The 72,089-nt window shown below is 39.0% G+C and overlaps 3 protein-coding genes and 1 non-coding gene across 8 annotated transcripts; 3 read left to right on the forward strand and 1 right to left on the reverse strand.

Moving 5' to 3' along the window:
* Window positions 1-3,611: 3,611 nt before the first annotated feature.
* Window positions 3,612-3,717, forward strand: LOC149005172 (small nucleolar RNA R71). Its single transcript, XR_016170071.1, has one exon. It is a non-coding gene; the product is annotated as a small nucleolar RNA R71 (small nucleolar RNA).
* A 7,035-nt stretch (window positions 3,718-10,752) lies between these two features.
* Window positions 10,753-47,931, forward strand: LOC149005173 (putative GPI-anchored protein At1g61900). Of its 5 annotated transcripts, XM_089167744.1 has the most exons (8): window positions 10,753-11,160; window positions 16,129-16,325; window positions 18,122-18,255; window positions 36,845-37,702; window positions 43,541-43,786; window positions 44,782-44,928; window positions 45,725-45,775; window positions 46,561-47,931. In XM_089167744.1, exons 3-8 carry the CDS (start codon window positions 18,222-18,224, stop codon window positions 46,629-46,631), a joined length of 1,407 nt encoding a protein of 468 aa, XP_089023870.1. In that variant the 5' UTR covers window positions 10,753-11,160; window positions 16,129-16,325; window positions 18,122-18,221; the 3' UTR covers window positions 46,632-47,931. The 5 variants fall into 5 exon arrangements, with proteins under 5 accessions (XP_089023870.1, XP_089023867.1, XP_089023868.1 ...); XM_089167741.1 differs by lacking the exon at window positions 16,129-16,325 and having other exon boundaries at window positions 10,753-11,333; XM_089167742.1 differs by lacking the exon at window positions 16,129-16,325 and having other exon boundaries at window positions 10,753-11,224.
* Window positions 47,932-48,055: 124 nt separating this feature from the next.
* Window positions 48,056-51,384, reverse strand: LOC149005174 (uncharacterized). The gene is made up of 3 exons (XM_089135807.1): window positions 50,982-51,384; window positions 50,087-50,469; window positions 48,056-49,804 (listed from the first exon to the last, which is right to left on the reverse strand). The coding sequence occupies exons 1-3, from the start codon at window positions 51,382-51,384 to the stop codon at window positions 48,056-48,058; spliced, it is 2,535 nt and encodes an 844-aa protein (XP_088991933.1).
* Window positions 51,385-52,904: 1,520 nt separating this feature from the next.
* Window positions 52,905-53,207, forward strand: LOC149005175 (uncharacterized). The gene has a single exon (XM_089135808.1). It carries the CDS (start codon window positions 52,905-52,907, stop codon window positions 53,205-53,207), a length of 303 nt encoding a protein of 100 aa, XP_088991934.1.
* The last annotated feature ends 18,882 nt before the right edge of the window (window positions 53,208-72,089 follow it).

Here is a 72,089-nt window from a genome sequence, read left to right on the forward strand (position 1 = left end):
CCTCAGGGATACAACGCCTCAATATTTGATCTGCACATAGCTTAAATAAGAATGGTTCATCCCGAAATACCTTTTAACCTCATGTAAAATTTCTTCCTTTGTTGAGTGGGCATCATAGGGGGTAGAAGTCCGCTGGCTAAATAATTAGCAAAATCGATACCAAGGTGTTGAGAGGGAAACAAGAAAGAGTTGTTCATCGGGGAAGACTTCTTTAATTTCAAATTCAGCTGCTTGGTTTGGATTTTCCAACCTAGACGATGGTCACCACTTGATTCTCAGTCCCCTTCCTATCTTTTATCTCCAAATTGAACTCTTGAAGCAATAAGATCCATCTAATCAGCCTTGGTTTAGCATCCTTCTTGTGTATCAAATATTTGATGGCTGAATGATCTGTGAACACAATGACCTTTGCCCCCACTAGATAAGCTCTAAATTTGTCAAATGCAAACACAACCGCCAAGAGCTCTTTTTGGTGACAGTGTAATTCAGTTGTGCTCCCGATAGGGTCCGACTAGCATAATAGATTGAATGGAATACCTTATTCTTACGCTGTCCCAAAACGCTCCTACAGCCCAATCACTAGCATCACACATGACCTCAAAGGGAATAGACCAATCCGGTGCCACAATGATGGGTGTAGAGATCAGCTGCTTCTTCAACTCTAAAAATGCTGTCATACATGCTTCACTAAAGCTGAACTGACTTTCTTTTTCAAGCGGCTACACAATGGTTTAGATATTTGTGAAAAATCTTTTATGAACCTTCTATAAAACCCAGCATGTCCAAGAAAGCTTCTAATCCCTTTCACACTTGATGGTGGTGGTAATTTTTCTATAATGGCAACCTTGGCTTTATCCACTTCTAGACCCTATTTGGAAACCTTGTGTCCAAGAACAATCCCTTCTCTAACCATAAAATGGCATTTTTCCCGTTGAGGACTAAATTGGTTTCTTCACATCTCTCGTAGAACTTTTGCCAAGTGAGTGAGACATTCATCATAAGTTTCTCCAAAAACCAAAAAATCATCCATAAACACCTCTACAAATTGTTCCACCATATCGGTGAAAATGGCCATCATACATCTTTGGAAAGTGGTGGGGCATTACAAAGACCAAAAGGCATTCTTCTAAAGGCAAAGGTACCATATGGGCAAGTGAAAGTGGTCTTATGTTGATCTTCAGGAGCAATGGCTATTTGATTGTACCCTGAGTATCCATCTAAGAAGCAATAATACTCTTTTCCAGCCAATCTATCAAGCATTTGATCAATGAAGGGTAGAGGGAAATGATCTTTCCTTGTAGCCTTGTTAAGCTTCCTATAGTCCATACATATTCTCCACCCACTCACTATTCTTGTAGGTATCAACTCCTTATTATCATTCTCCACAACCTGCCATTCCTCCTTTCTTGGGGACACATTGTATGGACTCACCCACTTGCCGTCTCGAAATTGGATACACCAACCCAAAGATCTAACCATTTAATGATTTCCTTTTTGACCACTTCCTTCATAATTGGATTCAGCCTCCTTTGATGCTCCACAGAATTATTACAGCAGTCTTCCAAAGAGAATTTTGTGCATGCAAATTGATGGGCTGATTCCCTTGATATCCGATATGGTCCATCCTAATGCTTTGCTGTATTTCTTCAGCACTTTAATTAACATATCTTCTTGCTCTGCTGTTAGCACTGCTGAAATGATAACTGGAAGTGTCTTTCCTTCACCCAAATAGGCATACCTAAGGTGTCCTGGAAGAGGCTTCAATTCTAACACGGAGGCTCTTCAATTGATGGCTTAGGAGATTGAGTTGCATGCTCAGATAATACAAGAGGATCAAATCCATTCTTTCTTAATGTCTCAGCTGGTCTTGCATCTAACCATTTAATGTAGCTACCTGCTTCATCACCCACTTGTGAAATTTCAGATGTTAATGAAAGCTCTAATGGATCTTTACTACCCTTTGTCTCAACTTCTTCTAAAACCAGCTCCTCTATGATATCTACCATTGAGCATTGCTCTATCTCATCGGAGATTTCATTGCCTGGAGAACATTGAAAGTGACTTGCTCTCCATTTACCCTCATAGTTAATTCTCCTTTATGCACATCAATCAAAGTCTTTCCAGTGGCCAAGAAGGGTCTTCCAAGAATGATGGGCACATCTCTATCAGCTTCAAAATCAAGAACAATGAAATCAGCAGGGAAGATGAACTTATCAACTCTTACCAAGACATCTTCAATTTTTCCTTCAGGATGAGCTAAGGATCTATCACCACCTGAAGTGTTATTGTAGTTGGCCTTGCTTCTCCCACACCAAGCTTCTTGAAGATTGACATTGGCATAAGGTTAATGCTAGCTCCAAGGTCACAAAGGGCTCTCCCAATATAATTTTCTCCAATAGCACAAGGAATGGTGAAACTCCCAGGATCCTTTAATTTTTGAGGAAGCTTGTTCAACAAGAAGGCACTACTCTCTTGTGTCATGGCTACTGTTTCAAACTCTCCAAATCTTTTTTTTTAGAAAGGATGTCTTTCATGAATTTCACATAATTTGGCATTTGTTCAAGTGCTTCTACCAATGGTATATTGATGTGGAGCTCCTTCAAAACATCCAAGAATTTCTTGAACCGATGGTTTTGTTGCTGCCTTTGAAATCTTTGAGGAAAGGGGGTGGTTTATAAGGCACTTTTTCGGAGAACCCCGTTGCAATGGAGCTGTAGCTGGTGGTTCAACACTTTGGTGTTCAAAATCAGATTGGTCTTTTTGAACAGCCACTGGATCTTCCTTTTCCCTTTCTTCTTGGACAGATTAGTTTCCTTCGGTTGATTGGACTTAACATGAGGTGGCTCTATATATTTCCCACTCCGTAATGAAATAACCTTGCAATGCTCTTTGCCTTCCCGCCTAGGATTTTCAGTATCACTTGGCAGTGATCCTTGAGGTCTGTTGCTTAAAGCATTAGCTAGCTGCCCAACTTGATTCTCCAAATTTCTCAATGAAGCTGCTTGGCTCGAATAATTGCATCATTCTTTGCCATGTATTCTTTCAATAGGAGCTCAATTGATGAAGAAGGTTCTATAGGTGAATCTTCACTTGCTGTTGAGCACTTGGAAGTTGATAAGGTCTAGTTGGGGTAGATGATGGGCCTACATTCGTCCTTGACCATTCCAAGAGAAGTTAGGGTGCTGCCTCCAACCAGGATTATAAGTGTTGGAATATGGGTTATTAGCTTTGCTGAAATTACCAACATAGTAGGCTGATTTGGGTTAGATGGACAACTATCAAAGACATGCTCCCCACCACAATATGTACAAGAGACTGCTAGATTTTGTTGTGGTTGTACAGTTGCAGCCAAGTTTCTGATTTTAACACACTAGTGAGAGATGAAACTTGTGCTTAAGGCACACGCATCCAACTCATAAATTCCAGCCACCCTCTTACTTGCAGCGTTCTTTCACTGGCCATTGGTAGTTGTTGTTGGCCATCCTTTCCAAAATTTCATAAGCCTCATTGTAAGATTTGCCAATATAGCCCCATTGGCTGATGCATCAACTATGGATCGAGTTTGTCCACTTAAACCATTGTAGAAAGTCTCCATCTGAATCCAATGAGGAATGCCATGATGAGGACATTTACGCAAGAGCTCCTTAAACCTCTCCCATGCCTCATATAAAGACTCACTATCCAACCGTTGAAAACCAGTTATGTCATTTCGAGCTTGGCATTCTTTGTTGGAGGGAAGTACTTCATCAAGAACTCTCTACCAAGTCATTCCATGTAGCTACCGATTGGGGAGGTAAGGAGTTCAACCACGCTCTTGCTCTATCCCGCAATGAATAAGGGAATAGCTTCAATCTCAAAGCCTCTTCATTGCTCCGTGTATCTTGAAAGAGTCACTTACTTCCATGAAGAGTCTAAGATGGAGATGAGGATCTTCTGTTGAAAGCCCACCGAATTGTCCCACGTTTGAAGCATTTGGAACATCACCGGCTTAAGTTCAAAATGTAAGGCTTGAATATCGGCCGTACTATGCTTGGATTCAGCTCATGCAACATGGGGACAGCGTATGCTCGATGGCTCTATCTCTATCATCACCCTCACTGCCATATTAGTCTCATTATTATTCAATCCATTTCTCACTGCTTCAGCCATTGTTGGAACTGCTGCTAGGCCTCGTTGCTCCCTTCTTCTAGCTCGAAATGTCCTTTCTATTTCGATGTCAAAGGGTGCCAACTCTTGATCAGGCAGCGTGTTTATACAAGGGTAAAAACACCCGAGAATAAAAGGAAACTAATATCAAAGTAAAGAAATTTCAGTAGATAAAACAAAAATTACTTCTACACTAATTATCAAAGACAAAATCCCGAACGGCGCCAAAAACTTGTTGTTGTATCTCAAGATATTACGCAAGTATACGATCGCAATCAAGTAATAAATGATAAGTACAGTATCGATCCCACGGAGAATTATATCCTTAACTTTCAATGTAAAAGTAAAATTGATTTAAATGAAATTAACAAGGTTGATTGGTACTTAACTAACTAAATACTCAAATGACAGGAAAAGAAAACTAAGGAACTAAGATGTAGATTAAGCAATGGAAGAAACTTAAATGAGTGACAAGTGTGTTAGGAATCAAGTTTCCCTCCCCTAATTTTATAACACAAATACTAAAGCAATACTACAACCCCAAGATAAATCAAGAACTTGGAATGAATGGCAATATGGTATTTCCAATACACATAAGCTAGCATCCTAAATCAACATCTGATATTCCTATGAAGAATTGAATTAAGAATGCAATTTGAACCAATCCAATCAATGGTAATGTGAGGTAATTGGGTATCCTACCCAACCTACTAATTAACACAACCTAATTAAAGATGATGCTAACTCACACAATTCAACAAACACCTAGACTTCATTAATTTTCCAATTAATGAAATCATAACATTCATTCAAGAAAGATCATTCAAGACTGAAATTAGTCAATATAACTGCTGAATTCATTAACAATAAAATGGATTGCAATAAAACTAAAGAACACATGATTAATTACATATCAAAATTCAGGTTTAGGTACTACTATCATCCCAACACAGCTAGATTTAGCCCATAACAGAATTCAAATGCATAAAACCAAGTATAGTTGACATGAGACTAGAAAATAAGAAGATAGAGTTATAAAAACAAGAATAAACTAAGGCTTCAATGCTTCCACATGAGCCCAGTCTCTTCAAAAATCAACAATTCCAAGCTCCTTGCTTCCACAAGAGCTCCGATTCGTTCTCTACCTCCTTCCTCTCAGCCAAGTCTCCATTCTCCCTTGGTCGAATGTCCCCTTTTCCTCCTTGCTCTTTTTCTTCCATAAATGTCTTCAATCATTAGGTTAGATTCTGGCCATAGGATTAGAACCTTCCTCCCGAGATCAAGGGCTGAAAACCATCATGTATTTACAAGAATTTAGTCCACTTAAGTTAGCCCTTTTGGTCAATTCCATTTGAATTGGATCCGAGAATATTCGCTCCGTTGTTGTAGCAATGCAGCAACAACTCTACAACAAAGTTAGAGGACATGTTCTTCTATTATGAACTTCACCTACATGTTCAAGAGAAAGAGAAACAGTCAAATTCATCCATAAAAAGAAGGGAAATTCATGCAATGTGACAAAAATGAACTAAAAAAATGCAACATGTTGAGACTAAATAAAACAACACCTAATGAATACTATCACTAAAACAGAGACAAAATACTAAATCAAGCATCTCAAGTATAAAAGTTATAAATCTCCACCGGGGGGGGGGGGGGGGGGGGGGGGGGGGGGAGAGAGGGGGGGGTTTGGGGGGGGGGGGGGGGGCGTTGTTTTGTTGGTGGGGGGGGGGGAGGGGGGGGGGGTGGTTTCCTATGAAGGAACCATCCCGCATGAAGAAGATGTGGCACCGTCAGTGGGAGATGGAAATAGCATGTGCGGGAGCTCCTGTAGCTGCATGGAGTGCGCTTATCGCACCTATTGATGATCAAAGGCGGAGGGTGCAGGTCAAAAAGTTTGCTTGGCGAATAAAGTTGAATTGGAGAACACCTTACCTTGAGATCCATGAAAAACACTTTTTAGATTTAGAAAAGGAAACTGGGAAGAAATTGATATAACCTTTTTGTTTACTTCCGCTGAAACCTTTATTCCATTTTATTCATTATTTCTTTCCTTTATTTATTGACATTGGAGTATTTTTGGACTCCTATAATTCATTTAATTCAGTTATTGAATAGTCTTTGCTCTTGATTATCTTTATTTGTCTTAAATATTGTTGATAGACTAAAACCTTGGATCTTGTGACGGATCGCACCCATGGGTTGTCGGGCTGGTAATCGAGACCGAAGGGTGGGGTGTGACATAAGGAGTGGAGTCCAACAGTGGTAGCCAGTCCATGAGGGTTCTCGCTCCTAGGTTGCGAAGGATACTGAACCGAGTTTGTTGGTGCCATAGGGGAAGTATCTGGACTTCATATAGTATGTTACCATTATGACTTGCATTGGATTAGAAATCTTGACATGCGCCAATACTCATTGCCAATGGTCGTGGTAAGAGAGTGTTGACTTATCCCCAGCCATGGTTGAGAGCCAGGTGTGGACTTACCCCTTTGCCCAAGATCCCTACAGAGGTAACTAGTCCTTGCCAGATCAGAGTGACTAGACCTACCCAAAGGAGGGCTAGTGTATATCTTAAAGCATGTCAGCTGTTAGAGACTTGCATAGTTAGATCTTAGTAGCATTCATATTTTTGCATATCATCCATATCATTTCAAGTATGCATTTGTGGATTGTATTGGCATATATATGAGAATTGTCTGTTCCTTATTGAGTTCGTCAGAACTCATTCCTTTCATTGTATATATTATATGAGTTGTACAGATGATGGCACAACGTCGGAAGTTGGAGATGATTCATATGAAAGAGCCGTCTCATATGAACCTAATGTGGCACAGACAATGGTACATGAACTTGCAGAGCATGAAGCCTCCTGAAGATGCTTGGTGTGCGCTTTTAGCACCCATTGATGGGCGGAGGAGACAAGTTGCCAAGCAGTTTGCCCTTCTTATAGAGAAAGATTGGAGGACCCCTTTACTTGCTAATTTAGAAAACCAGTTTTTAGATTTAGAAAAGAAAACCGGAAAGAGGATTATTTATTTTATTTATTTTGCTTCCGTTGAACTCGATATTACATTTGATTCTTGATTCTTTCCTTTGATCATTCTTGGAGTATTTGGACTCCTGTAACCTTTTTATTAATTATTGCATTTATTCTTGCTCTTGATTGTCTATACTTGTGTTTATTATTATTGATGGGTAAGACCGTGGATCTTGTGACGATTCACTCCCACGGGTTGTCGGGCGGATAACCGAGACTGGCGGGTGGGGTGTGACAGGTTTGGGCCTCCGAGTCGATCCATAGTTTGTGCTCAGCTACGTTGCAGTCTACCCTTGACATATCTGCTACTAACCATGCAAACACGTCCATGTCCTTTCGAAGGAACTCCTCTAGTTTCTCCTTTAGCTTCTCCTTGAGATCTTCTAGCTACTTTAAACCAATAAAAGTTCATTTTTCCTCCTTGAAGGGATCCAATTGGATCCTTTACAGCTTCTCTACTGGTTTTGGCCTTTGCATGATCTCTTCATCTCGATCATCATGGATCTCGATCAACATAGTTGTCGCCTTCCTCGATTGAGCTTTGTCCTTCAAGTAAGAAATATAGCATTGTTTGGAAGTTTTATGATCGGAAATCACCTCAACCACTCCATTCTCGGTTGGGAACTTGATTTCATGTGCCTTGTCGACACGACCACTCCTAATTTGGTTAGGGATGGTCTTTCAAGGATGACATTATATGCAGGCAATTCTCGAACCACTAGGAAATTTACTTGAACAGTTGTCTCCTTTGGGACATATCCTTTGGGTATGTCCCAATTGTTAAATCCAATTGCATGGCCCCCTCAACTATAGTTAAGGATCTTGCAAAACCATACAAGTTTGTTGAAGTCAGCTTTATTAAGTCCTCTCCCATCTTCAATTTTTGACATGCTTCATAGGATAGAAGATCTGCAGAGGATCCAGTGTCCACTAACACTCAGTGCACTTCCTGGTGACTTATCTCAACCCTAATCACTATTGCGTCATCATAGGAAGTACAAACTCCCTTTTCATCTTCTTCAGTGAATGTGATGTCTTCCCTTGAAGTTGGCTTTTCTTTTTCCGATCACCTTTCCCAATCCCACAAACTTTGACTTGGCTTTTAGTTTCCTGAGGGATTCGGGTATGATCCCTAAATATTGTCAGAATTGGAGATCGGTTTGCTTCGGCTATTTCCTTTCCCTTTTTAGAACTAGCAGGTTCGGGTCTACTATATCTGCTACCCGATCGCTCCCTTCTTTTTTCTCCTGTTGTCCTTTTCTCTCGATCGTCTTCCTTTTGTCTGATATAACTGGCCAAATGGCCCTGAGATATCAACCTTTTGATTTTAGTCTTTAAGTGCCTATAATCATCAATGTAATGTCCATAGTCCTTATTGAATCTACAATATTTGTTCATGTTTCTATCCTCGAGCTTGGACGCCATCTTCAGTGGCCACTTGAGTATATCTCGATCCTTGATTTGCAATAATATCTCTGACCGTTGGGCATTCAAGGGGTTGTATTCGGCATGATCGGGTGAACATTGCCTTTAACCGGTCGTCCCTTGTTCCCTTGATCATTGTTGTGTCTTCTTAATCCTTGCCCTTTTTCGAAAGTCTTTTTCTCTTTGCTAGCTGCCTTCACTTCTCCTTGTCGGATGTTAAGAATTTTTGTGACTTACATCCGCTTCTAACATCTTTGAACAAGCTCATCATACGTGGTCGACATGTCTTGCAATAAGAACTCCAGAAGATGCCTGTTGGAAAGTCCAATAAAAAGGGTTGTTTTTGCTACCTATTCATCGAGACTCTCGATCTCCATTGTTTTCTTTTTAAATCTCTACAGATAATTCCAAATGGACTCGTTCTCTGCTTGCTTCATAGTGAAGATAGTTTCCGTCGCTCTTCTTTGTCTGTATTCCACTTTGGAACTGACCAATGAATTTTCAGGCAAGGTTGTTGAAGTCAGTTACCTTTCCCAATGGAAGGTTTCAAAACCACTTCTGGACTGCTCCCGTTTGCGAGGACCTGAATAATCTGCATAAAATTTCATCCGAGTTCCCAACTACCTCCATCATTTTCTAGTAATTGCTTATATGGGTCACTGGGTCTCCACATCCATCAAATAGGGAAAAGGTCGAGAGCTTGAAATTATAAGGAAATTCATACCTGGAAATTGCATCAACAAACGGGGTTTTTCTGATGATGGAACATATATCATTTGACTTCTTACTCCTTGTAATTTGTCCTAGCTTCTGGTTTATATATGCCAATTTCCAATCAATCTAAATTGCTCTAGCATTAGGTGTTCGCACGCTATCCCTATTTGAATGTTGGGACGTGGTAGAATGTGTCTGAATGCCTCTCTCAATTTGGGTTAAGGTCCTTGTTCGATTTCCTTGTAACCTATCCCTAACTTTAGCATCATCTCTTCGTGGGAGCTCCCTAGTTCTTCGTATTCCCGATCGTTCGCCTTCGGTCTCTTGCTGCCTTATGTTCCTTTCAGAAGGTTGTCGAAAATTTTGCCCCTCGGTCAGGTTCCTTTCTCTTCGCGGCGAACATCCTCTTATTGGGGAACACCTCCTTTGCACTCTCCGAGCTTGCCTTCTTGTCTTTTCATGATCATAAGGATTTGGATTCCTTGGAGCCCCCAAATGCCTTGCCATTGTTCGGAGCATGGCCTACATCTCGAGGAATTGAATCTGTATTTGGTTCATTGCTATTGGCTTTGATTCATTTGCTCTTGAATGACTAGGATCATCTGAATTTCCCAATTTTGATCGTTTAAACGCCCTCCTCTGATCACTTTTTCTTCCTCCTGCTAATCGTTCTCTCTAGATGAACCCTCTCCTGGAGGATAAGATTCCCACCTAAAGGAGGTAGATGAATCTGATTTTGATTCCTATGAAGTGTTGATCTGGTATCTACCATGGCTTTTTAAACCGTTTCCCATAGATTATGCCAAATGATGCGTCCAAAAATTGACTAGCCCTCGAGTTCCTGCAAAACAATGTTAGATATGGCCTGGACTCAACGTTCGCAAGCCACATCCGAATGTTAAATCAATAACTGCACCACCACAGAGCTCTAGTGAGTTGCAGAACTTAATTAAAAGATGAAAGATGGAGGGAAACAATTCAGTTACCTTTCTTTTAGCTATAGGATTTACCTCCTATCTTGACCGTTGGATTAATTCACAAAGTCTCATCTAGAGTCGTCCAATTGTAGGGTTTTCTTGCCTCCATGTTTGTCACTTACGGCTCCATGTTTGTCACTTACGGTTTCCATGTATAACACAATTGTCTATCCCAAGTTTAGTGGGATCACATCTCCTTCTATAACCATCAGGTTCATTGGTGCAATGGTGCTTACGATACTTTTGGTTTTAATCCTTGAACTGGTCCCCACCAAAATGGCTGAACCGACAATGGTTCGACCCAGTTAATTATTATTGTTTACTCATCAATAAGTACAGTTTCATATTTTCTTTCCAATTTTTGTGCATCAAATAATTGTTTATTGTTTTCCATTTCTTTTTATTTAAATCAAAACAAAAAGTAATAGTTCATTATGTTTTGTTTGACGGACTCAGGTTGTTGCTTTCTGTTACCTACACATCCAAGCATAACTTTGAGTACCGAAAATTCCATTTTTTTTTTCATCTGCCCAAACCGGAAAATCCATTATAGCCGAAGGGAACTTGGTGGAGCCTTGGGTTGAAGGTGCAGGTAATCATTGGAAGAACGGAATAAATTCCTGGTTGAAATCCGAGGAAAATGCACCGTAAAAGCGCGTGAGAGAGAGAGTGGTGAGGGGAAAGTTGCAGAGAAAGCTATTACCGTATTAGTGAGTGTGGAAGATATTCAGCAAAGGAAGAGAGAGGAGACAGAAGAGAGAGAGAGAGAGGCGCCAGTAGAAAAGTTGCAGAGAAAGGGTTTTCAGTAGCTGTAGAAGAGATTCGGTATCAGTTCTCTGACAGGTCGATCCATTTTAGCTGGTACCTTTTCTACATTTGGCTTACGGATCTCATTGCGAAGCTATGATATACTTGCAAAAATCAGGTTTTTTGGTTCGGTGGGACTTCATTGAGTATTATTTCCAGCTTTATTGGGGGAGAAGCATGACTAGAGCTTTGCTTGATGCTTCTTTTCGGTTTTCAGTAGCTAAATAGTAAAGTTCTTTTTCACAAGAGAAAATAGTTGAGAAATTTTATTCTTTTATTTGATCGATCTTCTCCTTCTTCTTCGTTGATCTTAGTATCTTATTTTACATATTGGCTGGTAAGTCTATTTGTACATTTATTTTGTCTTTATTTATTGATATTTATTTTTCTGCTTTCCTTGTGTTTTTGGTAACACACGTTGATTTTCCCCCCGCAGCGGCTGATCTCGTGGTTTTGGGTGCATATCATTTTTCGTGTTAAGTTAAAAATGCTACACAATGCCTCGCTATTTCATAATCCTGTATGTTCAAACAAAGTATAGAACGATCAGATGGTGGCATAGAGATTTATTTTTCCGCCATTATCACACATGCCGTGTCTAAAGAATTTAACCCCAGAAGACTCATAATGTAAGGTGAAATGGGTGCTTTGCACAAAGATCACTAAAATATCAATGTTGCTGGCTCTTTTGTACATTATTCAATCAAATGCTGGAATGCCCTAATAGAATATATTCAATGCAGAAACTTCTTAAATGGGTCATCTTTTTGGGAAAGTGTGGGTGATCAATCGATTAGAAGATGAGGAGTGAATGCAGACTGCACCATTTAATCCCACATTCTAGCCTAAACGATCCTAGTTACCGATTGCCAGGGCAAGTGTTACCATACTTGTCAGTGGGATATTGCTTTGAGTATTTACTTTAAGGCCATGTTCCATTAAGGTTCAAGTAATACCGGCTTCAGTCTCTATTGTGATACTTGGGCACTCTTTCTTTTGTCTTAGAAAATCTTCGAGTTGCATCTTTGTCCTACCAATTAGATTAATCCATGACTTGGGGTGAAAGAGTGGGAGTGGAATATAATAAATTTCATGCTTGGTGTACTCTATTGACCTAGATGCAATGATTAATCATTATGCTTTTCTTTTTCATGAATGAGTTGTTGCACTTGTGGTAGTGATTTACACTATTAAGAACAAAACCTCTTGTGGGTCAATAGATCAATACATGTAGAGGGTAGATGGTTTGCAAAACTAGACACAAAGGTAGGGCTTGAGGGTTGGGGGCTGAGGATTGGGGCAAGGGGAAAGACAAGACAAGAAAGCACAGTCTTGGTAATTAAATAATTGTAGAACCCTCATAGGTAAGATCTGAAGATAAATTTACCATGTAACTCATTGAGTGATTCACTGAAGATGTTAAAATAAAATGTGACATATCTTTTTTGGGTGGAGACCAAGGGGTTGGGTTGGATTGACAAAGCAAGTCATTAAAGACATGGATGAAGGATGGTGTAAAATACATGTTCCAACCATTAGGTAGAGAAATTAGTAGTAATATTTGAAAGATAGTCAGTCAGTTCAGTGTTTTGTTTTTTTTTCTTTCTTGGGAGCCGGGGGGGGGGCTGCTGTATATTTATTACCCGTAAAAAACTATAGCACATTATAAAGCCAACATGTACTTTGGTTAGTCCATAGAATAGCTCAAAACGTTGTTGAAAATCTCAAGAATCTCGACCTGATCAAGACAAGATAGCACATGATATATGAGAATGTCTAATCTTGATCGAGATTTTGATCTGATTGTCAGATAGTCTGATATTTTGGGTGAAAAGCCTTTATGAAAAGCTAAATCCTGAAACGTGTTGTTTGAAATTTTGTCAGAAAAGGCTCCAAACTTGCTATTTTGGTTTGAAAGGGTCAAGTGCCTTTATGAAAAGCTAAATCTTGAATCGTGTTGTTTGAAATTTTGTCAGAAAAGGCTCCAAACTTGCTATTTTGGTTTGAGGGAGGAAACTTTTTTCTCTTCACTCATTGACCTTGTTTTTACTCATGTTTCAAGATTACACCATGAAATTGATGTAAACTGTTTCCAGGAGCAGCATAGGGCCTAGGCTTACTTTCACCAAACCCGACAGCCCCTAGTCATACCAGGGGTATTTTGGACATTTTGACAGTTTTAGTGGAGTCCAAGGTTAGGGTGTCATTGGGTTCAGCATGTTTTTAGGATCCTAGGATCTACTTTTGTTTTTTGGCTTGAGTCAATGTTTTTCAAGTTATTGAAGAGTCTATGTCTAGGTATGAATTTTAAGTTGTGAACAAATCCCCTAGTTTCATTCTGTTTCTTGTTTGGATTCCATATCTACTCTTAGAATCGAAATTGGATCTTTCTAGTGTTAGATATGATGGAATCATTGTTTGACTTGGAGTATTGAGTCAAGAAGGATTTTAAATTTGATTTAAATTGAGTCCTAGTATGCTTTCTTATAGAAATTTGAGTACTTTTATGTTTTCCTTGGTGTAGGCTATGAGTAAGCAACGATAAGTGTAACAATTAGACTTGATTATCTGAATAAGATTTGGAATGGAGTCGTGGGTTCCCAAGGAAGATCCCATGGCTGAGTGTGAAAGTTTTTTGCAGTTTCTTCATTAATTCCTCCCTCCTTCAAGGTTGCAGCAGCACCAAGCTTTGAGTAAGCCAGCAACATCAAGTCCGCTCTCAACTAAGTTAACCCTAGGGCCTCTCCCTACCCCCTTCCATCCTCCCTGAGCCCATGCAACCTTCCCCCATTCCCCCTCTTCTTCCTTATGGTAGCAGCAGCCCCTCTCCTTCTAAAAACCCTAGATCCCTACCCCATTTAACCTCACTGAATCCCTATGGGATTGCACCTACTCCTACTCTCATTCCTACTTTTAGTATCATGAAAGACCTTTATCCATTAGGCTTGAAAATTTGCTGCACTTCATCTTCAATTTCTAGAAACCCTAAACCCTAGTTTTATTAAAACTCCGGTAACTCCCTGACCCCTCATCAAACTTCAAACCCTTTTAGGGTTAGCTTCTCCTGCACCCCCTTTATTTCCCCATTCAAACCCTAGCCTGGCCACCACCTCCAGTCGTACTCCAAGTTGGAAACCTAATTTCAAAACCCTAAACCTAGAGAACCAAATCTGGAATTATACAAGAGTAATAGTAGCATTAATTCCAGCCTAGCCGAACTCTAGGATCCATTAAACCTTTTAATTCCAGTTCTGAAGTCTCAGGTACAGCAAGGTTTCAGACTCTATTCTTCAAACCTTAGACCCCTAATTCTAGCCGAACCTAACCCTAGAACCCCATAACCAACCCATTTCCTTCAACCGTAGGTTATTCTGAACCATAATTGACTGCCGATTCTATTGAAGAGGATCTTGGAGTTAGCCTAAATCTAGGGCATTGACTTAGTCAGTCAAACCCGAGAATTTGGTTCACATCAGAAAGTGTATATTCTTCCTACAACAACGCAACAACAATAGCAACAATGCAACATCAACAATGAGCCTTTTCCAACTAAAAGGGGTCGGCTACCTGAATCCTTGCCTTTTCATGACTAAAGTGTTTATTCTTCCTATTCCTTAATATTTTTGTGCATTCAACCATAGCAATTAGGGTCTCTAACTTTTATGACTTATTCTTATGTATTATTATGTTCAAGTTACTTGATAGTTAGGTACTACTTGGAAGTTGTAATCCTTATTTGCTCAAGGTGAGTTTGTTCCTTGTAGTAGAAACTTCCAAGCTCTAAATTATGTTTTAATTGTCAATCAGTGTGTACTTGATGTATCCCGCCCCCAGCCAGCCCGAAAGAGCCTAGAAGGGGCCAAGTCCATCCAGAATAGGGCCCAAACCCCCGCCGGGGGGGGGAATCTGACCAAGGGGCAAAATGGTCATGTTCACCCCTTGGATCGAGTCTATGTTAGTAAGGTTGAGTTCAGAATAATTTCTGAATTATAAATCTGTTTTTATATTTTAATTTGGAGTCTTAGGTGTTGAGTTATGTTGGTATTTGGGTATTAATTAGATTAATTAGTAGGAGAGGATATGGTTCCTAAATTTTAGGAGTCTTATCTTGAAAGGAGTTTGTTTGAGTTAGGAGTCAGTTATAGAAAGTCTTATTTGGCAAGTATTAGGAGTCAATTATAGAAGGCTATAAATAGCCTAGTCTAAATGTAAATTTTCAGATATGATGATTGAATAAAGTTAGTTTGAAGAAAGACTTGGTAGGAGTTTTATTTGCTGCAGCCTGCAGCCAACGATTTAGATTTTGCCACGTGTACGAAGAACGAATCAAACGGCTGTGGTAGAAAATTAGGGAGTACATGTGTAAATATGAATTTCTTTTTTTTTACAATCAAAGGTTTATTATTTTACAAATTTACGAAATAAAACCCCTTAATCTACCCCGATTTCCCAAGCCCTAGTTGGCGACTAGGTTGTTTCCCATACCCTAGTAGGAGGACAACACATTTTCTTCAAGAATCGATGAATTCGGTGAGTTCCTCTAAATCATTGGTTATTCTGTTTGTGAGGAGTTATTTCCCATCATCAAAAGGAGAAACATAGAACTTCCCTCACAATATGCAAGCTATTCATATGAATAATCATCAAACTTACCAACTATTAAATCAGACAATGTTTCCAATTGAGTTAAAATTAAATTGATTAAAAGCTTAAAATCATTGCATTGCTCGCTACTTAGCCTAGTAAGATGGAAAGAGCAAATGCAGGTTTTGCAATAAAGCATTTCCGTTCACTTCTGTGCTATCAAATAAATTAGGAATATATATCTGAAGAAACTCCTCTCTTGTCTTCCTTGCTTGGGAAGGGGTAGGAAGGGTTAAGAGCTGAAAACTCGTGTTTGAAAAGGACAAGCATTAATGACAGTTGCCAAATATTTTTGCTTCTCTTTATAAACTTGCCAATCTCGATAGAATGTCAAAAAATCAAATTAGAGGAATTTAAATTTCTCTGTGGCAATGGCAGGCGAAGAAGAAGCCGTGACTCTCACAACTGGAAATGAAGAGAATAAGTTTCTTGCAAAGTGACAATGCATCGATAAATGTTTCTCTTTCTTGGAGATTAACATCGAAACATGGAAATCACTGAAGGAATTAGACCCTGAGAAACTGAAAACAGAGACCAAGAAATGGGTGAAAGCAGTTTTTCGTTATGCTTGCCAGGTTAGTGGTTGTCTTGGAGGTTCTCGTCGATGATCAGGTTCTCAATTCTTGTTCTTCTGTTTTTGGATCATGGATAATGATGAAGAGCTGCAAACTTTGATGTTTGATATTGCAGCTCTTCATCTAGTGCTTGCGAGATGAGGAATTAGGGTCAGGTAGAGTCAGGGGTTTCGTTTTGTAAATGTTTAAAATATAAAATCCTTGAATGTAAAATGAAAAAAAATGTATTTACAACTAAACCCCCTTCAGTTGATTTTACACTGTTTGATTTCTTTCTGAATATGTGGCTGAATCTAGATCGTTGGCTGCAGGCTGCAGGCTGCAGGCTGCAGCTCTGCAGCAAATAAAAATCCCTCGTGGAATCCTTGGGAGGGTGACCTACAGCTGGGTTTGAGCTGCTGTTTGCAACTTAAAGTTCCTTCGTCTTCTTTAAGCACTCAAGCATTTATTTCAGCATTCATGCAAACCAGCAATCAACTTTTGAAGCCTTCACCATCAAGTCCAGCAGCATCCTTCAAGTTTCCAATAGCCCAAGTAAGTTACAGCCCCTATCCTAAACCCTAGAAGCCATCCCCCATCTCCTTCTTCCCACGTTTTCAGATCCTTCCCCAGCTAAGATTCCCTCATTCCAGCCTCAAAACATCCCATTATACCGTCTTTAGGATCACCTAAGCCTGCTAAACAAAGATCTAATCTTACGCAAACCTGCCTTGGTTATTGACTTCTAAAAATTCTGCCCTTCATCTTCTATGTTGGGAAGTTGCAGAATTTTCGAAGTTGTTCAATCTGGAGTTTCTAAGTTCTTAGCCCTCTACATTGGTTCAGGTTGTTGGAAGTATCAATAGGAAACTGCTCTTGAACTTAATAGCAACCACCCCATTTCATCCCCAACCCAACTGAACCTTAGTCTTGACCTAGAATTCTAATTTAGAGTTCTGGATTTGAAGTTCTTCTAATTTAAAGTTCTTAAATTTCAGACCTGTTTTCAGCATTCCAGCAACCTTTTAGGCCCTTTAAAACCCTATCCAAAAACTCTTAAGAGCCTTAAACAGCTGCTGCAACCTTAATAGAAGATCCTGGATATCCAACCCTAACTGTGGTTGCGTCAGTAGTTTATTTGTCTGTAATGTCTCATATCATTCGGAGTTTCAAACTATGTTTTATTGCCGACTAAAGGTGCAAATTCAAATCACTAACTTGTGTGTGTGTTTTAAAATACTTTTTGAAGGCTTAAATATGTCTACTAATATTAGAACTAGCTTCCCTTAAAGCAGAACCAACCGCTTTGAGAACCAACCATGCCCATTTGACCACCCGTCCATAGTCAATCAGTGTGAATATTGGTGGATTTCTATTGTGCAACCAGCGGCTGATATGTAAGAATTAGAAATTAAGATGGGGGGGGGGGGGAACAAAAAGGAAAAAAGAATATTATAAAGCACCATCTCTTCAAATCTCAATGAGATCTTGAGATGACGGTTTCCTAACCCTGGTCCATAGTCAATTAGTGTGAATATTGGTGGATTTCTATTGTTGACAACCAGGACTTATGGATTTTTTATTCTGATATGTAAGAATTACAAATTAAGATCGTGATATTTTTTTTTCTGTCTCACTTACGTTGGCAACATTGATAATTGTTTTTTCATCACTGTCAAACATATCTCATGATGAATGATACTTCACTGTGAACATCTTTCTTTTTCAGTCTGTATATCATCCGAGGTTCTTCACTTTCTGCTGCAATTTCCGTTGTTTCACTTTTCTTTTTGTTTTAATGAATGATGCTGTTATAGGTGCTGTTATAAGAGTAAGCAGTTTGTTGGTTGGAGACCACTTGGTGTCACAATGGTACGTTATTAGTGGGTCAGATGTCCCAAAAGGGCCAGTGCAGCTATGGACTGTTTAAGGGCCATTACTCAATATGAAGGTGAGTTCTTCAGAAGTTCTTAAGAATCAGAGAATTATATCAATCTTTTACAGTTGTAAATATTGGTGAAACAGAAATTGTGATTCTCTTTTAAAATATATAGTACTCATGCTATGGTAACTTTAGTAAATTTGGTGATACATTTTTCAAATCTTTTTACTCCAGTTTTTGAAAAATTGCAAAGTTTTTCGCTAAGTGAGCATCCTTGGAGGGAACCTTGTGGTGTATAATGGGGGAATTATTCCAAATCATTTGGGGAGCTGATTGGACCAATCGGTCCTTAAACTGGTATAGCTATTGTATGTGTTACATTTTTTTGGTCCCTATGGCTTTAAAACAATCATCAGGCGGCATAGTTTGAGAACTTGGTTTTCGGTGGCTGACTTGGTGGTCAAAAAAACTTGTTGGACCGATATCTTAGAGATTTCATGTAGTTGGTGCACTTTTTTGGCTGAAATCAAAGCCAGGCTGCTTTGGTTGGGAAGCATTAAACTACAGTAAAATTCTGAGGTATACTGAAATCTAACTGAGATACCAAATTGGAATCTCAAAAATTGAGATATTACTGATAATTATGTGATTGGGGTAAAGGGCCCTTCAGACAAATGGGTAAATTAATTTAGAAGGGAAGGGCAAACCTGGAATTTCAGAATTAAATGGGATAAATCAAACCAAATTCAGAAGAAGAGGTCTGAGTAGTTATTCAAGAAAGTGTCACCATGTGCAATTTCGGAAAGTTAGTATCTGTCCTCTTGACAAGACAGTTACAGTGTTGGGAACAATTTTGTTCAAGTGGATTATCTCACTTCTATGGGTCTGACACTTTTGGGTGATGATTATTAAACTTGATAATGTCCAAAATACTGGCAGAAAAATAAATTTTAGTTGCTGAAACTCATTCTAGTGGAACCAATGAAACCCGAACGGATTGCTGGTCTGTGTTACTGTAGAATTGGCTTATTGGTAGCAAATTCCAGGCTTTGCCTGAGGAAGAAAAGATTATTGCCCATATTTCATCCTTAGCATATCATGCCCTTGGCTCCTGCAGTAGCTTTCAACAGAGTAAACCAGAAAGCTTTTATTCCAACAGTAAAGAAAGGAATCCAAAAGGGTGAACGGAAATATACTGAAGAAGGAGAAGGAGAAGAAGAATAAAGAACCAAGAAGGAAAGAGGATGAAGGACAGATAGACCTGAGATTAAGAAAAGGCCAGAAGAGGGTAAAACCTCTACTTGTCTCAGGTAACTGGCCATGCAGGCAACTACTCAATATATATATATATATAATTTAAATGAAAACAAGATTTCTCAAAGAAGGTGGATTGTCTTTTGAGATACAGTAGTTAATAAAGGATTCAATATAAAATTTGAGCATGTTAAAGGTATTGACAATTTTATTGCAGATTATTTATCCAGAATAACATGTTTTCAAAATATTGCAGTTGAGGAGCAGGTTTCATTATATGATCCTGACTATCACTTTGATTGTGATTCAAATGGCTGATCCAGCTCAGAACAAAGATTCGTCTCCAAAGACGAAAGAAAAGCTGTTTGAAGAAGCAATAAAAGATACAGTGGGACAAACCACTAAAGATAAAAAGGTTGTAAAGATTAGTTCTCCTAACCTAAAGGAGAAACATGTTCCAAGATGTAGATTTTGTCAGAACTATCTGTTTACCATTGACCCTAGTTTCTAATTCAAGAATTTACCTGAAGTTGGTCAAGAAGATAAAGTTGTTTTGGATAATCTCTGGGTATCACACCATCAGGTGATCCAAAACCCAGCTGATAAAAACAAAAGAGATTATTTTGCTACGGCAATGAATAGCTTATGTTATCAGATGAATATGTCTCAATCCAGATCATTCTCAAGATACCGCTATTGTGCGGTTATAAAGGGGAAATTACCTGGTGTTTATACATCATGGTCAAATGTTGCTATGCGTATTAAAGATTTTAAAAATCCTTTATACCAAGGATTTACAGATTTGGGACAGGCTTTTGACTGTGCCCGAAGAACAGTTGGAATTAATTTCTACAAAGATTGAAAAATCAGATCAAAAAGATTTTAAGGGAGCACTTGTCGATTCATCGTCTGTTACAAAAATGGAGATGCAAGACTTAGTCCAAAGTCTCTCCACAAGCAGATCACATTTTCCAGATTGGTTGAAGAGGTTAATTCCTCCAGGATCAAGATATCCCAACTTGAGAGAGAAAAACATGATGCTTTGACATGTCTCCTCAAAGCTAAAGATTTACTTCAGGTGAATGAAGCTTAGATCCACAAAGCTTTCAAAGAAAAGAATCACAAAGCCCAAGATCCAGCCCAACAATTTGTCCAGGCTCAGCTACAAGGTTATTCAAAGATGGAAGCATATGTGAAATCGATTGATACTATGCTCGAAGATATGAAGAAGATGATGGTGGAAGGTGGTGGACCCTCTACTGACTAATGAATGCCATACAGTTTCAAGTGAGATTGGAGCATCCTAGAAGAAAGCCTCCAAAATCAAAGCTAAGGAAAGTAGTACATCCACTTAATACATCCACTTAAAAGATACTTGGCAAAAACTAGGAAGAAGATAAACAATAAATTTGTTGCCCGAGAAAGATTTGGAAGCACTTCTCTTCTCTCAGAAGTCGGTGAAGATGCTACACAAAGATTGGCCTCTTTTTTGAAGAAGATGATGTCACCAGATATTTCAGGGAATAATTTCCAAGACAATGTCGTTGCATACTGTATACTGGATGATGTGACTTGATCCTTATCACTAAGAATTAGATAAGATCTCTCGATGCACCCTTGGTGTGTCACCTTTGTGATGGCGACATAAAGGAAACAAGATTTAGGCAGGAGTCTGTTAGCCACAGAATGTAAATTTGAATTTAGCTTTAATTTGCATCTGTATTTAAGCTTGCTTTTGCTCGTCTATATAAACGAGCCTTTGTTTGTGTTATAGATAGAATGACCGAATGCAATAAAATTTCTTTACAAGAAAAATCTCCTGATGTTTCTTCTTATTGATCTCTAAATCCTGAAGCGCACCAATGCAAGATAAGGAGAACACTCTCGTCCTCCACTGTGAGTTTCTTCATTTGAGCTTTAGGGATGGGCCTGGAGTAAAATATCAAGTATGAAATTTTTTATTTTTTTCTTTCTTTCAGATTGGATAACCATAAATCATGCCTACAATCGTGCCTTTGCTGTTGGTGACGGCTAGTGTTATAAAATAATCTTTGATGAGTAATTTAGAAATAAGCCCCTCTGAAGCATGGCCCGTGAAATAGTTGGTGATGCCTTACATAGCTCCATGTGGAGGTGATGTTCTTTGTGAAAGCAAACGATAATATAATCCCAGAAAGTATTAGGATTGTATGATATGTTCACGATTCCGTGAAATAGTCATCGAATCTCACACTGTCATATAATCATAATATGAGTATGATGTATGAGTAAAGTTAAAGAGTCTTATCATCAGACTGAGATGGAGTGGCTGTGACTATTAACGGTTGGGTAAAGGCCTCGTAAGACTCTTTGCTGAGAACGGCATTAAGTATAAGCCCCTGCATAAAAGAGATGAGGTGCCAAAGAACTCAGTCATAAAATGCCTATCTCAGAAAGGTGAGATAAGGGTTCGCAAAGAACTGGACTACTCCTTGAAAATGAATATTCAAGTAGTCCAGTTCTTTGCAGAACCTTGTCTCACCTTTCTGAGATAGGCATTTTATGACTGAGTTCTTTGGCACCTCATAATGTAATCGTATTTGAAAGATCAAAACAGAGCCAAAAGGACCTTTCACGGGAGACAATGCAAACTGATGGACTAAGGTAGATAAAATCAGATATAATGGAAGGCTGAAAACCGAAGTGGAGAACAAGGATATTGGTTTAAGAACAAGGACAACTAGGTCTTCAAAACAGCAGATGCTATAAAGAAGAATGGATGGAACAATATAAGAGAATTAAGAGAACAATAAGGACAACAAGAACACCGGGCTCACACCGAAGGTGGATCGATTGGATCGAACACCAACCTACCGATCAAACACAAGGGTTCTCCAAAGAGGAGGAATGCAGCAAGCAATTTGATTTCAATTCAAAGTTGTTTTTCACCACTACATAAGTCTCTTTATATAGCATTCTAAAGAGACATAAATATTAATGGCAACACCAACCACAGCAACACCACCACCTATTAATGACTCAACACACCTAACCGACAAAGGAGAACTCTTTGACAAGAGCTCTTATTTTCAAACAAAGCCCCTTTATTGACTTCAAGAACTAGACTTGGCAGGTCAGACTATGAAGTTCAACATATGTGGGCTAACTTTAACCCACTAAACGCCCAGCCCAAAAAGCCATGGGCTGGTTCAGGTGACAACTTTAGGCCTTTGATGGGCCTAATCCAATGGGCTTCTTCTTTCGTAAATATGTCTTCAATTCTGCATCACCTCACCTCTTTTATGTAGGGCTTATCATTCTGTCTATAACACTAACAAAGGCTCGTTTATATAGACGAGCAAAAGCAAGCTTAAATACAGATGCAAATTTACATCCTGTGGTTAACAGGCTCCTGCCTAAATCTCGTTTCCTTTATGTCGCCATCACAAAGGTGACACGCCAAGGGCGCATCGAGAGATCTTATTTAATCCTTAGTGATAGGATCAGGTCACATCATTCTAGTATACAGTATGCACCGACATGGTCCTGGAACTTATTCCCTGAAATATCTGGTGATGTCATTTTCTTCTAGAAGAGAGACCAATCTTTGTGTAGCATCTTCACCGACTTCTGAGAGAAGAGAAGTGCTTCCACATCCTTTCTCGGGCAGCAAATTTAATGTTTATCTTCTTCTTAGTTTTTGCCAAGTATCTTTTAAGTGGATGTACTACTTTCTTTAGCTTTGATTTTGGAGGCTTTCTTCTAGGATGCTCCAATCTCACTTGAAACTGTATGGCATTCATTAGTCAGTACAAGGTAGAAAATTCGATCGAAATGAATATTTCGACCTTGGAAAAGGTCGAAATTTCGAGGTTTCGGTCGAAATTTCAACCGAAACTGGATATTTTTTTCCTGATTCTTGAAAACTCAATTTCGAGCCTCAAATGCACTCAAATTGATTTGGATTTTTGCATACTAGCTATTTCAAGCATAATAAACACTATAAAACTACTAGTTTACTAAAAAACTACTGAAAATGTAACATCCAACATTCCACGTATATAGTACATGAATCAAAGAAGAAGCTGGAATGTTATTACTTACAAGTCTATTCTATTCAAGCCTCAAGGTCTCCCTCTTCCGTCTGCACCCTATACAAATGACAATATAACTCCCATGATGTTTGCCCCCGCCCCATATAGTTTTGGACATAGTCAAGAACTGCACCTCTGTATGTGGCCTCATCCACATGCATAAGATTCCCTAACGGTGGGAAGTTGTGAATCTCCAAAGGAACTGGTGGTGGTGGGCCTTGTGGCTGTGGAATAGTGTGGAAGATCTGCTCAACAAATAAAAGAGCACCCTGCCCCTGGTTCTCAGGAGAAGGATAAGGATACTGATACGGTCACAGTGGCTGACTTTGATAATCGACAGCGGGAGGGACACCATAAGCTCCATAGGCCGCTCCATAACCATAAGGCTCCAGTCGTGGCTGACTGGCCTGACCCACGAATACGATAGCCGGAGGGGACACCATATGGTCCATATGGACCATAACCATAGGTCGACTCGGTAGAACCAATACTCTCCACAGCAGTATCATATGAGGACTCTGCAGGCCTATGCCATCCGGATCCTCTGGAGGTGGAGGAGTCTCTAGCATCATCAATGCTCATCGATCTCATAGATCCCACCAAGCTCTCGGCATCGGATGGACGGTAGGGCCCATATGATGGCGTATCCTTTGTGCTCCAGCCGTGCTGTCTCCCCTTCCCCTTCCTCGAATATGTAGAGGAAACATTTTTGCCTCGAGATGTAGCTCCAGTATGGTCTGAATCCTGTGTCGCGTGGGTGAACTGACTCTCTCCTGTGAATCTCGGTGGTCGTCTTCCCCCCTTTGACTCTCACGTACTGTTGGTGGTGGTGGTGGTGGTCTGTCCCTAGGATCAAGCTGAATCTTGATCATGAGGTCCCACACCCTCCTCATCCCCTCCATCATCACTGTCATTGCAATCGTCATCATCACCACCATCGTCGTCATCGCCGGAGGCTTGAGTCACCTCATCCTCAGTGTCGGACCAGAAAATCAAATCCTCACACTGGGTGGATGCACTAGGGTGTGGCACGAAGGGACGGGCGGGCTCTGTATGTGGCCTCCCCTCCTGAAGACCCCCACATCAGCCCCCATCTCCTCTGCAATCTGACTATTGGGAAGACCTCCATCCTCATCCAGCAATCCGTCTCCACTATCCCTGATCCAGTCAACTACTGGGTTATCATCATCATCCATCTCAAATATGTCGGCCAACTCGATATTGGTGCTCTCTCTATCCATCCCCTGTCTAATATGATCCTCTCTCAGTCTCATATTATAGTGTAGGTAGACAAGGTCCTCTAGACGCTTCGCACCCAATCAGTTGCGTCTCTTCGAGTGAATGAGGCTGAAGGTGCTCCAATTTCGCTCACAACCAGTGGCATAACATGTTTGGGAGAGCACTTTGCTTGCAATCCTACTCAAGTTGTGTGAATCACGTCCAAATTGCAACCACCACTCAGCTGCAACAAACATAGACTCAAAGTCATTTTAATACTTAAATAACTAAATTAAAGATAGAATATAATAATTAAATGTATAATGAAATAAATGAATGAACTTACCCGCAGGGGCGGTTTCCCGTCCCGATACGGCCACAGCACGACCGAAGCTCCTAGTGGCATCCCTAAAAGCCTTTATCTAATATATAAAGAGAAAAAACAATAACTAGTTAGTAGTTACTAGGTTAATGACTTAGTATAAAACTACGAATTGTGAATATCAAATGATTCTAATCACTATCTCACATCCATAAGGATGACTGCTTGTTTAGTTGTATTCGGTTTGAACTTCTCCACTACAGTTTGGACAGCATCCATCAAATCTTACCTCATCCCAAGATTGTCCTTGTAATGGTAGTTGGGATTTAAATAGTATGCTGTGTAAGAAAAAGTATGTCATAAAAGGGAATAGTTAATGCTTAATAGTGTGATAACATAATGAAAATTAAATTAAATACTAGACTTAACAACTCACCAGCCTTATGCAGTGGATGCTGCAACATAGACTCCCATCTACTGTTGATGATTTGAAGGACTTTCTTGTTGCCGCGTGGGTGGACCTGAGCAACTTGCTGCTTTATCCTATCTATTGCAGCAAATATGTGTGCTAGAGTAGGTTTTCTTTGCTGATCTACCATCCTCAACACATTCACCACAGTCTCAAGCATCTTCACCACTATCCTCACATTGTGCCAGAAACTCTCATCAAGGATAGTCAACTGAGCTCTCCTTCCTCCCACTGATGAAGAACCCTCCCAGTTAAACCACTCCTCTGATGCAAACATACTCCTAAGGCCAGTCTTCCTACTCTCAAAGCTCTGCAGTGCTATTTAATTAGTAGCAAATTTGGTTATGCCTGGCCTCACTAACTCACCCTGACACTTGTCCCTCATCATCCTTAATGCATAGGTGTGGTTATATATGAAGGTGCTAACATGTCGAGCTTGGTCCACCGTATTCTTCACAAGCTTGACCTTTCCAATCTCCTTCAACATTAAGTCAATGCAGTGAGCAGCACAAGGAGTCCAAAAGAGCCTATATCTGTCCATCCATCAAAGCATCAAGCCATCAATACAAAGTTATAAAGTGTACATGTATATGTGTAATGTAAATATATGTATTTACAAATGAAAATTAATACTATATGTTTAGACTTTAGATACCTGGAGTTCTCCTGCATCTTCAACCCAGCTTTCTTGTAGTTGGAGCCATTATCAGTCACAATTTGAACTACATTTTCCACTCCAATCTCCTTCACCACTTGCTTTAGTAATTTGTAAATGTATTTTGCATCCTTCTTCTCACCGGATGCATCTACTGACTTGAGGAACACTGTCCTCCCATTACAATTCAACATGAAATTGATGATGGACTGTCTAGTGGGACCAGTCCAACCATCAACCATCAGAGTCACTCCATAATGATTCCACATGGGCTTTAATCCCTTAATGTACTCATTTATGTCCTCTTTATGCTGAGGCAAATACACATTATATATCTCATATGGAGTGGGGCCCTGTACACCACTCCTACCCCTGCCTATCTGCTCAATCACAATCTCTATAGTAGGGCCCCTGGGCTGTATGTGCTGGAACACTATGGTAATGCGCCCATTTGGAGAAAGCCATCCCCATTTCTCCTTCACACTCCCCCATAAGTGCTTCAACTTTCTCTGTTTATGCTCAGGCCTTGCAAATAGGGCCAGATCATTGCGAAGAATCTTAAGATCCGGATCTGTAGGATGTGCTGAGGAAGCTTGACCCCTTGTAGGGGCCCGTGGGATAGGAGCCTCCTGCCTCACACTCGAGACCTCCTCATAGGGACTTGGGAGCCACCTATGCCTCCCATACCCTCGGCTCTCTGAGAGGACCCACAACCCGACACCCCCCTTGTTTGCCTCCCGATGTCATCAATCCTCTGTTGTTCCCTACTCATCATCATCGCCCTCCTCAGCTGATCGGCCTTTGGATCAGGGTCACTGTCTCCTGGCTCATCCCTACCATAACCCTCAGGATCTGGAAGGTCATCTAAGCAGGCATCCTCGAACTCATCCCTCTGTGTTGTCTTCTCTTTCCTCTTTTGCTTTGTACCACTAATATATGAGGCCATTGCCTTCTTGACCTTTACATGCACCTTTGGGCACCCTGTTACATCCTTGTTGCCACCAGCTAGATGCACCTTCAATCTAGTGGCCCCACCTCCTCCTATTTTTTTCTTACAGTAATTACACTCGCTCTTCCTCTTATCAGTTGTCAGTGGCCTCCCATGATCCCAAGCTATGTCTGACATATTTAAAATAGAGTGCCTGATACAAGAAACACACACTAAGTATCTTGTAAAGTTCCACAATATGCTCCAAAAATGACATACATGCTTCTAATAATAACCTCCTATTTATAAATATAAAAAAAATGTATAACTATATAAGTATTTTTTAATATATAAATAATTTTGAAATATATAAAATACACATTTAGCTATCTTAAAAATATCCACAACATGCTCAAAAAATTGCATACATGCTTCCACTAATACTCTCCTATTTTTAAATTTAAAACAGAAATTAATTATTTTTTTAAATATTTAAATATATATTTTTAATTATTTAAATATATATTAAAAACAGTAAAATTACAAAATTAACAGAAAAAAAATTAATTCAACACCAGCACAACAATATGGTGTCTCAACTCTCACATACATTCATTTGAAGCTTATACATGTACTATACATAAACATTTTTAATAATATGCATAATTTAGTAAATAATTTTTAATAACAGAAAAATAAAAAAATAGTAGGAAGAATAAAAAAATAATTTTGACACTACAAATTCATAGATCATCACTCTAAAGTAAACATATATAAATTTGGAAGCAATTTAACATGATTTAAGGCACAAATGAAACAAAAAAAAAAAAAAAAATGAGGAAGTTGGTTATTCACCTTGCAAGATTTGAGAAAATGCACAAATGGAGGAGCAAATCAAATGTTTGAAGGAAATGGAATACAAGAAATTAGGTGTAGAATGGGATGAAAGCAAGAGAAATCAGCAAAAATTGCAAAATGAGGTCGAAATAGCTCTGGCGATATGGCTCGAAATGTCGAAATAACGTCGAAATGGCGAAACTGGGTTGATTTTGGGTATTTTATAAGTTGCGCAAGTGTCTTTTCGGCCCGATATGGATACATTTCGTGCCTACTACTATATTTCGTTTCGAGTTGGATTTTTGCAGGCATTTCGATCGAAATTTCGACCATTTCGATCGAATTTTCTTCCATGAGTCAGGAGAGGGTCCACCACCTTCCGCCATCATCTTCTTTATATCTTCGAGCATAGTATCAATCGATTTCACATATGCTTCCATCTTTGAATAACCTTGTAGTTGAGCCTGGACAAATTGCTGGGCTGGATCTTGGGCTTTGCGATTCTTTTCTTCGAAAGCGTTGTGGATCTGAGCTTCATTCATCTGAAGTAAATCTTTAGCTTTGAGGAGACATGTCAAAGCATCATGTTTTTATCTCTTAAGTTGGGATATCTTAATTCTGGAGGAATTAACCTCTTCGACCAATCTGGAAAATGTGATATGCTTGTGGAGAGACTTTGGACTAAGTCTTGCATCTCCATTTTTGTAACAGATGATGAATTGACAAGTGCTCTCTTAAAATCTTTTTGATCTGATTTTTCAATCTTTGTAGAAATTAATTCCAACTGTTCTTCGGGCATAGTCAAAAGCTTGTGTCAAATCTGTAAATCCTTGGTATAAAGGATTTTTAAAATCTTTAATACGTATAGCAACATCTGACCATGATGTATAAACACCAGGTAATTTCCCCTTTATAACCGCACAATAGTGGTATCTTGAGGATGATCTGGATTGAGACATATTCATCTGATAACATAAGCTATTCATTGCCGTAGCAAAATAATCTCTTTTGTTTTTATCAGCTGGGTTTTGGATCACCTGATGGTGTGATACCTAGAGATAATCCAAAACAACTTTATCTTCTTGACCAACTTCAAGTAAATTCTTGAATTGGAATCTAGGGTCAATGGTAAACAGATAGTTCTGACAAAATCTACATCTTCTTGGAACATGTTTCTCCTTTAGGTTAGGAGAACTAATCTTTACAACCTTTTTATCTTTAGTGGTTTGTCCCACTGTATCTTTTATTGCTTCTTCAAGCAGCTTTTCTTTCGTCTTTGGAGACAAATCTTTGTTCTGAGCTGGATCAGCCATCTGAATCATAATCAAAGTGATAGTTAGGATCATATAATGAAACCTGCTCCTCAGCTGTAATATTTTGAAAACATGTTATTCTAGATAAATAATCTGCGATAAAATTGTCAGTACCTTTAACATGCTCAAATTTTATATTGAATCCTTTATTAACTATTGTATCTCGAAAGACAAGCCACCTTCTTTGAGAAATCTTGTTTTCATTTAAATTTTTATAGAATTTAACTATGGCTTTGCAATCAGTGCGAACTAAAAACTCCTTATTCTATAAAAAGAACTTAAAGGCTTCAAGTCCTTTAATTACTGATTCTACTTTGAAGTCTATTGCAGCAAGGGTTTTGTTTTTATGTAATCCTGACGCATATCTACATAGAACTTCAGTATTCTTGGTAGAATACTTATTAGGTCTAATTTTGAGAATTGCTCCCCATCCATATTGAGATCCGTCAGTTTCAACAATATGAAACAATCTTCTTTAGGATATCTTATAGGTTGTACTTTAGAAATCAGTTCTTTTATCCTTTTAACTAAGGCAATATCTTGTTGGTTAAATTTTTTTTCTCCTTTTTGCGAGGTTTTCGCATAGAGTGGTCCAAACATTTTTCCAAGATCTCTTATAAAATCTCTGGCTTGGTTAACTAATCCAATAAAGGATCTTATTTAGGTAACTCCTTCAAGTTTATCTAGAAATTAAAGGGCTTTTCTAGCAATGTGGTCTTGTAAAGATACGAGTTCTTTACCTAAATTTAAGCCTAGGAATTTGATCTCATCTTTCCCTATTTCCATTTTCTTTTTGGAAATAACTAAGCCGTGGTCTTTAAATAATCTAAATACCACCAACAAATGTTGAAAGTGATCTTTCTCATTCTGGGAATATACCAGAATGTCATCTATGTAAACGACTACAAATTTCCTATATGGTAGGAAAATCTGGTCCATTCTACGCTGAAATACCGAAGGGGCATTTTTTAGGCCAAATGGCATAACTAGCCACTCATAATGTCCTCTACTTGTAACAAAGGCTGTCCATGGAATAGAATCTTTATGTACCATAATCTGATGAAAATCTGACTTTAAGTCAAATTTACTAAAAATTTTAGCTTTATCAATATGAGCTATAAGAAAATCTCTTCTAGGAATACTATAAGCATCATCAACGGTGTTGTCATTAAGACGCTTATAATTTATTTCCATTTTGCTTTTACATATTTTCTTTTCAGATTCTTTGTTGACAATAAAAGCAACTGATCTATGGGGACTATCAGAATTTCTGATTAATCCAAGCTTTAAGAGTTCGTTAATATGTAAATCAAACTCTTCATCATCTTTAGTGTTATATTTAGGAATGCCTGTAACAATCCTAATATCTGGGTTTTTCATTTCAAGTTTAATATAAGGCCTATCTTTATCCCAATGTTGAATGTTCAAGGGGATTTATATCTTGAATAACCTTAGCCTTTTCGAGTTTCTTTACAATCTGTTTTATCTGGTTATCAATTGAAATATTTAGTCTTCCGAATCAAGCTGGTAACCAGATTCATTTTCATATTCCTCAAAATCTAAGATTTGTTGTCTGAGGTAATTTTTAGAGACTTTATCTTTGGAACATTTCAAAATTTTACAAGATCCAGGGATCTTGCATTTACAATCTTTTGGCAAAACTTTTGGGGTATTTTATACATATATATAAAAAAGAAAATCTATCTTCAATCTCTGATGTTGATAATTACATGCAAGCACATACAGCTTCTCCTTGACTGGAAGACTCCAACAAAGTGAACTTCCCCAATACAACAAGGACTAAGCCTTATCTCAACCTAATGGGGTCACCTATATGGATCCAAGTAGAGATGGACAAAAAAATATAAAATAAATAAAGGGAAATAAAGCAAGTGGTAAACAACATTGAAAGAATTTTAGAGCGCCAATCCCTTTTAGCCTTGACCAAGTCACCGAAGAATTAAAATATGGTGGATGAAGTGGAGAGGAGCGTCTAGGGTCTTATGCAGTTGATGTATTCTTTCAAAGCTTAAAGAAAAATTCTGTAGGACTGTTGTTCGACTAGATATGATGTATGGTGCAGAGTGTTGGGTTGTTAAAAAGAATCAGATAGATAAACATAGTGTAGTAGATATGAAGATGCTACGATTGATGTGATACAAACCCTGTTAAAGAATAAGAGACCTAATGACCGATAAGAGATTCAAGACCGTTCTTCAAAAGGATTTGGATGTCGTCCCAATACTTATAATGAAGCAAGAACCTTGGTATTTGAAGATGTCACAATTTGTTTTGGAACTGCTATGTCTCAATTTGAATGCCACGGAAATTCGATAAGTTTAATAATTTTGGTCAAGAACCAAAGAGAATATAAACTCTCAAATTTGTGTTAAAAACTGTTGTGTCCTTCGTGTTCCAATTACATTGTATAGGTTGATAACTAGAAAAAAAGGAAAGAAGATCTTCCAAAGAAAAGAAAGCATGATCTTCAAGAGAAAGGAAAGTAGAAATTATATAAAGGGAAATACCAAACACCAAACACCAAACAAAGGAAGAGACAAAAAACAATCAATTGCCATATTTTGGGAAGTCAACCACAACTAGTATATCCTTCCACTATTCATGCCATCCTTGACCAAAAAGAAAAGGTAAGTTTCCAATCATGTTCTCCAATTTATGTTATTGTCCAAAAAATCTTGATATGAATATATCTGACAATTTATTGCTCTCTCTAATCAAGGAAAGTGATTGCTGTCTTTTTCATGCCAATTATTGCAACAATCCATTTTGGATATCATTCCAAATGACTCCAAGGTTTGAATTATGGAATTCCATCTTTGATAAACTTGGTCAACACCTTCAATGGGCCTCCATGATTTGGCTTGAGCCTAGGTAGCTTGAATCAGTCCATTAAGCGCTTCTTTGAATTTCTTAGACTGACCTTTTGTAACTGGCCCAAGTGCCCAACTAGCACTTGAATTGGATCCTTTAACATTGCGTCATGATTTTCATCATTCCTCTCCTCTTGAAAAGGATTTATCCTCAAATCATCACCTACATCAAACGGACTTAGATTAGTAACATTAAAAGTAGCACTAACATTGTACTCACCAGGCAAATCGAGCTTATATGCATTGTCATTGATCCGCTCGAGGACTTGAAAAGGTCCATCCCTTCTTGGTAGCAGCTTGGAACTTCTTTTTGCTGGAAACCGCTCCTTTCTCATGTGCAACCAAATCCAATCCCCGGGTTAACTTCATGTTGAGTTTTGCCTTCTCATGGATTTGTTTAACAAATTCAGCTATTTACTTTCCTTTAAAATTAACATGCTCAGAAATAGGTAGTGGAGATAAATCCAATGGAGTCAAAGGATTAAATCCATAAACAATTTCAAGTGGTGAGAACTTAGTAGCAGAATGAATAGCACAATTATAAGCAAACTCAACATGTGGCAAACAATCCTCACATGTTTTGATGTCCTTTGTAATTATAGCCCTCAACAAAATAGTCAAAGTCCTATTTACTACTTCTGTTTGACCATCAGATTGTGGATGATAAGTAGTAGAATACAATAACTTAGTTCTTAAGTTACACTACAAGGCCTTCCAAAAGTAACTCAAGAACTTAGCATCTTTATCTGAGACAATTGTCCTAGCATTCCATGTAATCTCACAATCTCCCTAAAAAACAAATCAGCAACATGTGAAGCATCATCTGTTTTGTGACATGGAATAAAATGTGTCATTTTGAAGAATCTATCCACCATCACAAATATTGAATCTCTACCCCGTTTAGACCTAGGCAATCCTAACTCAAAATCCATTGAAATATCAATCTAGTTGGGCACGTTAGAAGAGGCAGGGCTAAGAAATTCAAAGAAGTGCTTAATGGACTCATTCAAGCTACTTGGGCTCAAACCAACTCATGGAGGCCCATTGAAGGTGTTGATAAAGTTTATCAAAGATGAAATTCCATAATTCAAACCTTAGAATAATTTGGAATGATATCCAAAATGGATTGTTGCAATAATTGGCATGAGAAAGGCACCAGTCACTTTCCTTGATTAGAAAGCAATAAATTGCTAGATATACTCATATCAATATTTTTTGGGCAATAACATATATTGGAGAGCATGATTGGAAACTTATCTTTTCTTTTTGGTCAAGGATGGTGTGAATAATGGAAGGATATATTGGCTGTGGTTGACTTCCCAAAATTTGACAATTGATTGTTGTTTATCTATTCCTTTGTTTGGTATTTCTCTTTATGTAATTTCTACTTTCCTTTCTCTGGAAGATCATGTTTTCTTTTCTTTGGAAGGTCTTCTTTCCTTTTTTTTTTCCCCGGCTATCAACATATATAATGTAATTGGAATTTTCAAGGACACAAAGATTTTAATACAAATTTGAGATTTTATATTCTCTTTGGTTCTTGACCAAACTTATTGAACTTATTGGATTTTCGTGGCGTTTGAATAAAAACTTATCAATCCGCAGTTCCACAACTGATTGTGGCGTCTTCACATACTAAGTTTTTTGCTTCATTATAAGCAATGGGTCAAGGTCTTGCATCAAATCCTTTTGAAGAACGGTCTTCAATCCCTTATTGATCTTTGGGTCTCTTATTCTTTAATGGGGTTTGCATTAGGATGAGTGGCAAAACTAGGAAGGATAAGATAAAGAATTATTATATTAGAGTTGGTTTGAGAGTTGCTTTCGATAAGTGATTAGTTATGAGAAAGTCATTTGAGGATGGCATGACCATGTTCAACGAAGGTGTATAAATGCCCCCGTACAAGGAAGTGATATAATCCAGATTGAAGGAACTAGAAGAGCTAGGGCAAACCTAAGATAACCCTTTAGAGAGGCGGTGAGAAATGATACACATAACTTAGGTCTTGTATCTAGCATGACCTCAAACAAAACTAATTGGAGGGCAAGAACCATCTAGCCAACCGCATTTAGTTGGGATAAGGCTTATTGTTCTTGTTGCAAGTCACTGATTTTCGAACATATATACGAAGAATTTCAATGTCCAAAGTAAAAGAAGCTCTAAGAAGGATGAAAATAAGCAAGACACAAGGTCTTGATGAAATCCCAATAGAAGTATCTTAGGAACCTACGGGTTTACTTGGTTGACTAAGTTGTTTAATAAGATTATTAGCACAAGAAAATGCTAGATGAATGGAGGAAGCATCGTGGTTCCTCCAAAAATAAATGAGATATTCAAAGCTTTAATAACTATAGAGGCATTAAACTAATGATCCATACTATGAAATTATGGGAGAGAGCAATTGAAACCCGTCTAAGACAATTTACCACAATCATGGAAAACCAATTTGACTTTATGTTGGAAAGATCCACAATGGAAGCTACTTACCTTATTAGGAGACTTATGGAAAGGTATAGAGAGTGTAGGAAGGACTTTCATATGGTATTTATTGACTTAGAAAAAGCTTATGATAAAGTTCTTAGAGCGTTAATTTGGCGAGTACTAAAGAAAGCAAGTGTTGCAAGTAAATATGTGGATATAGTGTTTTTTTTTTTTGGGTGAAATATGTGGACATAGTTAATGATATGTATAATGGTTCACTAATAAGTGTAAGAATAATAGGGGACAAAGTAATGAATTCCTAATTATAGTTGGGCTACATCAAATGATTAGTTTTAAGCCCATGTTTATTTGCACTTATAATGGATGAATTAACCAAAGACATTCAAGATGAGAGTCCTTGGTGTATGCTTTTTACTGATGATATCATTTTGATAAATGAGACTCAAGTAAGGATTAATACTAAGCTAAAATAATGTAGAGCAACTTTGGAATCAAAATACTGAAAACTAAGTAGAACAAAGACATAATATCTAGTTTGTAACTTTGGTCTTGATCGGGTGGACAATGAGGTGGTGAACTTGATGATAAGGAGATCTCTCAAAGTGATTGTTTTGGGTACCTTGGTTCAATCATAAATAAATAAGGTGATATAGAGGATGATGTTTTCCAAAGAATTAAAATAGGGTGAAGCGGAGAGGCGCATTTGGGGTCTTGTGTGATCGACGTATTCCTTTAAAGCTCAAAGGAAAATTCTATGGGACTGTCGTTTGACCAGCTATGATATATGGTGCATAGTTGGGCTGTTAAAAGAATCATATAAATAAACTCAATGTAGCAAAAATGAATATGCTAAGATGGATGAGTGGCAAAACTAGGAAATATAGGGTAAGGAATGATCATTTTAGAGTTGGTTGAGGAGTAACTCCAATAAGTGATAAGCTATGAGAAAGTCTGTTTGAGGTGGCACAACCACATTCAACGGAGGCTTGTAAATGCCACTGTAAGGAGAAGTGATATAATCTAGATTGAAGGAATTAGAAGAGCTAGAGGGAAGACCTAAGATAACCTTAAGAGAAGTGGTGAGAAAGGATATGCATGGCTTAGGCCTTGTATCTGGTATGACCTCAAACAGAGCTGATTGGAAGGCAAGAAACCGTGTAGCCGACCCCATTTAGTTGGGACAAGGCTTGATGATGATGAAGATGAATCCTTTTCAGCTTGGATCCATTAAAAAAAAAGTTTTAGCTACATACTGCTAAACCGCCCAACATTTTACTCTAGGCCTGAAAAATGATTGTAATACGATGGCGGCATTGCAACATCTTGATCCAATTAAATGGGGTTGACCACTTGGATCTTTTCTCTTCAGTCAGTTCTATTTGAAGTCATAACATGCACAAGGCCTAAGCCAAGCATCTTTTTCTTCACCACTTCTTCTATGGTTATCTTAGGTCTGCCCTTGTCTCTTTTGGTCCCCTCTATCTGAATCAGGGCAGTCCTTCGAACTGGGCCATGCAGAGGCCTTTGTTGGACATGACCATACCTTGAATGACTCTTTCTATGTTTGTTATGAAACAGAACTACTCCCAATTTGAACCTCGCTCTAATATGGTCATTCCTAAATATAAATCCCAAATATAAAGTTAAAATAACAGATTACCATTAAATTGCAAACTATTAAATGAATCCCTAAGTATCTGGACTTGGACTAGATTTGGATCTAGCTTGTCTTGGCTTAGGCTCCCAAATGAGTTTGTAATGGTCCAATGAGCTACTGCATCATCAGGGTTATCTGATTTCCTATTTCAAGATAAAATTTTCTCCTTCAATGTTATTTACTCTGTTCTGGTGATCCTGAATTTCTTCAAATCTCGTTCTAGTTGGAGACTTCTTGTTGCACCAGTTGAACTGCCAGTGTTTTTTTTTTTTTGGTAAATAAATTCTTCCTTAATGTTGTACAGCTGTCTGTGCTGTTATTGGTGATGGTAACAAAAGGGCTCTCATCGTTGTCTCTCTCTCTCTCTCTCTCTCTCTCTCTCTCTCTCTCTCTCTCTCTCTCTCTCTCTCTTTATGTGTTTCCTCTTTGGTACTTTTCAAGAATTGGTTAACCAACATATTTACAGTAAACAGGATGGAGACGAGACTGATTGTCTGAGACTTCATTTCTGAGTAGATATTTTTGGTTTTTGAGTCTCTTCAATTTGTGTATGCTTAATGGATGCCAAATGTTAAGACCTGTTAATATTTCCTTGCAGATTCTTTGTGCTATTGGTTCGTTTTCTTTGCTGTCCTTTTATCTAGTTTTCAAGATGTAGTGGCAGTGCAGACAACAGTTGGGCCCAGTCCTCTTATTCCCATTGCTGTCCTTGCTAGCTCCCCTAGTAGTGGGCTTTTCGATCCTATAGAGATTTCACCATCTGTGATTCCACATTATCCAATTCCAGCAGAACCGTTGTCACCAATGTACCCACCATTCCCTACCCCGTATGAGCCAATCTTGACTGGAAAATGCCCGTTAAACTTCTCTGCTATTTCGAAAATCATGGAGAAAACTGCAATAGATTGTGGTCCACCTTTGGGTCCAGTTCTTGGGAATGTTATCTGTTGCCCTCAGGTTAATAGTTTACTACACATTGCCCAAGGTCATCACAGTATGAAGTTGGATGAGCTGGTTTTCCCAATGGGAGTGGCCAATGAGTGTTTCGCAGATATTATCAGTATATTATCCAGCAGAGGGGCAGAAAACAGCACAATACATAGTCTTTGCTCCATAAATTCATTGAACCTCACTGGTGGGTCCTGTCCAGTGATGGATGCAACTACATTTGAGAAAATGGTAAACACAAGCAAATTACTTGATGCTTGCAGTAGCATTGATCCACTTAAGGAATGCTGTAGGCCAATATGCCAGCCTGCTATCACGGAAGCTGCTTTACGCATTTCATCAGCAGGATCAACTATTTTTGCAAATGCAGATGTAGTGGAAGAGTCTAATGGGATAAACACCCTTAATGATTGTAAACGGGTGGTATACTCCTGGCTTTCAAGGAAGCTGTCATCGGATGCTGCAAACACTGCATTTCGAATATTGTCTGCCTGCAAAATTAACAAAGGTATGATGTTGTTCGCTAACCTTGACATTATACAGTTAGTATTGGAGAATATGTCTGATGTGTATCGCTTTTTATCTGTTGGGTAAATTTTCTGCTAGTTTTGGTTCTTCTCTCAACTTGTAGAATGGCTATGTTAACATAAATCATTTTCCAGATAGATCTTACACTACTGTTTTGATGTATATATCCGTTTCTGTATTTTGGTTTACAAACCTCACCATTTTTCACTCAAGTCCTGACTCTAAACATACTTATATGATTTACAACTGTAGTATACAACCCCCAGACGGTCATTGTTCCTTGGTTGCTCATAGGTTAGAAAAACTTGGCTTCTTGGCTCTTCATAAGATCTTTCTTCTTCTTCAGAAGTGTAAATTGGGGGAATTTTGATGAGTTCCCTGATGTAATGTTTGTAATAAAATGGATAAACAGAGGTAATATAGTAGCCACAAAGTTAATATTTATTTTATTCATCATCAGTACATGGACTGGAGAATTTTTTATGTCAAGCCACAGCTAGAGTTGCTGGAGAAGACCATGAGATCTTTCAAATCACATACCTTAAAATATTAAGCTCTGTCAGATAGAGTTTACGTTGATTGGCAGAGGGAGAATAATAGAACATAGGTGGTGTGATTCTCAGGCACCTTTAGTATAATGATTGAGACGGCCTATAGTTACTTAAGGGTTCTATGGCAATGATTCTATGCTAATTTCTTGAAAATGGGCAAGAAACAGTTTTTCATGTTTTTGTTTCTCATTTCTGGCTGTTGAAATATTGTATGGTTGTAGCTGATGGGCACACTTTCTTTTTTTAATAAAACGGACTAAGAAAAGTTAAACACATCTATTTAAACTTAAACTTCACCCTCAACAGATGTGTTCTTTTTATGAAACCTCAACACATGTTCGTAGTGATGTACAATGAAGTCATCCAATTCTTGTCCTTTTTTTCCTTCTCAAACACTGAAACAATCTTCTGATACTTTGTTATGAATGTTGTGTTAAGATATCATGTTCCCTACCTCATCTTTGTTTAGTTATTTTATATATGCAATTCCAAACTTGTATTTACATTGGAAATTCAATGTACTTCAAAACTTTCACTTTACCTTGGGAACTCGTTCACCATTGATCCAAATGAAAAACATTGAAAAATCTTAGAATTACTAAAGCAGTGCAAAAAAGGGTATTGAAGAACATGAAAAAGGTTGGATGGATCACTCCTTAAACCTCAATTACTTCATTATGAAAAGAGATGCAGAAGGAATTGGGAAACACCGTCTAAAATTGAGGAGTCTGAATGTGGAAGAGAATGATTTTAGGTTGTAATTGCTAGAGGACCCCAAGCCTCTCCAATGGGGGAATGATACATTTTCCTTACATTTCATAGGAACCCAAACCTCACAAATTTGTGACCTAAAAGTGAATCCTCCAATACATCTAATCAATCAGGAGAATCAACCACAACCAATCAATCATGTAGAGCACCCTGAATGTGAAGAGAAGTTGTAATTGCAACTGGGCAAGTAACAAAAATATCAAAATTGCTTCGATTTGATTCGAACTCTCCAATGGAGGAATGATACATTGTCCTCACGTTTCATTGACTACAGCATTGGAACCCAAGCCTCACAAATTTCCAATCTAAAAGTGAACCCCTCCAATTCATCTAATCAATCAGGAGAATCAATCACCAATCAATCGTGTAGAGTACCTAGAGTGTCATCGTCCCTGTAAATGTAGTACCTGAAAAACAAATCCTAGTAACCCAAAGATCAAAACCACTAATTACCAATAAAAATAGAAAAATCTGAAGATCATAGAATACGACTGAAAAGAAATGATAGTATAGATCCAATGCTTACTCTATCATAGAGTTTAACTTGAGTACCACCATAATTGGGCAATAGGACAGTATCTTCCTCTTTTACAGAAATGGGGATGACATTCCTTGCCCAGTCTCGTGTTCCTGGTCCTACCGCCGCCACCACTTTCCCCGAGTTTAGCTTAAGTTCATGCAAAACATTCACCAGATTGTCAATCAAACAGAACCTATAATGGCAAAGTTTGCGAAAGGAAACATCCTGCATGAACTCAGGTTTATCTGGTTAGTCTTCTTGGGAAGAAGAGTACCTGATGCAGAATTAAAGACATATTTAAGGAAGAAAAAGCCCATTGGGTTAGGCCCATTAACGGCCTAAAGCTATCACCCAAATCAGCCCATGGCTATCATGGGCTAGGACTGTTTTAGTGGGTTAAAGTTAGCCCACATATGTTGAACTTCATAGTCAAGACTTAAGCCCAAGTCTAGATTTTGAAAAGTCAATAAAAGGGGCTGTGGTTTGAAAATAAAAGAACTCATTGTCAAAGGAGTTTTCCTTTGTCAAAAGAGGTAGGTAGTAGTTGAGTTATTAATAGGTAGGTGGTGTTAGCTAGTGGTTGGATGTTACCATTAATGTTCATGTCTCTTTAGAATGCTATATAAAGAGACTTATGTAAGAGGTGAAGACACAACTTATGAATTGAAACCAAATTGCTTGCTAGCATTCCTCTTCTTTGGAGAACCCTTGTGTTTGATCAAGGTAGGTTGGTGTTCGATCCAATCGATCCACCTTGCGGTGTGAAGCCCGGGTGTTACGTGTTACATTGTTATTGTCACTCTCCATTATAGTTCTGCCCCTATTTGAAGATCTATTCAGCCCGTTATAATACCATTCTAGTTTCAGCCCTCTTTCCCATCTAAACTCTGTTTCACCTTTGTCCATTAAATTTGCAATTGACTCCCTGTGAAAAGGTCCTATTTGGGTACTGTTTTGATCAATCAAATTCGGTATCTACATTAGTACCAGCATTGGTCTTAGGAGGAGGAACGATCTTCTCCAACAGTATCCTGTGTAGGCTTGAAATCAGACGTTTCGCCATGTCTCAAGTACCTTGGAGTGAAAGCAGAGCTGCCGATGGTGGATCTCTTTAACAAGGATTTGAGAGCAAGTATCGCTGAGCTTTAGGGTTACAAAAGAGGGTTTCTAGTCTTCTTGAGCTGAGTTTATGTTTTTGAAGTCAAATGACTTGATTAGCCTTGAAAGACGTTTTGGCCAGGTTTTTTTCAAGGGTGCCTCCGCATTTTTCTCAAAACCGTGCCCATGCCCAAGAAGCTTCAATTTGGAGCTTCTCATTTCTGAGAAAAAAGTGTGCAAAGAGCTGCTCCATCCCATTTTCTTGAACTGGCACACTTTTTTTGAGCTGGATTACCGTACAAGATTTTAGCTGTTTTGGTGCCCAAAATGGAATTGAGCACAGAGACAGAGAAATGAGATGGTTTCCATACAACCCCTTATATGAGGGACTTGTTGCTACATGTAAAAATTAGCTACAGGCGGCTTCCCACAACATGAGCCGTCTCTTTTCTCTTCTTTCCCTTTTGCTTGTTTGGTTGCAAGATTCTGGTTCCATAACATGGTACCGAAGCTCCTTTGATCAAATCATGGGTGTCTTATTCTTCCTTCTGCTGATTTCCTCCCCTCTCCCTCTTCTTAAGCCCTGTGGTATGAATCCATGTGTTGCTGCTTATGCTGTGCCTTAAGCCTCCCTCTCTCATCAATGGAGTGCTCTGCCACTGCCCACAAGATTCTTTCAAGTCGCTAAGTTGTTGACTCATGGAAGATGATATTGTTTCTCCCTTTTCTGTTGAAGTTGATCTTTTTCAGGGCTATTTTGGAAGCCAAATCCTGGTTGCTCCTTTCATTTATTAAACCTTACAATTTTATGATTTTCTGTTGACAACCTGCTGATCTATTTTTTCTATATGTTCTCCACTGATTTATTACTGGGAAGCACACCCTGCCGCTGATTCATTATTCCTGCCCTGTAATTAATGTGAGACTAAAAGATTACCACATTTCCAAGTAGCAACTAGGGCAAAAACCAGAAATTTAGGGTTTCTAGACAAATGAGCCTTTTAGAAATTGATCAAATTGGTGGTTTATGAGGGAGAAGCACTGCTGAAAGTTTTAGCCAGTTTGGGTGGCGAATCGAGAAATATGTCGGCAGCACAAAATAGAAGGTTGGAAGAAAATCAGCAAACACTGAGCCACCAAGATAGATTTAGTGTATGGTTTGTTATGTTGATGTTCTGCTACAAGTATGATGTGTTCTGATGGGCAGAGGTGAAGATATGAAGGGGAACGGAATTAGATGTTTTGATGTGATGGAGGTGTTTAGCTCTCACAGATGGGGCTTAACCTGTCTTCTCATTCTATTATGGGCAAGAGAATAGGAGAGCTCTTGCTTGGGCTGTTTCCGAAGGGGCAGAGGTGAAGATATGAAGGGGAATGAAATTAGAAGGTTTGATGCTGTAGAGGTGTTTTAGCTCTCACAGCAAGGGCCTAAGTCGTCTTCTCACTCAATCATGGACAAGAGAATAGGAGAACTCAAAGCAAAGCTTCATTAGCCAATCGTCAGAATGTGGGGAGCCTGTGTCAAGCCTACTACATACATTTAGAGCAAAGGCTTGCTCAAAAGAAAATAGAAGGTTCCTACTTCTGAAATGAGAGGTTTACAGGAAATTAGAAACTAAGATAACAGATCTAAGGGAAATAAAATATTTAGAAACCCGTGGAAGGAGTTCAGTTTTGTAAGTCAAATAGAACACTACCTGCTGCTTGGGGGACCCACTTTGTGGACATCTTTCGCATGCTATGGTCAGAGGTCTTCTCAGCCTTTAATAGGAAAAATGGGCCTCACTTACTAGATTGAACAGCGACAAAATATTTATGCCCAGCAGTGTTAAGTTGCAACATTAAAAGTGTTTGCTGCCCTTCACTTAAAGACTTATAAGACTCATCAATAATGACAAGAATATCTCCATGATCTGGGTCTGGGAGGCTCAACAACTCTCATGCCCAAATAAACTGGCCCAGTGTCCCAGGGTTGGTTCACTGACTTTAGAAGTGAATCAGCCCCAAGCTTTTGAGCTCCTCTTAACATTTTTCTTGCTAAACAACTTGGCATCTGCATCTACTGGTTATCGTTGGCCAGAATTTCTGTGGGCATATGAGTAAAGGGCGAACTTGGTGCCTAGAGCTTCTACACAAGTGGAGTCCCCCCGGGGGGAGGGGGCAATTTTTCCTATGCAGCCTTACCCCAAGAATTTTTGCTCAGAGGCTTTTTTGGTACCTTGATTATAGACTACAATTATGATCCACCGACCATTGCGGCAACGTCTGCGATTGGGCATATGGGTGTCATCAGTAATGTACATACCATCAAAAGTAATTATCCCGAATGGTGGGAAGGCTTGCATGATACCTAGCTAAGTAATTTGTTCCACTCAACTTAGCAGGGCCAAATTGGAGGGTATGAAAATGGTGAGGAGCATGGTACGAAATGCATCAGCACATTTTTAGTCAACTATGCTGAACCAAGAGTCTGAAGCTTTGGCAAGCAGAGGTAGCAGTGGCAGTGGACTTCAAAAAATAAATCCCTGCAGGGATTGCACTTTGATACTGAATACAAATTGAGAGAGAGAGAGAAGAGAAAGAATGATTTGGCTTGTCAATGAGACAGAGGCCGCCACTTTATTTATTGTCTTGAGAATATTTCTACTATGGTGTGATTGCACAATCACAATTAACACATTAAAGATGTGCTATTGAATTCCTGCTGGCAATTATTTGTGCAGTCTGAAGATAGAAAACCAGAATACAACAAGCTGCTACTTATGATTATTGTATTTACTAGCTTATTGTAGTTTATTTGTATGTTGATTTCAGTAATTGTGAGTAATTAGCTCCTTGATTTGATACTAACTGAACTAAATCATCTGTGTGAATGCAGCTTGTCCTTTGGAATTTAGACAGCCTTCTGAAGTAATTAAAGCATGTGGTGGTTCAGCTGCTCCTAATTCTTCCTGCTGTGGTAAATTAAATTCGTATATTGCGGGGATGCAGAAGCAGATGTTAGTTACAAATAGGCAGGCCATTCATTGTGCTACATTTTTTGGGTCAATATTACAGAAAGGAGGCATCATGACAGATATTTATCACCTCTGTGATGTAGACTTGAAAGATTTCACCGTTCAGGGTAATTAATATTCTGTTTATCTGGTTTATTTCTGTATTAAATTATAATTGAGACTACGTACTCCCTGTGTGTAATCCAAATGATTTTCTCTGTTGTCCCAATTTACTCCTCATTATAGCAAGAGCATATGGGCAAGAAGGTTTGCTATTAAGATCATGTCTCTGAATTTTTTCTTTTAATGTCATGGACTGAAGTCTGCAATCATCAATTGGCTGTACCATGCTATTTCTTGAGCAACTGATGGTTGAAAACCATTAGTTTAATTTCTGTGCAGCACCTGGGGTGGACTTCTACTTTGTAGAGGCCATCAGTTTTGTAGTCTAGAGTGAAACTCTGCTGTCATTTGAATTGCCTCTAGATCCTTGTCAACTTTCTTTCTGGGAGTTTGAGGGTATGATTCTTTTTTTTTCATTTTTATGGTAGAAAAGTATGATGTGGTTGTGACTATTTTGGAGGAAGGGGGAAAAAGAAAAGGGGGGGGGAGGCGGAGGGGAATTTTATGAAATTATGCGACCTGCAGCAGTCATTCATTAGATGTGGCACATTTGCAATATTAAATTACACCAGATGCCACCTCACTCTTCTTGTATCATCTTTTGTAATCATTATGTTTATTTAGTGTCCCCCAAGAATGTTTATGTAGTACGCTATACATGGCTAGATGCACTTGAGCTGTACTACCTTTGGAATGCCCTATATAACAAAGATATGGTATGGCTGTAATTTTTCTCTTTTCCCCTAGCTGTTTAGCTCAGCTTTCATAAACTCATGAACCAGCCCATATGCTAAATTCCATTCTGATTTGCTGACTTGGTAATTTAGAAGGCCTTCAAGTGTTGCTCATTGAACTGTGATGTCTACATCTCCAGATTTTCTATTGATTGCATGATATTTTGTCTTTTAATACTGGTGAGATTATAATGACTACTAGATTTCAGTATTCAGTTAGTTATTTTGTGACTGTTTCTGATTCTGCATTGGATACAAAATTGCAGGGTGTCTTCTTTCAAGCTTGCCTACTGATGTGGTGTATGATAACTCCACGGGTTTTGGCTTTACCTCTGCCTGTGATTTGAGTGGCAACATTGCTGCTCCATGGCCGTCATCTTCCTCGCTTGGATCCTTGTCCCTTTGTGCACATGGTAACTGAACTGTAAATCATTACATAGAAGCTTCAGTTTCTATTTATTGTTATGGTAATTTTTTTTAATGACATTTTACAATTCTGAAGAAGCCTGTAATAACAAGGTTTCCTGCCTGAGATCTTGGCAACCTAAATTTTGGGATGCTACGGATTACAACAAGAACAACAATTCACCCTTATTCCAACTAAACAGGGTCAGCTGTATGGATCCTTGCCCTCCAATCAGCTCTATTTGAGGTCATGCTTGGTACAAGGCCTATGTCTTTCCTTCCACTTTTCCTTGTGTTATTTTTAGTCTGCCCTGGGGCTCTGTTAATTCATTCAATCTGAAATCCAATCATTCTTCCTAACTGGAGCATCCACAGGCCTTCACCGTACATGGCCATGGCACCTCAAATGACTTTTTGTAGCTTGTAGTGTATTGGAGATACCCCAAATGAGCTTTAATATATATCCCTTACTTCCTCATTCCTAGTATATGAAGCTTCTTGGTTGCCTAACATTCTGCACATCATCAATAGTAGCTGGTCTTATGAAGTTCTTTTAAAACCTTCCTATGAGTATTATAGGAATACACAGATCACACAAGACTCCTGGTGCAGTTCACACTTAATTCAATTTCACTGTGCAACATCATCTCTGTATAATTTTATTCACGATTAGCCTAGATACTGAGGGATATACTGAAGGGAAATTTATGGTAAGTGATGTTGTAGGATAGTGTTGTGATCTTCAGTGCTATTTCATGAGCGTTTAAAATAAATTTCTCAAGTTTTCCCTTCATTAAATTGCAGAGATGTCATTGCCTGCACTGCTGCCAACTTCAGAAGCCTATGCAAGACCTGGTTGGTAACCTTTTTAAGTTAAATGTGATATTTTCTTATCTTGTGTCTCCTGTAGTTAAAATATAGATTTTTGGCTTCCTCACAAAGGCATCTTGAACCCTTTTTGATTTAGTTAGTGCTTACCTTAATGCCTATTGGAGCATACGAAACAATCCAGTTACTGCTAGTATTTTAGTTTTTTGATATTGTATCATCTTGATCCTTGGGAATGTCATCTCGTTAGATAATAGCTTGATACTTCAGTGATGATTCAAGATATTTGTGTGAAATATGTATATGGGGTAGAATGTAAAATGTGTAGTTCTTGGTTAATTTTTTATATGTTTCTTCATGCAATTGAATATTACAAAAGCCAGTTTACCAGTCTCCCTGTGCTAGACAGTATGGATGGATATAAAGTCTACCAACCCAAAAAAAGAAAAAGAAAAAGAAAAAGAAAAGAAATAGGGATATACAAATGTGTGACTGGGTGAAGTTGCATAGTGATACAGGCTTGGATGATTGCCGCGGCATTTTATGCATCCATGCCTAAGCTATGTTGATTGAGGAGATAAAAACAAAGGTTACTCCCTGAAAATATTTGTATGATGTATCATTTGAAAATGTGATATTCTTTCAACTCATCATATATTCAAATTGCATTTACTATTTCACAAATTTAACCATTCGGTAACCCTTCTAAATTTAGTTTCTTTATTTCTAAGTTATGATATTGGCTAGAATCTGAAAATATTGCTTTGCATCCGTTTAAGTTCCTTATATTTTCATGGGTTTCATTGATGCAGGTGTCTGTTCCAGAGGGTTTGGATTCCTAATACCCATTTTTTGGTTTTTCCTTTCGAGTGTTCTAAGCTGAAGGGAGGTAAGCTGAGGCTCCGGCTGGCGGATACTTAGGTTTCTGGGATGATAAATCCCTGGCTGGTTTACATGTAAATTTTGGTCCATGGTTTCTTGTGTATAGCATTTTTTTTTTTTTGGGTTAATTTCCTTTTTCCCTGCTCCTTTTTGGGTTCATTTTCCTTGATCTATCCATGAAGCATTTGGTGTTTGCAAATGGGTTAGAAATAGTGATCATTAAGTTGGTAAAGAAACCCCTCATTCTAGGTTTGCGAACGTACCATTGACAAGAAATCAGAAACTACATTTAGGGAAAGAAGTCTTTGAAGGAAGTTTCCCTAGGGTTTATTTCACGTTTTGGAGGTCATGTGATTCCCATGGGAGAATTGTCTTACATCGTGTAGCAAGCTGGGGTATCCACTCAATGAGATCTCCAGAAACAGTTACGAACAACTCCTAGTGTAAGAATTTATTAGCATGGGAGAAGCTTCTGAAGGACAACCCACTTTTTAAGGCAGAAACACCTATAAGTCTAATTTCTTGTGATTGAAAAACCCACTTTGTCTACGAGTTGGTGAAGTGGAAGGGAATTTTATCCAGCGTACGGTCAAGAGACGCAGAGAAAAGCACGACTCGTGGGTTAAGCGTGTGGACCCGTTTGGCTGCAAACAAGTATTTGGTCCAGGCTTAACCTAAAGGGGTCAAGTCATGTTTGATACGAATGACTTTTCCATGTAGGCGTTTACTTTGACTGGACTTGTTTAGCATCTTATCATGACAATCAAAAAATAAAATAAAAAAAATGGTTTAAAGTTTTTTTTTTTTTTTTTTGGAATAAGGAGCCTGTATTAAGAGAGTAACTAAATAAGAGGATTATAATCTATAGTATGGTTTTCCAGCAATATCATTACAGACAATAATATCCAAACAAGGAGGTAACCCTTCCGGATCAAATTGTATCTCGCTAGGAGCTTGGAGAAATCTTGCCAATAAGTTGGCTCCTTGGTTTAACTCACGAATATGGTGTAAAATGAGGCAATCCCTACAACTCCGTTGAAGTGTGCAAATGTCATCAAACAAAGAATCAACATACTAGGGGAACTCTATGAGAACCCAAGATCATAAGAATGGCCTCGCGAGAATCAGAGCGGATTTGAATTCTTCGAGCACCACTTTGTAAAGCACGTTCTAAACTTGCCTTTATGGCAATCAACTCCATAACTAATATTCGGTCCTCATGGATACCACCGGTAATAGCAAAGATGACAACACCACTGTAGTTCCGCCCCAAACAACCATAACCACCCAATCCAATCCTTCTTGCACAGAGCCATCGTAGTTCACACATAACCAGCCAATGTCCGGCGGTTCCCATTTCAATACTTTAGGAACCAAAAGTTTAAAATTGACTGCAATGCCCCAGTTATTGAAAAAGTCTCTATTTCAGGCATTATCGGGAGTAAGCTTAGAGATGTCGGTGAAGCGTTGCTGAGTATCCATAATAATCTGCCGAACGATGCCAATACTATTGTGACACTTATCTTGAAATATTTGTTTGTTCCTTTCCTCCCACAACTTGTAAATGCAACAATAGAAGGACAACTTTCTAACGCTACTAATTATATCATTACCAGCAAAATGATCCATTGTCCACTGCAATTCTTCATGCCAAGAAGCTCTGGGCTGTACGGAAAAATCATTGAGAGAGAGGATTGACTTCCACATCTCATTTGAGAAGGTGCAACAAAAAAACAAATGCGACTGAGATTCAACCTCATTGCCACAAAGAACACAAGTCGTGTCAATGGGATTGTTCCACGTCGCGATTACCACCTTGGTGGGTAAACGGTCAAGGGCGGCTAACCAAGCAATGAAGCTGAAGCGAGGATGGCAATGAAAACCCCATATAAGAGCATGCCAAGGGACTTTAGGCTTAGGAAGGTGGTTAGCTTCATAAGCCGAAGACAAGGAAAAATGTCCACTGCTGCATGGGGCCCAAACCATTGAGTCACATGGGAGTTTTGGGTGAAGCTTAACCTTGAGAATGTCATTCCATTTGCTCAAAAGGAGAGGATCATTAATAGTGAGGCGCCACGACCCATAGTCATCTAACAGAACCCTCACAAGATCCTTCTTTCTCCTTCCTAATGCTTCAACTATATCAGAGTTTGTGGTCTTTAGAGGGCCATTTGGTGCCCAAGGATCATGCCAAACAAGAGTATTTTGCCCATCTTTAAGGCGAACTTGAATGCACTTCATCACAATGTCACGAGTCATCAAAATTGCTTTGAAAGTAGAAGAACATCTACTAGGGGTACTTAGAGACCAAATGGAGTCCCTTTCCAACCACCTATGATGAATATAAAAAGCCCAACAAGAGGGTTGATTAGAAGCAAGGTTCCAAAACTGACGAGCAAGAGCAGCTCGGTTCCACTCAACTAGGCTTCGCAATCCCAAGCCACCTTCCTCCTTAGGGCGACAGATGGACTTCCACGCAACTCTGTAAGACCCATGATCATTTCCACCCTTCCAAAGGAATTTCGCCATCGAACTCTCAAGATGATTAACAACAATTTTAGGGAAGGGGATGACATGTAGCCAATAAGAAATGATACTCATAAGCACTGACTTGATAAGGGTAAGCCTCCCTACATAAGATAGAACCTTACTCTTCCAAGCGTTAAGTCGTTGATCCACCTTTTGAAAAAGCTCATTGAAGTCTTGAACCTTTAGTGCTTTGCAAGATAGAGGAACACCCAAATACTTAGCTGGGAAAGTGCCGCTGGAGAACCCCAAATTTTGATAGAAAATATCAATGATTCCACTTGGGCAGTTTGCAAAAAAAATATTAGATTTATTTCGATTGATAGAAAGCCCGGACAAAGTGGATAAATCCGCAAAGAGCTTGTTGAGAGTCTCTGCATTCTTTTGAGTGGCCGCCCCCAAGACAGATATGTCATCCGCAAAACACATGGAAGTAATATCAGGTTTCCTACAATGAGGATGATAATCAAAGAATCCCTCTCTAGCCGCCATGGTGAGAGAGTTAGCAAGAACTTGAAGGACAATCTTAAACAGCACAGGAGACATCGGGCAACCCTGTCTCAACCCCCTATTGGAATAAAATTTGGCTGACGGAGCTCCATTCAAAAAGATAACAAAACTGGGGTTAACAACACAATGAACCACCCACTGAATAAAGCGAGAAGGAAAATTGAGCTTACTCAATAGGTTGAAGAGGAAACTCCATTGCACGGAATCATAAGCTTTGCAAAGGTCAATCATGGTAGTGAAGCGGGCTCCACCCCGATCAAATTGATAGTCATGAAGAATCTCTTGCCCTAAGAGGATATTATCAGTGATCTACTTACCCTCCATGAAGGCGGTTTGATTAGGGCCCACCACCTTATGAATAACCATCTTTAACCTGTTATTGATGATTTTTGTAATGAAACGGTACAAACAACTACTAACCGCAATAGGGCGGAAATCACCAAAAGTATTATGGATTTGCCCCTTTGGAATAAGAGTGAGCCGGGAAAGCTTGAGAGTATGAGGTATACGAAGATTTTCGAAAAAATCCAATATCCCATGACAAACATCCTCTCCAATTATACTCCAAGCTTTTTTAAAGAAAACCGGACCAAAGCCATCCGTACCAGGGGCACTTTCATCATCTGCTTCGAATACAACCCCTTTGATCTCCTCAACTGTGACTGGGCAGGTGAGTAACCTTCCTTCATCAAGGCTAATGGATCTGTCAATTGGGATGTCAAATTGCGGGCATACAAGAGGGGGGGAACCACAAAAAGCATTCTCATAAAAATTAACTGCCTCCGCTCTAATCTCATCTTCATCTGTAATGAGCTGGCCATTTCCATCATGAATTGCAGAGACCTAGTTCCTGGCCCTCCGAGATTGGATTGATCTATGGAAAAAAGAAGTATTCCCATCTCCTTCTTTCATCCACTTTGTTCTTGCTTGTTCTCTTAAGGCATTCTCTCTATCATTTAGGAGGCAAGTATAGGTTGCTAGCTTAGTCTTTTCTTTTTGAATTAGAGCATCTGATAATCCATTTTGCTGCAATAAAGATTGAGTGAGGTCAAGGGAAGTCCGCGTAGCCTCAATTTGACCACCCAAATTATGATACACTAATCTACTCCGACCCTTTAGCTCCTCCTTCAACTTACGGAGCTTAGCCAAGAGAGCAAAAGAGGAGAACATGTGACCTGTTGCTGCCAAGTAGATTGAACTAGGGATAAAAAATCAGGGTGGTTAGCCCAATGATTAAAAAAATAGAATTGTTTCCCCCTCTTCTTGAAGCTGTGAACATCAATGCTTAGTAACATAGGTGAGTGATCAAAAATACCTTTATTTGCAAAGTTGACAAAGGAAGTAGGGAAAGTGTTAAGCCAAGATTGATTGACCATAACATGGTCAATTTTAGAAGAAATTCTATTCTCCCCTTCACTGTAGTTACTCCAAGTAAAACGGTGACCAATACGCCGGAGATCAAAAAGGTTCACAACATCCATGCAATTACAGAAGTGTCTGTACTTGCGAATAGGAGTAGGACCTCCACCCACCTTGTCATCTGGATTTAAATAAGCATTAAAATCTCCCATAAGAACCCAAGGAGATGAGACTTGTGAACCCAACCGAATAATGTCCTCCCACAACGATTCTCTAAGATTGTCGTTAGAAGCACCATAGATGAAAGAAACCATAACAGAGAACCCATTTTGCCGAGAGGTAACAGAAAGGTGGATCATTTGATCAGAGATATACAGACATTGTGTAGTAATTTCACCAATGGTTTAAAGTAATTAAGTATGATTTGGAAAAACCAAGCCAGAAAACCACATTGTATTTATTCATTTATGGTGTTTCCAAGTTGGTCAAGATAGCAATTGATGTATTCAGTTTGAATCATCTGGATTTCCTTCTTACAAAACTCCTTAGCTAAGGATGTTTATGGTTATGAGGCCAAGCTAGCTTTGATCTTGATGAGGATAAAATAGCACCAAACCAGGTAATCGGGTTTGACCATGGTCGCGTCAATAATCCTAGGCGACACTGGCATTGAACCAATAGGAAATGTGAAGATGAAGAATCCAACTGGTATGGAAAGAAACGTGTTATCGAGGAATTTGGGATACGCGATCGTATCATATGACTCCAAAAGAGGGGGAGAAAACCCTAAGATTGGGTGGCTACCTGGAATGATAGTGAGTTGATCCAACAGTCAAAGATGAGAGGTAAACCCTTTATAAATTAAAGTATTACGTAAAGCATATATATTTGAATCGTTTTTCCTCCATTAACGTTATTCAATTAAGCTCTGCAACTAGCCAGAGTTCCGTGGTGTTCCAACTATTGATTTAACCTTCGGAGGTGGTTTCCCAACTGAGCGATTGGCCCAAGTCTAACCTTTTGCAAGTAAGCTCAAGGAACCAAGGGGAACAAAAACACACAGGCGCGCAATGGGAAACGCTTCACAAAAGCCATGGTAGACACCAGATCTACAAGACATCAAAGTCAAAACTTCCGGCCTCCAGGAGAAAACCTTCCTCCTCCTGAGGGAAATCGTGTTTGTGAGGGTGAACTTCGCGAAGAAGAAGAAATAGTTAGAGGAGTTCGCCTGAACGACTCTAATGGTGAAGTTCAAATGGTTCCAGTCATTTAGGAACAGATGAATCATATGCAAATTCAATTTCTAGAGATGCAGCAAATGTTGCGAACGATGGCCAAACGTCCAAGAGCACGCAAGGAACCCGAACCTCCACAATCGTGAAGAAGCAAGAAGGCAGGCTCAAAGGACTAAGAGAAGAAATCCCGGTCGGGGAGTCTCCGAAGAGACGAAACCCGACCGAGGACCGAACACAAGAAAGGAACCAAGGCCCACAGGAAGCACAAGAAGAAGGACCAGAAATAAGGATGACTGGTGAGTTACCAAGGAGAGATGAACAAGACGTTCAAGATCATGCACAAGGGAGTCGTAACGGAACTCTCACCAGGATAGAGCATGGAGTGCAAACGCACACGGGACACCCAACGCTGACCGAGATAGCCCGAACGACAAGCACCGCGGCATAGACGGCAGGGGACAAAAAAAGTAGGACAAGTCACGAGGGGCAAAAGGATAGATAATATATACTCAATCATCCGAAAGACCCCGGTCATGGAAGAAATAGCCAAGTATGAATTCCCTTAAAACTTCATGCTTCTTACCTTCTCTCTGTTTGACGGATCCGAAGATCCAATAGCCCATATGAGTTATTACTAGTAGATGATGGCAGTTGCTAGCAATTCAGATAAAATCTTATGTAGAGTGTTTGGGTCATCACTCACGGGTGCTGCTCAAAAGTGGTTATCGAACTTGCCATCGGGAAGGATTCCTGACTTTGATGAACTTGCTCGAAAGTTCATTGGTTGGTTCCAAAAGACTAAAGAGATCCTCTTCACTATTAAGCAGGAGAAGAATGAGTCCATTTTGGATTTCCTAGAGAGGTTTAACAAAGCTACTATGGAGACCGAGAATCTTAACGAACAGGTGGCCAAGACAAAACTATTTACAGGCCTCTCCAACATGTGACTCCTAGAGTTGCTATTATAGGATATGCCAACCACTTACCCCGAACTTGTTCAGAGATGCCAAAAGTAGGTAGAGGTGACAAAAATCCTTGATGCTAGACAGGGAGAGGTGAAAACAACAAATAAGGAGCAGAAAGCTTTAGAAAAAAGCCAAGGATCAAGAGCGCAGAACAATGATCCAGGAGGCAAAGGATGATGGGGATGGAGACAACGATTGCCCAACCACCGCGTTGAATCTACTCCTTTGAATGCCCAACGATCTGAGATACTAATGCAGATTAAAGATCAAGATGTCCTAAGATGGCCACCGAAGATGGTAACCAAGCTTGGAGAGAGAAAAATGGACAAATATTGTCATTTCCATAGAGATTATGGATACTACACCAATGAGTGTAAACACTTGAAGGCAGATATTCAGATATTGATATCCCAAGGGCAACTGGAGAAAAAGAGAAGAGAGCACTTGGGAAGTAGAGACCATCTGAAGCCTCTCAATTGAAGAAAGGGGAAAAAATTGTAGGGACCAATCGGTCACTGATCCTCACAATATTCGAAGGACCAAAGCCCGAATCCCTTAGAAAACTAAAAGCAAAATAAAAATTCGTGGGATTAGGAGAAGCAATCAAAAGGGGCGTTTGTACTCCACATGATGATGCAATTGTGATCAAAGTTGAGGTCGGCCGTCGAGAGGTACACAGAGTACTGGTAGACACATGATTATCAATAGATCTTTTGTCCTACGAAGCATATCAAAAGTTAAAGATAGAGGAAGATCTCCTAATGCCAACCTTCACTCACCTGTATGGCTTTGCTGGATCTTCGATAGTGGTGGAATGATCAGTACAACTAGATCTGACAGTTGAAAACTTCCCGAAGGAGACTACCATTCGGGTAAACTTTTTGGTTTTTCGAGAACTCCTTGCATATAATGTCATACTCAGGAAACCTTCCCTTACAAAGCTGGGAGCAATTGTGTCGACTAAGCATATGAACATCAAATTCCCGACCAGGAAGGGCATAAGAGAGGTAACTTATGATCAAAAGGCCTCTAGGAAATGCTATATTTCTTATTTAAAGGACAAGGCTAGACCAAATAAAGCTACGGCTTTACCGATTGATGTCGTGATGATTAGGACGAAGACATGATGCAGAGACCCGAACTCGTTGAAAAGCTAGAGCGAATCCAATTGGATTCTACCAATGAAGGAAAAACAAGCTTCATCAAGTCAAAACAAACAAAAGACTTAAAAGAAGAATTGAAGAATTTCCTTTAGGAGAATGTCGACGTATTTGTATGGTCAGCTGCTGATATGCCAGGCATAGACCGAGGTGTGGCACAACATAAGCTATGGATTGACCCAAAGGCCAAGCCTGTGATCCAAAAGAGAAGGAATTTTTTGATCGAAAAGCATGAAGCTATCAGAGCTGAAGTTGAAAAGTTAAAGGGATCAAGATTCATTGAACCGATCGAATGCCCAACTTGGCTAGCCAACGTAGTGATGGTGAAGAAGGTGAATGGAAAATGACGGATGTGTACTGACTACAAAGACATCAATAAAGCATCCCCGAATGACTGTTACCCTTTGCCCTGAATAGACCTCCTAATCGATGCAACAACTGGTTATGGAACTTTGAGTTTCATGGATGCATATTGGGGTACAAAAAAATCTTGATGAACAAGGAGGATGAGAATTTCAATGCATTCATGACCGATCGTGAAAGCTTCTACTACAAGGTCATATCGTTTGGGTCAAAGAATGCTGGAGCAACCAACCAAAGGGCAGTGAACAAAATTTTCAAAGACCTGATTGGGAAAAACATGGAATCTTATGTAGATGACATGCTCGTGAAAAGCCTTCAGCATTCGGGTCACATTTCAGACTTATCGAAGTCTTCCAGTGTTTTAAGGAAATATCAAATGAAGCTTAGCCCCGAGAAGTGGGCCTTCAGGGTGTCTTCGGGGAAGTTCCTGGGATTCATGGTTTCCCAACGAGGAATTGAGAATAATCTGGTGAAAATAAAAGCCTGATAGACATGGAGCCTCCTGAGACTGTTCGGGATGTACAATGCTTGACAGGATGAGTGGTTGATTTGAACAGGTTCATAGCACATTCGAGAGAAAGATGCTTACTTTTCTTCAAGGCTTTAAAGGATTTGAAAAGCAGTAAAGAAGCAAGATGGAAAAGGGAGTGCTAGAAAGCATTCAAGAACCTAAAGATAATGCTGGGCAAGCCACCCCTGTTATCCCGACTAGAGAAGGGTGAAACTTTACAAGTTTATCAGGCAACTTCGTCTTCGACAGTAAGTGCAATTCTCGTTCGGGAAAAGTACAAGAAGTAGTGGCCAATCTACTATATTAGCCATGTGCTCCTAGATGCTAAAACCAGATACCCAGAGATTGAGAAGCAAGTTTTGGCTCTTATGATGGCAGCAAGGAAGCTGAGACCTTACTTCCAAGCACACCCGATCGAGGTATTAACTACTTTCCCTTTAAACAAGACACTTTATAAGCCAGATTTTTCGAGGAAGATGGTTGTCACATTCCCCCAGCCGGTACCCTAATTGCAATACCCAGAGGTGTGATCCACAGCTTTGAAGATCATTTATCTACAATCATCTTCCCACATAGCACAACCGTATAATGATATAATCAAAAGCAAAGAACAATCATTGTATAAATGTTATTAAATAAACAACTAAGGATGGATCTTAGGAAAGATCACAACGAATATCAAAGGGAGGAATAAATGATACCGTTTACAAAATCAGGGTATATAGTAGAGTGGAAATAAACTCTAAATCAAAACTCTAATGTATTACAACCGACTTAAATAAAAGAAACAAAGAAGTCTAAAAATCAATCTAAGTCTTCCATAGGTTCTTCTTCTTCTTCTACTTCGACTTTCGCCTTCTTTTCCTTGGGCTTGTACACTTGCATCTAAGGATCTACATCCAGCTCACGTTCCCAACGGCGAACAAAATGATGTCTATCACTATCAATGGGTGCCGTCATAGGAGTCGAGACTAGTACTCGGGTCATACTATGACCCACTATCTCCTCCCATTGTTCCGTAGCTACATCATATAGGGACGAGTCCTCACCATAGGAGCTCAGGATCTCTTCCTCTCCTGCAAAGTCATCTAACAAACATTATCCCCAATGGGTGAACTCAAAAGAACTCAGCAAGTAGTTCAATCACAAATAACAACTACAAACAATTCATAACAAGCATAATGCAATATGATATGAGACAGTAATGCAAGTATGCTTCTAACTCTATACATGCTAGTCTCTATTAACAAACACACATTAAAATAGAACACCATACTCCTCTGGGCAGTCTTCAGTTACTCTCCCTTAATAATCTCTGTATCTTGGGTTCTCTGCGGTAGGGTAAGGCATCCATCTCAGACATTCCATGGCTGAGGTTTAGGTCACAACTCTCTCACTCCACTATTGGTATGAGTATTGGTGTGTGTCAGGGTTATACCTAGCCCAATGCAAGTCATCTACTGAGTCATATCAATCTTGGAGTCGAATACTTCCCTTTCGTGCCCCAAGCAGTCCGTTCCAGTACCTTTCTCCCAAGAGTCATTGTATCCTATAGCTCCAACCAACTCGGACTATAGACTCATAACCCTATTGGTCATGCACATATAATAAACAAGAAGTTGTTATGTCCTCTCGCGAGTTGTCTACCAGTCTTGAGTGCCCATGAGCCCAGGTTTATTATATGCGACCCTACCAATGAATGGCCCCCACAATGTGATTGCGTCCTCTCACGGATTGGATACCAGTCTTAAGCGCCCACAATCCCCATTGTTGCCACAGGTCACTCGACATCAATTCCCTCGCCGATAGGGTGAGATATGATGGAGTTTCCTAGCCAAACACATCTAGACAAGTCCTAGGTATATCATCCAGTAATCGCAGAAAGCATAAGGGGCACCATAGTAATGCGTCCCATATCACCTCCACTAGTGTCCCAAGACAAAAATACCAAAAGGGCATTCCCCATTCCACAATTACAACCTAGGCAATCACATCTCAATATAATTCCAAAATATACAACATATCATAATCCATTCACAATAAAATCAATCACATTATTATAAGTATGCAAATCCACATATGTATCACATTTTGAAATTATAGAGATATAACAATAATGAATAAGTCCTAAGACAGTAGTTAAACCATGCATAAAAGTTCTACCATAAGTAAGAATGTAACCATGTCAATTGTGAGTGAACATACTCACCTTTAGCTTTATTCAAATACTCCGGAGAAAAGATGAAAGAGTAGGTCCAAAATTACCAAAGAAACCCTAATCATACAAGGATTAAGTATTAGGAACAAACCCTAAAGGATCGGAGGTGAAACGGGGTCAAATAGAGAAACCTTGCTATCACAGGACCCCTTGGTCACTTAGCTTGGTCACTCGTGGCGACCAAGGCAGTTGACTAAGCATTTTGTGTACGGACAGAAAACCACAACTTTGATCGAAAACTCATTGTTTGAGTTCCAAACACTCTAAAATTAATAGAAAATTTCTAAAGTAGTATAAGGAGACTATCTATCATGATCTAAGCATCAAACATGGTCATCAGAAAGAAGATCTAACAAATCACATAATAGGCTTAATCCGTAGATGTCATGGATAGACTAAAGTGAATGGGAATTCACTCTAGGAAAAAGAAAACATTAGATCATTATCAAAAAATAACCTAGGAATAGATGATTAGAAATCAAATAACTCAAACAAGTATACAGTTATGAAGACCACACTAGGCTTTACCAAAATCATACCGTGTTGTCCAAGAAAAGGATAAAGTGAATGGGGATTCACTCTAAGACTATGAGGATAGAAGAATGGGTCATTACATTAGCATAAGACCATTCCCACAATCACAATAATGGGTAGAAACAGAATAGAGAACAAATCTAGAGAGAATGAGAGCGATTACTAACCTTGAAGAGGAAGATTCGATGGAGGAAACTCTCACGAATGCTTGGGGATTTTCCTTGGCCTTAGAGGGGGTGCTTTAGGGTTCTTCTCATGTTCTCCACAAGCTTAGAGATAAAGTGGCTTGAATTAGATCAAAGTTTGAATATATAGGGCTTTGGAAACCTAATTTCAAAAAATACCAAATATGTCTCGGGAAAGTTTTGGTCGCTTGGGGCAACCAATGCAATCGACAAACTAGTACATTTTGGTCAAGAATTGGTTTTTGGTCTCCGAAAGCCACAAGCTCCTCTTGGGTACTTTTCCAACTTAAGAAAGAGTCTTACCTGGTTCTGTAGGACCTTCCACTTGTGTCAACACTGCACTCATGGTCCATCTACCAAGTCTATCATCATTCAAGTTGCATCTTCTTCCAAAGTCAGTCAAGGTTTCCTTAATAGGTATGTCATCATCAACATCCATTGGTTCTAGGTCAGACCCAATGGGTTCAAATGAGATGACCCACATCTATTTTCTACCTTCACTTTGGGTCTTCGGACCTACAATATAGATTTTTGGGTTAGGTTTGTGAGGGATTTCACAATGGTAGCATGGTCGGTAGAGCTTGGAGAATACCAAGTGGATTTCAAACCCTAAAGAGCTATAAAGACACAAGCCTTAGCTGATTTTGTGGTTGAGACTACAAACTTTGTTGAGGAAGTTACCGAACCAACAACCCCGAACACGTGGAACATTTATGTGGATGATTCAAGCAACAAGCAGGGAGCAGGGGCATGTGTCGTATTGAAGAGTCTAGGGGGATTCATCATCCGTTATGCACTAAGGTTCGACTTCAGGGTAAGCAATAATGAGGCCAAGTATGAAGCTTTCCTAGCTAGCCTTCGGCTAGCAAAGGTCCTTGCTATATCAGAGCTAGTGTTTACAGTGACTCCCAGCTTATTGTTAATCATGTACAAGGAGAGTTCGGGACAAAAAAGCCTCGGGCTACAGAAGTATCAAGAAATTATACAAGTATTGAAAAAAGAATTCAAAGAAGTTCAAGTTTTTCAGATCCCGAGGAAGGAGAACGCAATGGCAGATGCACTGTCAAGATTGGTGAACGTGAAGGAGAATACCCTTGAGCCTTTGGTCTACATTGAAGAGCTAGGCTTCCCGAGTACTAAGGGGAAAGAAGTATCATACGTGGAAGATGAACGATGCTGGATGGACCCGATTGTCGAGTACATTCGAGATGACAAACTGCCCAAGGACCCAAAAGAAGCCAGACTTAATTAGGGTTCTAGTAGCAAAGTTCACAATCTAGAATGGGAGGTTATACCAAAAATCCTTTGTTGGGCCATTACTCAGATGTCTAGGACTAGAAGGATCGAAAAGAGCCTTAGCGGAAGTTCATGAAGGAATCTGTGGAGCTCAGATGGGTGGACAAGCCCTGGCACACAACATACTCAGGCTCGAGATATATTGGCCAAAGATACAAGAAGATGCTTTGGAGTAGGTGCGTCATTGTAAGAAATGCCAAGTACATTCAATAGTGTCAAAAAGACTAGCTGCACCCCTAACATCAATCCTTGACCAGATCCTGTTCACCACGTGGGGAATTGACATCATGGAGAAATTCACCAAGGCTTCTAGCAGTCGGGAAAACTTGATCGTGGCAATAGATTACTTCACCAAAGGGGTTGAAGCAATTCCAATGGCCACTATCACCGAAGAGAAGGTAGAGAAATTTATGCTAGAATCCATCATACACAGGTTCAGCATCTCAAAGGTCCTTGTTATTGATCATGGGACACAATTTGATAATCCACAATTCAACCTATTTTGTGGAACTTACATGATCGAGCACCGAATGTATTTAGTAGCATACCCCCATAGCAATGACCAAGTAGAGGTAACCAACCAAACCTTGCTAGATGGAATCAAGAAGAGATTGGAGTCCAACAAAGGGTTGAAGAACTCCCGAACGTGCTTTGGGCTTACTGAACAATGGCTCAAACACCAACGAGTGAAACACCATTTAAATTGGCCTACGAGTCGGAAGCGTTAGCTCCGGTAGAAGTAATGGCTGGGACTCTAAGAGAACGGGAATTTGAAGAAAAAACTAATGAACAAGGCTTGATAGATCGCTTGGACCTACTAGACGAAGTTCGAACAAAGGCTATTGCTCGAACTCAGTACTATCACAGAAGCATTGCGTCACACTACAATGCTCGAGTAAAGCGCCGATAGTATCGTTTGGGAAATTTAGTTTTGAGGAACACTCTTGTTTCAGATCCTCGCCACCAAAAGAAGTTGGATCCCTCCTGGGAAGGACCATACATGATCGTGAAGCCAGTAGGATCGGGCACTTATAGATTAAAGAATCCAATTACTGATCAAGAGCTGGATTGATAGTGGAATGTAAGGCATCTGAAGAAGTTTTATCCTTAATTACTTTTTGTACTCCCGAATGAGATTTTTTTATATCAATGTAGTTAAGGTTTAATAAACCAAACCTCTTTTGAATGAGGGGCAATATGGGTATAATGTTAGAATTTCAAAAGGGTCCTATTATGACCGAATGAGACCTTCCAACACTTAGAGAATTTCTTCGAAAACTCCCAAGTAAAGGCTTCGGGTATCCCTGAATGAGACCTTCCTACACTCAAAGACTTTCTTCGAAAATCCCTAAGTAAAGGCTTCGGGTATCCCTGGATGAGACCTTCCAACACTTAGAGAATTTCTTCGGAAATTCCTAAGTAAAGACTTTGGGTATCCCCGAATGAGACCTTCTAACACATAGAGAATTTCATTGGAAATTCCTAAGTAAAGGCTTCGAGTATCCCCGAATGAGATCTTCTTACACTCAGAGAATTTCTTCAGAAACTCCTAAGTAAAGGCTTTGGGTATCCCCAAGCAAGGCCTTCTAACACTTAGAGAATTTCTTCGAAAATTCCTAAGTAATGGCTTCGGGTATCCCCGAATGAGACCTTCTAACACTTAGAGAATTTCTCCGGAAATTCCTAAGTTAAGGCTTTGGCTATGCCCGAATGAGACCTTCCCGACTAATGCCCTTTCATACTAAGGAATAAAGCGAAGGACTGACGAGATTGTTGGATCAAGATAAATATTGGTAAGTTGGAATATGCTTGTTGGAATTATGTATTAGACAATCTTTGATAACAAAGAAAGATTGTATTAACAAAGGCCATAGGGGGCCAGCCAACCCTTTACTAAAAAAAAAAAAAAGAAGAGGGTGAAAACCAAACGCAGTTGGCGCAAAAAAAAAAAAGAGAGTAGTTTCTTCATTGCTAATCAAGGGGATTTGGGTTCGGGAGTCTTCAGAAGGGAGTTGCTCGCTCGGAGGCTGCTTAGCGTTGTAATTTGGGAGGTCATTATTTTCCTCCATGTCTTTAGGCTCAGCATTGGCTAGGCACTCATCGCTCAACTAGCCTTCCACATTCTTGTTTACCGGTGCATGGTCGTCCTTGGCAAATATCCATATGGGAGCCTTCAACTTCAGATCCTCGAAGACCTTAGCATTGCAAACGTCTTGGTGGAGCTCAGTTGGGAAAGAAGGGTCCCACCTCAAGAGGTACCTCCATTACCTCATTTTGGCCATCCCTGGAGGCCATGGAGTTGTAGCTCACCAAGAGCAGGGTGAAAAACTTGTTGTTCAGATACTTTTGAGCACATGCCTTCCTCAATGAGGGGGTCAATCTCTTAGGACTAGTTTGGATGGCAGCAAGCAACCGATCATGGAGATCCTCTTTCTCCCTTACAAAGCTCTCAACCTTGGCATTTGAAGAAGATAGAGCAGCTTTCAGTTCCACAACCTCCTTCTCCAGCTCCTCGACCTTGGCCTTGGCCACCATTAATTCTCCGGCAGCCTTTTAGAGCTTAGAGCCTCCTCCTTCAGCTTGGCAACCTCCTATTGATTGGCCTTCACTTTGCCTTCACAACGCTTAGCCCAAGCGCTGAGACGACCAACCCTCAACAGAGCTTCCATATATGTATTGAAATTCTCAGTGAGGACCCTATAGAAAAATGAAGAATGGTTAGCAAAAAAGAGGAAAACAAAAGCATACAGGACGAACAACAAAAGAAAAAACATGAATAAGTGTACCTGATGGAGAAGTTCACGAGCTCCTCATCGGGCATGGAATCCAAGACCTCCCGTTCAGCCGGCATTTGGGTGTTAATGGCCCATTCGACCGACAAGTCAAGAGTTTCAAGAGATTAGGTCCCAAGCCCTTAACTTCCATGGAATGTAAGAGCTCTCTTGCTCGACACTACTCCTTTTTGAAGCAGCCTCATTTGCTAAGTCCTTTCTCTTCAACAGGCTCGTTTCCCTTTGTAGAAGGCTCCTACCGAATCTGCAAAAGCCCTTTGGGGGCATTGGAAATGATGGACTTCGAGGTAGGAGAATCCTCAGGCTCCTTCTCTTTTCTTTTGGTTCGAGCTGCCCAATCCTCGTCAGCCTCGAATCCTTGCTTTGCTAAGGCCTTAACAGCCTTGGGGTTGTATCGGGGAGGCACTGCAAGAAAAAGGAGGGTCAGTACAATAAGAGAATAAATATATAACAACAAAGTCAAAGCTATAAGGGCTTGGGAGCTCACCAAGGGCCAAACCCCACCATTGAAGAACTACCTCATACTCCATGGCAAGGCCATGGATCTCCTAACACAATCGGATAGCCTTTATTGTTCAAACGGCCTTGTCCTCGGCAAGAGAAATGGGAAGAGGGTGATTCACTTGGGTGTAGGAGTTCTGGCGGCTCCAAGTGATTGGGAAATTTAGTTTGGACAGTGGCACTCAAAAGAACAAATATTGATGATGCCACCCCTTATGATTTGATGGGCAGGTCCCCTCAGCAAGGATCCCAACCATCCTAATTCGCTCTTAGTGCGCTTTGAGAAAAAGACCCAACCTGGAGGGTTGGACTTACTAAGATAGTGAAATTGAGAGAACAAAAGAAGAGAAGGGGTAACTTCGAGCACGAGACATAACCCGATGAACCCTATGATATGTCTCCAGATATTTGGGAGGAGCATACCATGACTAAGGTCCCAATGCTTGAGGATTTCAACAAAAATAGGAGCGTACAAAGGGAATCTCACCCCACTCTTCAGAGTATCAACGCAAATTGAGAACTCTTTCGGGGGGTTCAAATTCACTCTCTCGTTCGGGTTAGGAACTCAAAGGAGATAGAAGAAATGAAGAGAAAAGTTGGCGGATATTTCTTCCACCTCGGTGGAGCGGGTATAAGAAATGTAGAAGGAGGGGCCATTTGTAGGCCTCTTTGACAGTCGGGAACAACCAACAATTGCTTGATGGGAAGCTTTTTGCTATCGAGAAGGGGAGGCAGAAATGATCCTACCTTCAACAACATTCCTTGATTGCTCCCTAGGGTTTGAGAGAATGGAAGATAACCAATGATCGGTGATCCTCTCATTCTTGTCGCCCGATAGCTCTACCGAAGCCGAAGGATTGGGTTGGTTTGCAGAATCATCTCCATCAATCAAGCGGTTGACGGAGTCATTGTTGGAGGTTCTACCACTACCCATTGAAGAAGAAAGAATAAACAACGAAAGAGAATGGGAAACTTAAGTAAAAATTTGGAGGAAGATCACGAACCCGAAAAGAAAAAAAATTGAGGAGATAGAAGGAACAGATCTGAAGAGCAGAGGACCTACTTGATTTTAGAATGAGTTGCGTGTGAGATTTGGAAGTTGCAGATTGAAGCTGAAATACTTGTGGTTTCAAAAACTTGCTGAGGACTTCAATCACAGGTGAGTTCGCGAAATGGCAGTGTAGAGTTAGAATTGTTGAGTGAAGGGGTTTAAATAGGTGTGAATCAAAGTTTGGATGAACGAGATCAATCTTAATCCATGGATGGGGATGAACGACAGTTCGAGTGGAGTAATCAATGAACAAGATTAATGGAGAATCAACGGTTGAGGAGAACTAATGGGTCGAGCATAAGGAGGTAATGATGGTAGCGCCTCCCAGGGACCATGTGGCGTGCAACACAGGTTACAAAAAATGCATGCGGCTCAACAACATACCGTTGCGCAGGCAAAGTAATAAATGCGACGTTTGAAGATCGAGAGAACATTTGGCCTTCCACTCACTATAAGATGATCGTGACCGGGAAAAGGACAAACCAAGCCATCGGTCATTAAATCCCTATCACTTGGCCTGGGGAGCTCGTGATGAGGATAAAATAGCACCAAACCGGGTAACTGGGTTCGACAACGGTTGGTTCAATGATCCTGGTTGGGACTGGCTTAAGCATTGAACCAACAGGAAACATGAAGCTTATGGTAAGAAATGTGTTACTGAGGAATTCAGGATACACAATCATATCATATAAGGTAACTACCATTAACTCCAAAAGAGGGGGAGAAAACCCTATGATCGGGCGGCTACCTGGAAAAATCGTGAGTTGATCTAACAGTCAAAGATGAGAGGTAAACCCTATATAAACTAAAGCATTACGCAAAGCAGAGGCATCTGAAATTTTCCCCCTCCATTAACATTATTCAATTAAGCTCTACAACTAGCAAAAACTTCATAGTGTTCCAACTACTGGCTTAACCTTCGAAGGTGGATTCACGACCGAGCAGTCAGCCCACGTTTAACCTTGTTTTGCATGCAAGCTTCAAGGAATCCGAGAGCAGAACAATTTTTGGAAGAGTCTTTGCTTTCTTTATCTTTTTTCCTTTTTTTCTTTTTTTGGATAATAAAACAAAAATTCATTATTTAGAAAGAGGTTTTGCTGGTCCCATTCACTATTGTTATTGTTACTACTGCTGCAACTATTGCTACTTCATGCTTGCGGCCATCCTTGCTATACTAGTAAACCAAGCTCAGAGCATGGGGTATTTAAAAGATGCTCCATTGGAGTCTATTAAAATGTTAATCAAATCCGGAGTTATGGCCATGGGCCATGCACTTTGTTGGAGTCTATGTAGGAAGTTGAGTCCTCCATAGAGTCCACCAAATTTCATGAACCTGTTTCTTTAGTACTCTTGCATGCTCAAGCCCTTTCTTTATCACAAAGAGCAGCACCTCCAAGCCATTCCCATTTTCCAACCACCTAATGTTGTAATAGTGAACTTCCCCATTTCATGCTATCCCCACACTCCATCTTGACCTGCTCAAAAGTTCATTAGATACCTCTGCAAACAATCGAATGGGTGAATGACTATAATGTAAGGAAGGCATAGGAGTACCTATATATTCTTGCACAACATTATATGTATTGATATAGGCATCACTATTCATCCCCTTTTCTCTGCCAATAGGGAAAAATTAAATTCACCTACCCATTTAGATACATTGCTTATGATTTGTGGGGGTTGGGTTTTTCCTTTTTGAACATGATAAAATTCCTCTCTCTCCAAAGGAAATAATATAATTTACTATCTTCGCCCATTACGATTTAACAAACTTTAAACTGGTAGCCTTGCATTCAAGAAACGCTAAAACAAAGATTTAAACTTAGGATGTAATGGTAATTTCTATAAAAAAAAATTGCTCCACACTTAAAATTCATTGACATTGGTGGGATATTTTTATTTCATCAATGATTGCACAACCAGTTTGGCAGAAAACTCGCCATTAACAAAAAGATACTAGAGCTTGCCGAACTAAAGTAGAGTCAATGTGCCATGGACTCTTCTATCTTTTTGAAAGGTTAAGAGTTACCTTGCTAAAAACACTTTTACACCCATGACCGGTTACCATAAGACCATGCAGCATATTTCCACAACCAAGTTGGTGCTTCATATGGGATAAATCCAGCAATACATCTGCAAATGCAAATGTAAATCTCCAGTAGGTTTACTTCAACCTTTACTAGTTCCAAATCAAATTTGGGAGGATATTCAGGTGGATAAATAATGTTTTGTCTAAATATGCTCACTTCATTCCAGTTTCCCGTCCTTAAACTGCCATAATAGTAGCCTAATGTTCTTCAATCATGTATTTAAATTATATGACATGTCAAAATCAATATCTGTGATTGAGATCTCATGCTGCAATTACTTGTTGATTCTTGAATCCACTCAGTATCTTAGATCCGTTAAATATTAATAAAATATTCTACATAAGATGGGCATTATTGATTGTATCTAATTATGATTTGGGTTCCTTATTTGATTTAGTATGAAAGATATACAATCACTAGAACCTTGATATGGGCTAGCTAAAGTGGGTTAATGGGGACCATTAGCTTGATGGAGGATCTAATAGGTTTCCCTATATAAAGAGATGCTAGGTCCCTCCTTAACCCTAATTAATCACTTGTTATTCTCTATACATAATTTAGAGAGTGGTTATTCCATCAAGCGAGTGTATAGGGAGGAACTTAGAGGAGAAGATTCAAGTACCAAAAGATTGTTCACTATTTGTAGGAGACCAAGGAAGAGATTCTACTACATTCTATCTCCAATGGATACCTAAAGAAAGTATGTTTCATGACTTTGTTATGTCATTATTACGGTGTTTTTAATCAATCTGTGTGATGTTGGCCAGATTTATTTTTACATGTGGTACCAGAGCAAACATAGAATTAATTAAAGACCCATAAGAATGTTAAATTTTAGCTTACAAAAGGAATCTTAAAAAGGAAGCTATGAATTTCTTAAACTTTATCCCCTGGGTTTCTGTCTAAACAGTACACTTTTTGTCTATAACCTTTTTTTTTCTTTTCTAAAAAGAATCTTAAAAATTCGAGACCACTCCGCCTACCACCAAAAAAAAAAAAAAAAAAAGAAGAAGTTGATACATTATGGACCACCAATGAATGTCGACATGGCGCCACGCCCTATCGAAATCCGGTAGTTGTTTTCTAGAATTTTTAAGTAATCATTAATTAAAAGATATGCCAACATGGTAATTCAGCCGGTCAACGGGTCATATTTGACTTAACCTATAACCTGTCTAATGATCCTAATCACAGACCCAGTAGGTCATCTAGGTCAACCCAGTTGACCAATCAACGATCTGGACAAGGTGAGGTGAGGTGAGGTGAAATTTGACCTAGTCTTGTTTGATTTATTTAGTGACATGACCTGGTTTTTGACCCAACGAGTCGACCCAGTAATGGTGTGACTCAATTTGCTTTGACCAGTCAACAACTCTATTGTTTTGGTTCATTTTAATTATGGCTCGTTTCGATTGAACCGTTTGATTGATTTGTTTTAAAAAATAAAATAAAACTCTAGAATGCTCTACACTTAATTGTTCTTCAATTTCTAGCCAAACAGCAAGGAATTTTGAAGTGTGCTCTTGGGGTTCTATGCTTTGGATCCTTCAAGACGCAGTTCATTTTCAAGACCTAATTTTACTTCTATATACATGAATTAATGATGTGATATGCTTATGACTTTTGTACTTTCTTCGTTGTTAGGCGGATTTTTTGCATGGTTCTCATACTTCATATTATGGTCTTTAGATTGTGAGCATGTTTCATGTAATTATTGTTTAATTATGTAATGTAAAACATGCATCTTTGGTAATCCTAAAACCCTTTTTCAAACAATGTATTAGCATGTATTGTGATTTTATTACAATCAAACCCCTTGCCACATAGTTTAAAATTACAACTAATATTATTTTGTAGGTAACATAACATATATTCCAAAATATGAAAGAATTTCATAAGCTTGATTGTGGGTGACTGCCAAAGTAGCATTTATGGTTGGGTGTATGGAATACCAATAATATATGGTAATTGGATGTCTTTTGGCATTAATGTGCTTTTATATACCTAAATGTGGTAATTTTGTATTAGGATTAAGAATATGATATGACATATCCAGCATATGGTTGGGAGTTGACTGCTCCAAGAAGTTTAAACACACAAAGGTAGCAAATTTTCGAACGTTGGAATGCTCCAGTGGCGGCTAATAGTGAGGGAGTATTGTAAATATATGTCATCAATTTTGCCCAAAAGTGTTTTACATGATGATAAGTATAGCTCTCTCTAGTGATGTATTTAAAAGTTACATTTGTGTCCTCTCCACTAATGTACATATACATGTCATATTACACACATTGTACTAATAAAGCATGTTTAATTAGTTTGATTTTAGTCACCTTTTGTATCCACAATAATATAGTTTGAGATTCTTATGAGACCAAATTTTAAGAAAATGAAAGAGAATGTATTGTTTACTACGAAAATAATAGATAACCACACATCCTTAGTTACTGAGAAACCCACTAATATAACTCATGAGAGTATAGAAGATAAAGTTGGTTCATATTGCCTAGTGAGAAGTGTTGGAATATTGCTCTTTGAGCGTGAGTGAATGAAAATCATTCATTATGGAAAGTTTGTGGAAATAAATGCATGACTTAACTATGGACTATTAGGTGTTTCATTTCCCAAGTATAGTTCATCAATGGAGGGTTATCAGACTTTTTATTTCCCAAGGGACTTCTCATTTCCCTAGCTTGGTTCTAGCTTGGTTATAAATGACCAAAGCTCTTCATTAAACTGAATTCATTAAGTTTGGTTGTAAACGCCAAGGACTTTTCATTTTTCAAGCTTGTTAATGAGACAAATATTTCCACTATAAATTGGGACCCCCCCCCCCCTCTTGATGAAGACAAGTCTTTTGGGATTTTTCTTTATTGTGAATTAAAGTTGTGTTAAGATTGCTTTTAAACTCTTCATAGTGTTTTGTGGGTCTTGTTAATGGTTTATTGAAGTTCTTCCTTTGACAAGTAGAAGGTTTTGGGAATATTCCCTCTTTCAGTTTTAGAGTCATGCTAAAGTTCTTTTGAGAGTTTTGTTATTTTGTGGTATTTCGGAGATAGAAAAAAGGCACATATCAAGTTCGTCGTAGCAGTCTACTTTGTGCTAAGTATATCATTGTCCGTCCTTACATCCTAGGAGACAGATGTCCATTGAATCCTCAAGCACACTTCGGAGGGGGTGAATCTGTTTTAAGGAAAGTGTCTGATGTGCCTCAACAGTTTTCTTCTCCTTTTGGTTCAAGTTCTGTTTACATGTCTTTCCAATTCTTCTCTTAATTCTTTATTCCCCTAATTATATTTGCAATATGGCTAACAATCTTAAACAGATTCTTTAAGGTATAAGACATGGGTTTTTGTTCTAAGGGAAAATACTAGAAGAGATCCAACTTCTGGCTGAGAAGATGGAAACCGTTGAGGGGCTTGTTCTTGATACTCTTTTAAATTTCTGAGAAGATAAATTACTTATTGCAAATGGTGTTAATCTCAACAATCTCGAACATTTACGTAGTGTAAATGAGTGGACGTTGACATTGGTTTAATAACTTATTATTTGGTGCAAGCACAGTGAAAGTCATCTTAATTTTATTGCTGAGAGGTTATCCTCATCAATTGATCTATTAGACATCATGGTGAGGACTGAGAGTTTATTGGATACTTTAGTTGTTAAGAAACTCCATGAGCTACAATCAAAATTGTTTAATGCTCCTATTCTAAAGATCTAGTGAAGAGGGACCATATGATATTTTTACCAATCTTATGATGTTTGAAACATTAGTACAAGATTGCTATATAATTGCAAGTTACATGTAATTTTAATTCAAAATGGTAATCCTCAGTGAGAATATTACATAGTGGTTCATTGCTTTAGCATAAAAAAACCTTCCTTAAATTATGAGAATGGGTATACAAAGATGACTTCTATGAGCTTTTCATCTTTCTATTTGGTTATTTAGAATGTTAACCTATCATTATAGGTTACAGTTTCATTTACTTTACTTTCTCAATATATTTAACATAAAGAGAAAGAAAGTTGAAAGGAAAGAAAAGGGGGGGGGTCGTATTGTTTGTATGGCTTTTCATCTTCCTCTGCTCAAAGTGGGTAAATTAAAGGTTTCAAAGGATTGTTTATTCAAGCTCAAGGCGCCATTACATTGGTTCTTATCAATTTTGTAAAGTAAGTGTTTTGAATTTACTTCTTCAATCATTTCATCTCGTACCTTGTGACCGCCAACCATTAAGAGTTTGGGCACAAAAGAAGATTTTAAAGTTCATCTTGTGCATATTATTCTTTTGAGAGATACTTTGTCCAAGATGTTTACACAACATTGTCATGTTCTATTTAATATGATTGTCATTTGTTTTTGTTGGGTTGGATGTGAAAACTCTAAACAATAAAAGTCGTTAGCCTTGATTATATTGTTTTATAACAAAGTTAAAGGCATGGATCTTTTGAAACTACAATAGTTCACTGGGTTATAGTTTCATGACTAAGTGTCTTTACTTGGTTCATATGTTTGTTATATCTAAATACCTTGTTAGTTCCAAGCAACATGTTTTGGAGATAACAACTCCATAACTACGTTATGAGATGGATGAATTGCATAGACATACGGGCTAGATAATAATCTAGTGTGATCAATATGAGTAACTTCAATTTTAGTTTTTTACTTTGGTGTGAGATTATTGAGTTATATGGATATTGCAATCTCCAATGCTCATAGAGTATCTTGGCATAAAATAGTAGAAAGAATATGTTCTGAAATTGGATATTGACCACAATTGTAATTGTTATTTATTGTTATCTAGTTTATATACTCTTTCTTTTGAGTGCAAGTAGATGAAAAGTTTACATGGGTGGCTGGATTTATTAATGCATGTCAATGCCATATATATTTGGCATATCATAAATTTATCACGTTGAAATGTGGCTAACAACCTGTGTGTAGCCAACTCAATCTCCAACTTGGACTGTTTGAAGGGTTGAACCTCAAACTTGGAAATAAAAGATGTTTTGTTTAACGACAATATATCTTGTATGATTCTTAAAAGATGATCTTCCTACTGTTGGAGAGGATGAGTCAAAGGCACTAGCTGTGCAAACTATTGACTTGTGGAAACACTCTGATTTTCTACGCCGGAACTATGTTCTAAACGGTTTGATTTAGCGCACTTTATGGTGGGTATAGCTTAACGGTTCCACAAAAAGAACTATGGGAGTCATTGGACCTCAAGTAACTATTTGAGGATACTGATGAGGAAAAGTTCTTGATGGGTCAGCTCTTGAATTTCAAAATGGTGGACTCAAAAATAGTGACAAGTCAAGTTCTAGAACTCCTAAGGGAATGACCTGAGGGAGTCTTTCCAAGTAGTTGCAACAATTAAAAAGCTACCATCTACGTAGAAAAACTTCAAGAGCTATTGGAAGCACAAAAATAAATAAATGACCATATTATCTATTAGAAAATGTGCTATACAATGCAAGTATATTCACTTGTATGTAGCTCCATGTATATATGACGAACTTGAGTTGTGCTGGAATATTTTTCTTGTTGATCACACCTTGTTGTAATCATAACCGAGACCGGCGGGTGGGGTGTGACATATATGGCCACACAACATCACTGCTCAGCAAATTGGATATGATTACCATGGACTTGGAGTAGGTGCCTTCACCTTGGATTGGGCTGGGATCTCAGTGTACCATGGCAGTCCACTGGTTGCACCTTGGCACGCTATCGTCAATGTTGGGGTTGGGTTCATCATGTTTATCTACATAGTTGTCCTTGTATGTTACTGGAAATTTAACACCTTTGATGCTCGGAAGTTCCCCATATTTTCAAATAAGCTCTTTACTTCTATTGGACAATCTTATGATACCACTAAGATCTTAACTCCACAGTATGATCTCAATGTTGCTGCATATAACAGTTGTGAAAAGCTTTACCCCAGTCTTTTATTTGTTCATTCAATTGAATCAGGATTGGCAAGATTTACAGCAACACTGATTCATGTAGCGCTCTTCCATAGCAGGTAGGTTGTCTGCTTTCTAAATTTTGACGATATTCAAAAAGTGCAAATATCACCCAAAGCACCAAAATAATTCTAAAAGATGGTAATGTGTTATTTTGGAAGAAGATAACAATTTTGAAGAAGGTGACATTTTA

This window comes from Hakea prostrata, chromosome 9 (assembly GCF_041222555.1).
Source record: "Hakea prostrata isolate BN-2017 chromosome 9, UWA_Hpros_2, whole genome shotgun sequence".
In the NCBI taxonomy this organism is placed as follows: domain Eukaryota; kingdom Viridiplantae; phylum Streptophyta; class Magnoliopsida; order Proteales; family Proteaceae; genus Hakea; species Hakea prostrata.

Bases quoted from the DNA above. Each gene is read 5' to 3' on its own strand.
- LOC149005173 (XM_089167741.1), top strand. From the start codon at position 18,222: ATGGACTGTTTAAGGGCCATTACTCAATATGAAG. The intron at 43,787-44,781 runs GTAATTAATATT...ACAAAATTGCAG, and splicing joins GAAAGATTTCACCGTTCAGG to GGTGTCTTCTTTCAAGCTTG. The intron at 45,776-46,560 runs GTTGGTAACCTT...TCATTGATGCAG, and splicing joins AGAAGCCTATGCAAGACCTG to GTGTCTGTTCCAGAGGGTTT.
- LOC149005175 (XM_089135808.1), top strand. From the start codon at position 52,905: ATGGCAGTTGCTAGCAATTCAGATAAAATCTTATGTAGAGTGTTTGGG.
- LOC149005174 (XM_089135807.1), bottom strand. From the start codon at position 51,384: ATGATCCACCTTTCTGTTACCTCTCGGCAAAATGGGTTCTCTGTTATG. The intron at 50,470-50,981 runs GTATTTTTGATC...AGCTCATTACAG, and splicing joins TGTCAACTTTGCAAATAAAG to ATGAAGATGAGATTAGAGCG. The intron at 49,805-50,086 runs GTTAGTAGTTGT...CGCTTTATTCAG, and splicing joins GTGATTTCCGCCCTATTGCG to TGGGTGGTTCATTGTGTTGT.